This window comes from Miscanthus floridulus, chromosome 2 (genome assembly GCF_019320115.1).
Source record: "Miscanthus floridulus cultivar M001 chromosome 2, ASM1932011v1, whole genome shotgun sequence".
NCBI lineage: Eukaryota > Viridiplantae > Streptophyta > Magnoliopsida > Poales > Poaceae > Miscanthus > Miscanthus floridulus.
Genome location: NC_089581.1, coordinates 160,631,311 through 160,703,399, shown reverse-complemented (window position 1 = coordinate 160,703,399; position 72,089 = coordinate 160,631,311). Strand labels below are relative to the sequence as shown.

Here is a 72,089-nt window from a genome sequence, read left to right as displayed (position 1 = left end):
AAGAATATTATATTAGGCGGTTCTCCCGGACGCCAGGGGACCCTAACACAAACCAACCGGCACGACTCCTGAATACTGATCGCACTCCACTGACCGCCTCACCTCCTATGGAGGAGACCAAAAGGCCGAGAGCACCAACCCAGCGGAGAGAGAGAGGTTACTAAAAGGCTCGCGAGCAAGTTAGTTAAAACGTACTTGTACCTCGCGCCGGGCACCAATCACCGGAGGACAGCGCCTCCCTATCCCTGCGTGCTTATATCTTCTTCGACAGTGGCAGTGGGAGTGGGAGAGAGACGCACACGCGCGGCGGGATCGGCCGGAGTACGCGCAGGCACTTTCCAGCCCCCGAGATCGACCGATCGATCGATCGCTGCTGCCGCCGTCGACCATGTGCAACGCCGCCGGGACCGACGCCTCCATGCCGGCGCCGGGGCCGCCGCTCGGCTCTTTCAAGGCCGCCGCGCACCAGCTCCTCCACCCCGTCGACGGCGACGAAGGCAGCGGCCATGCCCTGCAGCTCTCCAAGGTATACCCGCGCCGCCGCCGCCGTACACGTGTGGCCGTGCACATTCTTCATTCCCTGCGGCTAAGCCTAAGCTGCTGCGAATGAAGATAGCTAGGCCGGTTAGTGAGTGGCACGCACACGCACACGCACAGGCGCGGATACAGTGCGCCAGTGGTCAGCACCTAGCTAGCTGCTGTTTGTGTTGTTTAATGTCTACTGCTACTACTAGTTTACTAGCTTAGCTGGTACTGCCATGTTGCGGTAATAGTAACTGGAAAGAAAAGGAAAGCGCGAGCTGTTGGAAAATAGCAACTCGTCCCGTACCTGTGCTAGCTAGCTGAGCTCTTACATGTTGTGCTGGATGATGGCACCTGCTGCAGGTGGCCGGCGAGGCTCGGGCGATCGGCAGGATGTCGGTGCCGATGGCGGTCACGGGCCTGGTCATGTACTCCCGGGCTCTCATTTCCATGCTCTTCCTGGGCCGCCTGGGCGAGCTGGCGCTGGCCGGCGGCTCCCTGGCGCTGGGCTTCGCCAACATCACCGGCTACTCCGTGCTCTCGGGGCTGGCGCTCGGCATGGAGCCCATCTGCGGCCAGGCCTTCGGCGCGCGCCGCGGCAAGCTGCTGGCGCTGGCGCTGCACCGCACCGTGCTGCTGCTCCTCGCCGTGGCGCTGCCCATCTCCGCGCTGTGGGTCACCTCCACGGGGTGCGTGCTCAAGCTGCTGGGGCAGGACGAGGGCGTGGCGGACGCGGCGCAGACGTTCGCCGCGTACGCGTCGGCCGACCTCGCGGTGCTGGCCGTGCTGCACCCGCTGCGCGTCTACCTCCGGTCGCAGAACCTGACGTTGCCCATCACGGCGTGCTCCCTCTTCTCCCTGCTGCTGCACTGGCCCATCAACTACCTCCTCGTGGTGCGCCTCCAAATGGGCGTCGCCGGGGTGGCGCTCGCCGTGGCGCTCACCGACCTCAACCTGCTCCTGGCGCTCCTCTGCTTCCTCGCCATCTCGGGCGCGCACAGGGACTCGTGGGTGGGACCCACCCTGGACTGCCTCCGCGGCTGGCCGGAGCTGCTCCGCCTGGCGGTGCCCACCGCCACAGCGGTGTGCCTGGAGTGGTGGTGGTACGAGCTCATGATCGTGCTGTCGGGCCTCCTGGCCAACCCGCGCGCCACCGTGGCGTCCATGGGCATCCTCATCCAGGCCACGTCGCTCGTCTACGTGTTCCCATCGTCGCTGGGCCAGGGCGCGTCCACGCGCGTCAGCCAACAGCTGGGCGCGGGCCGCCCCGCGGGGGCGCGCCGCGCCGCGGGCGCCGCCCTCTCCATCGGCGTGGGCGTGGGCCTGGCGGCCGCGGCCTTCATGGTGTCCGTGCGCTCCCACTGGGGCCACATGTTCACGTCGGACGCGGACATCCTCCGCCTCACGGCCGTGGCGCTCCCCATCGCGGGCCTCTGCGAGCTCGGCAACTGCCCGCAGACGGCCGGCTGCGGCGTGCTCCGCGGCAGCGCCCGCCCGGCCAGCGGCGCGCGCATCAACCTCGCGTCCTTCTACCTGGTGGGCATGCCGGTGGGCGTGGCGCTGGCATTCGGCGCCCGCCTGGGCTTCGCCGGCCTGTGGCTCGGCCTCCTGGCGGCGCAGGCAGCGTGCGCCGTCTGGATGGCGCGCGCGGTGGCCGCCACCGACTGGGACGTCGAGGTCGGACGCGCCAAGGAGCTGACCAAAGCCAGCAGCACCAGCAACAACAACCACAGCGAGTGCAACACCAGCACCACCACCTCCTCGGCATCGGCTAGTGTTATAACCACTGTGATCGCCACTAGCAACAGCGCTGCCGGGTGCAAGAAGAACAACGGCTACGTGCCAATCAGCGAGAGCTGCAGCAACGACAGCGAGCTGGAGAAACTGGAGGAGGGCCTCATGACCAGCGACGACATCCCTAGTGCCAGCATCAGCGGTGACACCGATGCCGTGGTTAGGGAGAACCGCGGCAGCGGCAGCAGCGGCAACAGCTGCAATGACAGTGGCGCTGCTGGTACGGCGGCGACGGAGGGAAAGGAGCAGCAGAGGAGGGCCGGGTCGGAGCGGGCCCGCACATCAGTGTGTCGGACGGGGAGCACGATGGTGACAGCCGTGGAGGTGGCGGCCAGGTCTAAGCGCGTGTGATGCGTCGATTAATCCATTTATTAGTATCTTGCTATTGACTTTTAGAACGATCGTGGATTATAAGTTAGAATAGCTCACATCAAATCAGTCTAGCAGTAATAATTCACGATCATTTCAGCCGAAACGAACAGGCTGATCATCTGCCTCCATTTAATCTTCTTGTTTTTGAATTAATTGGGGCGAGGTTTTGCGACAGATTATTAGTACTAGACGATCAGAAAAAAAGATTATATTTTGCCATCTTTCTACATATATAATTTCTTTCTTTTCTATCCTTACTAGGTAGCGTGCCCGTATGTTGCTACGGGATAGCTAACAATTTATACTAAAAACATATGGATCGCACGATAAGATAACAATACTGTAAAAATTAAATATCAATGTTAAAGTTACAGCTAATTCAAAAAGCAAAGTTTATAAATTAACAGTCACGGAGAGCGCGGCTTTACATGCTTACAAGCTGAGAGAGTACCTTATCAGAAGGACACAACTTGCTACGGGTTAATCCCTCAAAAACACAACAAAAATTAGCAGTTAAAAGGAATCACACATCTGGAAAGGTCAACCAGGAACCCTATGTCCAGCGATAAACAGAAACAATCCTCTTGAGAAGCAGTGCCAAGAAATGTACGCAATACTTGAATCCTCATGATAACCTTTGAAAGGGATCGATGTTAGCAGGCATAATACATGTACACACATGTAGTTAGATCGAAGTTAGGTAGGGTTTGGGTGCTCGATTTTGCACAGCAGGAAGGGAAGAGAAGGGATTGGCACACCTGGTGGTGCTCCTTGCAGGACGGGAGGGAGGTGGAAGTGCGACAGGAGCGGAGGATTTGGCAGCACAGCAGGACCGACGAAGGCACGATCTGGATCGGGGGGGGGGGGGGGGGGGGAGGGACGCGCGGGCGCCCTCCCGGCTTCTGCTGCCGCGAGTCTTCGTCACCGGTGAAGGGGCCCGATGAAGATCTAGCGACACAGATTTGGGCGAGCCGGATCAGGGACGCAGATACGGACACCAACATGTATGCTGGTGGTCGGCGAGAACCGGGAGCGATGGCGTGGCGGCGGTCCTCGGTGGCGACGGTCCGGCTCGCTGGTCACGTGGGGGTCGTAGGTCTTGGTGAGGGCGGTCGGTGGAGGGGTGCTGCGGGGACGATTGGAGGAGAGCGGGGAGGAGATCGCATAGGTGGGCGCAGGCGGCGGGGCCGCGGCTAGCTGCGAGCGGGCGTAGGAGCCGGGCGGGCGCGTGCGGCGGCGGCATAGTGAGGGCGACGATGGGGCACGGTGGATGCATAGCCATGCAGATGAATCAGGGAGCGATCCTTCCTTTTCAAATCACGGGAGCGAGGTTTGAGGCTGAATCACAACAGCGGTTTCGTTTTAGCTCTTTAGTATATTGCCCGTGCTAACGCTACGGGCCATATTAAGTCCAAAGTTAATTCTATCAAATTTAAAGTACGTAGCTAATTATGTTTTGTTAAAGCTATTTTCACTGAACTGAGCACTGAAAGTTCATTGTTTTACTAATACGATAAGACATTGCATGAAACTTTTTTGGCATTAACCCCAAACTTGTTGCTATCTTCACAGCAAAAAATGGCATTCAGAGAGTACATGTACCTATGGGAAGGAAGGTCTCACCTCTGATAAAAAAAAATCCAGCCTTCATAGCTCATACATTCTAGAGAGTTGCATATGACAAATTACCTATTCTACAAGGCTAGAAAAACATGTGTAGGCTCTTTGGGTGGTGAGAGAAGAAATCTACTATTCTTCTATTCTCCGGTTCTCCTGCAAATTGGTCTTTGGGTTTGGCTTGAAAGCATGGGCCGGATTAATTACTCCATAATAGGTAGAAATTCACAAGGATCCTTGTAGATAACAAAAATATCTTGTTATCTGAATTATGATCACAGAAGTAACATCCTATGGAGGATGACAAAAATTGAACATGACATGATCTCAGAGATGAACAAAAAAACAGCATGCTGACAGCAGTAGCATACTCAGATATGATCACAACAGCAGTATGCTCATAGGTAGAAATAACAGAGCTTGATAATGATGTTGAGATCTCAATATGTCATTTTGTTATTTCTTTGGTACAGATGAGATCAAACATAAATAAAATTAACATTCAGAAGTTGGATTTACATTTCTTTCACTTTTGGCCTCTCTGCCAGTAAGGTGTAACCAATGGCTAGTGAAAGCCATAGCAATGTTGCGTGGCAAGCCAGTTTAGAATGCTCCTGCTCCAAAAATGGCAAGTCAATTTATTATATGTATGAATGGTAGGTAGCCTTGATTATATCAGCTTGCACTGTGCGTCGGTGACCATTTTTTTATTCAACTGTGAACTAAATTCCCTATAGTAATTTTTTTCTCTGTGTAGATCAAGTTTTTGTGCTCTATGAATTTGTAAATAAGTAGTCAGGCAATCTGGCGCTACTTGATTTTTTAGCACATTCAGAACCAAACAATGACATGACAAATAGGTAGGTATATATGAATTTTTAGAATATTTGCAGAAAAGAAACCGTTCAAGAGGCCAATCCATGATAATTCATACAAACACATGAAAGAAATTGAACACACCTTAAGGGTGCATCCATGGAAGAGGAGAAAACGGTGCAGTCAGTGCAAAGCCACCAATGGAGGTTGATGCCAGTGAAGTCTTGCTTCCTGTCAATGGAGGAAAAGGCACGATGGAATGACACTACTCCCAACAGTGAAGCCACCACAATGGAAGGTAACAACACCACAAAGTTAGTTTAGCAATTTTTTGAAACGGTTAATATCATCAAACCTAGCCATCATCAAAATGGAATCATGCTGCAGCTTATTAACATGGGTAGACTCAAGTACACAATATACCAGATCAGTAATTAGCAAAATATTTCATATTATATAACTCCAAAGCACAGCAGCATACACATCTGTCAAAACTGCAGCTTTTGATGCATTCTTTTTGATAAAGGCAATATCTCACAACTAAAAAAACTAAAGAGTGGACAATTTTTTGGTGCGACAATTACCTTCGGGTTGTCCGTCTGCCGTCTGTGCGAAAAAATTTCAGCATTCCCCGCACCCCCGATGCCTCCCACCCCGCGCTCGACTCTCCCACTCCCTCGATGCCTCCCCTCCTTTGTGTGCTTGCAGGGTACATGACTCAGGCTAAAAAGGTAATTAGAAAAATCATTGTGGAAAATACAGGAAGGCTAAAAAGGTATACATATCATATACTTACACGATAATGATTCTTAATTTTGTCTCCTTTGTGTGCTTGCAGGGTACATGACTCAGGCTTGTACTGAAAAGAAGATGAGCAAGATAAAAGCAATGCTTATCTTTTTAAAATGTAACTACAGAAAAATCAATGCATATCCTTTCAAAATGTAACAACAGAAAACTACAGCCTATTCTCATTTGATAAATCAATGCATATCCTTTCAAAAATTTTGGAGCAGGCACTATTCAAACTCACAAGAGGCAACAAAATATAGCTATTGGATTGCATTCATCTCCAGTTTCAATGTACATTTGGCAGAAAAGAAGCTTGCCGGACACAAAAATTCTAAATGTGTTTCTACAACTAATAACAATGTTACCATTATCTACCATCAAGCAAAACCACATCTTTCATGAATCAAGAATAATGGTAAATTGATCGTAACAACCTAGTGCCTAGTGCTTAAGGGCAACATAAAACAATGGTACTAAAAGTTCACCAGCATCTGCTTCATCACAATTTGCAAAATCATACAGGTATATAGAAATATTACACAATTTTGCGTCAGTACATGACCATAGCCAGCTAGCTTCCGTCGATATTTCACAGGCAAATAAAATCTCTGCATGATGCACTGGAGGAGCATTCATGACTTACTAATGTCATAGAAAGAAAAACACACCCTCTACTGCGCCGTACTACCATCAGAATCGGTCGCATCGACGTCGCAAGTCTTGATCAGGAACCGGCACAACTCCACGTTCCCGTTCACGGAGGCTAGCTAGAGAGGCCAGCAGCGCTTGGTTCCCATCACGCCAACGGTTGCGGCCGTTGCACGCCTTGCTCAGCACCTTCACCAGCTATGCAACCCCACCGACACACAGACGGACCAAAACCCACGTCAGATTGAAACCATGGAAGAAGAGCTCTTTGAATTTCACAATATATTCTTGAATAGGCTCGAGGGTTCCATCATCCATGAAAAAATATAGAACAGGTCATTCTCTTGCATGGACACTTAATATTTTAACTGAAATAATTTTGCACTATGCAACTCAGACTTCTGAGTTTTCTCCTTGAAATAGATAGCAATTAGCAACTATGCATTTTACCTGATACATGTCGTGGATGAGAGCTGAATGGAAAGGATGAGTCCAGCATGTGTCACGGTAGTATGGCGCATTGTCTTATATTGAGCAAATTTACTATCCCTTTAGATCATCATTTAGTGAATATGCTGCCAGTGGCACCACCTACACTCCAAATATTATTCAAAGAACAAATAAGTATTGGTTAGAACTGAAATGCCTTGCTTATAATGTCATATCACACAGTCGACGCAGTAACTAGTAAGAAGCATGATCCATGTAATTTTTGTTGAAATAGGATAGTTCAAGCACAATATAATTTATTTAATAACATAACAACATCTATGGGAATGTGCTTAACGAAAACCACACAAACAATTATGACATATTTTATATGCAATTTATCAAACTTCCAGTGCTCTATTTTTTTCCTAAGCTCAAATTAAGTTGAAAACAAAGCTGCAAATATTATACTTGTTTGCAGTTAGTATTGACATGGCCAACTAACTGTGTCTTAAACAAATAAAATAGAGTTCATGAAACATAACTCTAAGAAGGAGATGGAAGAAAAAAATCAATACCAGGAGGATATCCAGCAGGGCACGGTGAGGTGCTTAAGTGAGAAGAGCCTTCAATCGTGAATCAAAGGTATGGCCTGCATTGCAGTAAGTAGTTTTGTGATCAATTAAAAATACAAGTAGCAGCTCACAACACTACAGGAGTCATAGTTCAAAAATCCATAATGAAACAAAAAGAAAGGAAAAATAAGCAAACTAACCAATACAACAACTAATCCATGGATGCAGAAACCAGGTCCTTGAACAATTCTGGCGATCTCGAACGAAGCATTAAGAATAGATGCCACCCACTCAGGAGTATTAGTCGATGATTCAGGCTCCTGCTTAGTAGTTACACCTGAGACTGTTCATTATATGCTTTGCGGTAGAACCTAAGAAGAGTTATCATACCATATGAAATTATGAACCAATAGACAAACCTAACTGTTATGGGTAATATATCACTATAGCTGTAATTAGTAATACACCGATAGAAATTATGAGCATCACATATCGATGAGACAAAATTACCAGCAATTTTGCTATTATTAAACTGAGCGAAAGGTTCATAGCAACATTACCTGCTTGCCTCTGCCCGTAGATTTACCAAACTATCCAATTGCTTATGCTGGATTAGCAAGTTAGTTCCTCCCTAAACCCTCCATCACTACAGAGCAAATCAACAAAACCAAGACCAACAGTAGCGGCGTTTCCCGTAAAAGGACACGTGGACATATGCACACTTGATAACTTTTGTAACAAAATCGAATTTGGTAGGCTTGATATTAGATCATATAGCTTAAGTTAGGGTTTGGGTCCTCGGCTTCGCACAGAAGGGAGAGCAGGGAAGGGGTGGGCGTACTTGTTGGTGCTCGTCGCCGGCGAAGGGTCCGGCAAAGACATGGCGAAGGGCCCGACGAAAACCTGGGCACCTGGCGTAGGGCTGCCGCGATGGTCTGCGGTCACCACGAGAGAGAGTGCGCAGTGGGCCCTGCGCCCTGGTGGCTGGCGGTGGGCGGCCTCGCGTCCTTGGCCGGCGCTCTTGCCTAATGGGCTGGTGCCTCGTCCGTGGGGGAGAGATGGAGGAGGAGGAGTCGCACGCGTGGGAGGGGAGGCGTCGGGGGAGTGGGAGAGTCGAGCGCGGGGTGGGAGGCATCGGGGTGAGGGGGATGTGGAATTTTTTTTCGCACGACCACGCATCGGAGCGAGGATGTGGGAACGCAGCAGGCAGGACGATGGACCCATGTTAGAATGTTGCACCAAAAAGTATCCATGCTTTGTTCTTTTTAGTTGTAGGAAAATGAGATTACCCCACTACTATAAATATATAATGTGAATGAATGCAGCATGCATATGCATGTAACTCTTGCGAGGCGCTTGTGTAAACTACACTACGACTCCACATGTCAGAGAGATGGCGATATGGGGGTGAAGGTCGTCGTCTCTTATCAGTTGAAATATTCATGATGATAGTTTTGACGAGTAGTGCGCACGTGAACACATCTATGCATGTGTGGCGTAGATGTATGGCACTGTTGCCCTGCCTCCGGCCAGACCAGTTGATGATTCCCCCAGTGGCGCAGTGGGCAGTCAGCAGTGCAAGCGCAGCGCGCGCAGTAGTTTGCCGAGCCGAGGCGAGCACCCTGCCTGCTGTCGCGCTGTTCCCCCAGTGGTTACATACGTTAGGAGCCAATGGGCAATGGGTGCCGGCCCCCATGGCTGCCACCACCACCGCCACTGCTTCCATATTCAACTCATTTGTCCTCCCCCTGTTGTACAAGTGCTTTACGACAAAGTCGCGCGGCAAATGAATGGCCTGATGTTTGACTTATTTGGTTTATAAGCTACGACTGAAAATACTGTTGGCTGGTTTGGTGTGAAAGAAAAATATTATTCGTTGGCTGATAAACCATGGCTTATAAGCTAAATACGACCGAGCGAACAGGCTGATGCCTACAAGCACTTGGGAAAAAGCTACCCTGATGTCTTGCGATTTCGTAAAGGACCATATACATAATGCTAGTATAGCTTTTTTTTTCGTTCGAGTTGCAAAAAGGGAGGCCATGCATGGTGCGCTGCTGCACTGCATCCCCCATGGGGGTTTATTTCTGTGTATGTGTGGAGATAAAATCCTTTTCAGCAAAAGGGTGTTGCTCCAACATTTGCCGGTGTTCACTTACACAGGTGTCACACACGAGTCAAAGTGTGTAAAAAGGAATCAGAGTAGCCACTAGCATGAACTGGTAACTAATTTATAGATGTGGAGTGGAGGTAGTGAAAAGAGGACCTTTTATATAAGTATTAACAAAAATAATCTATGGTAGCGTGCGTCTCTTGTGGCAAGTCATTTTGGAGAAGTTATATATGCGGCTTTGTTTGGAACGTTGAAATTTTACGTGGATGAATACTTTTAAAAAAAACTTTGGTTCCAAATAGTTTCCAATTTAGACATATATGTATATAGTTCAAGGTGTGCTCATAAAGTGAGAAATGTATCATGTCTGTGCCCCTCTCTTAATTAAATAAAGGGTGTAAAGAGGCACCCTCCTCATCACCAACCTTCCTTTCCAAATGGTACCATTTACCTTTTCTTAAACAGCAAAGGTAGCGAGCAGCCACCACCAATCCACCATGCATCTCGCTCGCACATAGCTTTTCCCCCAAAGGAAATGGAAATGATCACTGCAGTGCTTCTACTCAAGTGCGCACCGGATTTTCGGTACCGGCCGCCAGGGGGATCAACGACGACAGGACCGATCGATTACCAGCTACTAGCAGGCTAGCTAGGACGGCGATCATCTGAATGCCCTGTTCGGCTTACCCAGAAGTCGGTTTGTTCGGTTTTTTTTTCAGTCGGAACAGTGTTTTTCTCTCACAGCAATTCAGCCATAACGATGTTTTCAGCCAGTTTCAGCCAAAATTCAGTCAGTTGAACGGAGCCATCCCATCTGTGCCGACGACGGCCGGCAAGCGGTGCATGGTTCGTGAGATCGAGTCACAGCTCGCAAGCTCATGCATGCACCCAGTAGGGATGAAAACGGATCGGATATGGACGGATATCACCGATATTACATTTGTTTTCATATTTCTGTCCGGATTCGGATTCGAATACTACCGGCCCGTGCATGGCATGCCGCCCAAGCCAACATCCTCGTCGATCCGGCCGTGATGTCACGGCACATATCGTCATCCTATCCTATCAGGCTCGATCTGGCCAGTTAATCGATCATCCTGCTGCAGCTGCAGGCCACAAAGAAACTCATCGCCCATATCCAACAACCATGTGTTTCAACAAAAGGTAGCACAGGGTTGTTTGCTGGCTGCAAAACACACAATTTGTAATGGAGGAAAAACCATGTGTTTTAGCACAAGCTAGCACATGGTTGTTGGTTGCTTGCATAACACATGATTTTCTTGCCTGCCTCTAAAATAATGGATTTTTAAACAAGGTCCACGTAGAGGAAATCTGTTATAATTTTTGTGCAACCTAAAGTTGGCCCATTAACTAAAATAATAAAATGACCTATTTAACAGCAGCAACCCATAAGAGAAGCCCAAAACCATGAATACATAGGAATACAACTAAAATTATAAATTGACCCATTTAATAGCAGCAGCCCATAATAAAAAGCCCAAAACCATGAATACATAGGAATATAAAGACTTAAGAGAGAATGCAAAGCAAAAACAGATCTGCTGCGTGAGGAAAGCCTCTACTCTAGCTCACGCAGAGCAGGCGAAAGGGGAAGACATCAGATTGCAGAGAAGAAGAACAGAAAATTTCAAGAAGAAAAACTACAAGACTGATCCATATCTCATCAGCAAAGGTTAGTATCCCAATCTTTTGAATCTACTTTCTGAAAAAGCAACAAAAAAATAATAGCAACTCAGATCAAAGACTTGAAGAATGTAGATCTATGGAAAAGACATTCAGGATAGCAAAGATGGCCTGCTGCTTGTGCTTGCTACAACAACAGGGCGTGGCCCTGGTTGCTCAGTGTGCACAAGAAGCAGGTACAACACTGAGGTTCAACCAATTATTTCGATCACACCCTAGTTCCTCAATCAATTATTTGCAGACATACAAATGGCCCTGACATGCTGCTGGATTCATAATTTTCTATGCCAAATGCAGACATACAACTATGCACAAGGAGCAGATCTAGCACTTGGGGGCTGTGATATGGTCTAAAAGGCTAGAAACACAGAGAGCATAGTACAAAACAGAGAGCATGAGATCACACACACATGTAGCTAGCAGAAATCAAACACACACACACACAAATCGAATTTTCTAGGCCAATTTTCTAAAAGTAATTTTGCAGCCACACCACTCAGCAGTCCTCAACTAATCCTCAACTAAAATTACAAATATATCTGTTATGCATTTGCTATATTCTTATTATAAATAAATTACAGAACAAAAATAAGGAAATTACACATTTGATATAGTGCAACTTGTACTTGCTGCTAATACAATTATACTGTACATGTATACAATTTAAAGATTCCGACTTCATGCAACTTGTACACGTAAAGCCGGGCAAAGGGGCAGAGATCAGATCGAAAGAGGAACCATAAACTTCAACAACCAAGGTTAGTACACCGATCATTTGAATTCAATCTCCTTGTGTGTGTTAGATGTATGGAATATGTAATGATGAGAAACCTTCTAACTGTCAAAACATGAAATATGGATGTTATAACATAACATGAATATAGAAAGAAGAACAAGGCAGCAGGAAATGTCAGAGGCATAATATCAGATTCAGAATATGAGGAAATGATTCGCTAAGAAGAAAGCAACAATGATGTAAAATTACTCCTAATTCAAAATAGTTGACACAAATAATAAATAAATGAGAACTAATGGCTTCTTTATTTTCTTGAAGGTTTTAATTGCTTCCCTTATGCAACTAATACAAGCACCAGTCGAGTTTGATCAACTACTTGAGGTAAGAAACACAATTCAATGATGCAATGAAAAAAAGAAGAATCTGATAAAAAGCTATATAAGTACTCAGCTGCTTGCTTTTTTATGAAGTAGAATAATATGTATGTCACAATAAGTAGATGTGATGATTATCCAACATCAGTGAACTCACAAGAAACAATTAAGGTAGTGCAGTCAGCTCCTTACCAAATATTTGCAGGCACAAATTGTTCTAATGACCTTTCAAATACCTACAAATACAAAAAGATGAGCAAAATCATTGCTTAGAATCAAAAAATGCCAACATAAGAAGGTTGTTTTTCGACTAAAATATATTTCAATGCAGGGAGGCTACACTGAACTTATGATGGAACAGATCAGGAACTCTCAGAAAGATAATCAGACTGACAGGAATACACAGGTAAAATTTAAAATATCAGTATACAAAAATTATAATTCAGACATATGCAAATTACACACATATGTGCAATGTAATTTCAGCATAACAGTACTTTAATTTCAATCCTTCATTATAAACTGTGCAGCAACATGAAGAGATGCAAGGATCATTAACAAAGATGATACTTGGAAATGACAGGAATGAGATAAAACTATATTATATATGCTTGTCAAACTAGTTATGTTATATTATAAATAGTAACCATTCTCATTATTAAACAAATAAAATAGAATATGACTTGAAGATCTGGATGTAATCTTTGGACTACAAACCGACTGGTCAATATCAGAGTCAAGGTTGTCATATGAGGTAGATACAGACAGCTGAGCCAATTTGATTACATTTATAAGCAATACAAATATGTACTGGCATCAAAGTAAAACTTATCTTTGCAAAAACAGGATAGAGAAATGGCAATCGTCGCTGATGATGATGGAGCAACGACAAGCATAGCGGATGATGATAGATCTGAAATTCAACAATACCATTGGCAAACTGATGTATTCAATAACATGGACATTGATGAGATACATAAAAAATGATCTCTTCAACTATTTCAGTTCACACTGAAAAAAAATTATTTATATTATAAATGACATTACTCAGAAACTAAGACTGCTACTAATATATTTACAGGTGCAACATGAAAATCAAGATGATCAACCAACGATGACAGAAAATGACTTGAGGATCATAGTAATAGAACCAACAAGTTCAGATATTACATCACCTATAATAGATGATAATGAGCATATAAATGGCAGCCAGGAACTGACAGAGGAAGAGATTGAAGAATTCATAAAAAATGAGCAGGTTGCAGCATCTGAAGGCAACAATGCACCAATCAACAGTAAGTACACCCCAAAACTATTGATGGAATTTAAGACTAGGGATGACGCTCACCATTTCTTCAACTTCTATGCATTCCTAGCCGGATTTCAAGTTGCCATAACACATACGACAAGAACTCAAAGTAAGAAGAGAATAATGAGGTAGTCAAAGTGATAATGAGATGCACTCGTCAAGGAAAAGAAAAGGAACCAAAGTCTTTAGAGCAAGAAGAAGCTGAAGTAGACAAGGATGTTCGAAAGAAACCGGTAAGGAGAAGGAAAACAAATGTTCAACAAAAGTCAGATTGTCCTTATGTTATGATGGTGAAAGAAGAAGGAGGTGTATGGAAGATTAAAACTCTTGATTTGGAGCTTAATCATGAGCTATGCCCTGGAGACAGGGATCAACTAATTTCTGGTCACAAGTATATGACAGAAATAGAAAAAGGACTTATCAAGACTATGAACAATAACAATGTCCCGACTAGGAAGATGGTTTCTATTCTATCGTATCTGAGAGGGGGGCTTACAACTCTACTTGATAAAAAAGAAAGATATCAGCAACTATAGGACAAGGCTGAACAGAGAAGTTAAAGGAATCAGATATGACTATAAGTACTGGATTATTTTAGAAAAAAAACAAACTGAGGATCCGTCTTTCTTTTACAAGTTTGATTTAGATGAGGACAAGAGAGTGAGAAACTTGTTCTGGATAGACTGTTCTTCTATGAAATATTATGCAGATTATGGAGAATATGTAAGTTTGGACACAACATATATGACCAACCGATACAACTTACCTTTTGCACCATTTGTTGGAATCACATGACATGGGCAAAGTTGTCTTTTCGGATGTGCTTTCCTGCATGATGAGATAGTGGACACTTTTCAGTGGGTATTTCAAACTTTCCTTGAAGCAATGGGAGAAAAACACCCTCAAACGATCATCACAGAACATGAGATGTTCTCGGTGAAAAAATGCACAATAATTATGATCTTCAAAAAATACAAAACAAGAACAATAAAATTGCATGTTTCAAATAGTGCAAATACTACATGTTATTAATGCAATTATATTGTATATGTATATAAATACAGAATCCTAGCTCATCAATGTGGAGCTTGCTGACAGTATAATTAAACAACACAGAATGTGTACATAAAAAGAATGACAAACTAGGAGACAACAACACATATGAGAGAACTAATTTAAATACCTCATACTGCTAGATGCCAAAGGTTCACATAATGAGAGAATACAATTTCTAGAAGCACAAAAGATGTAGAAAGAACCTTAACATGAGCCTCCTAGTTGCAGCCATATTTGGATGACATCCTAGTTCCTCAACCAAGTACTTGCACACCTCTAGATGGCCCTGGCATGCTGCTCGATCACCATTTCCTATGCCCAGGTTCCTTATGATACCTTACACACAATGACACAAACAAGTTACCACATTGAGGAAGCATATACCCAACACATGACCGCACAATCATCAAGAAAAACTAGCAATTACACCCACTGGCAGATCCTACTAGCACACTACTACAACCATTCTTGCATGTGAGTAAGCTGCCTCAAGCACATGCAGCTATTGGAGATCACACTGGTACACTATTGTAGAGAAATTATCATAAGCAAATATCATGCACAAAAAATAGAAAAACTTCTACATAAAATAACAAGGAGGAGTTTAGCTTCTGGGGTTTGTATTATATTTATATGCAAGGACAAGGACAAAAATGAGATGTGTGTTGGCACAAATCAAAATTAACAAAGTTTATGAAGTGTTAGCACAAATCACAAGAGACTAATTTTTTTCTATGAAAGGACAATGACATAAACTTGGCTTGGGCAAGCACAAACCACAATAAACAACGGAAAAGGTGAGCTAGCACAAATGACAAGGACAAAAAAGAGGTGTGTGTTGCCACAAATCACAATTAACAAAGTTCAAGATGTGTTAGCATAAATCACAAGGAACAATTTTATTCTATGAAATGGCAAGGACAAAAATTTGTTGTGTGTCGGCACAAATCACATTTTTTTATCCAAACTAGAATGTAGAAGTAGCAATGATGTAACCACATAAAAACCCTATGCAAACAGAGAATAATGCAGCAAGCACTACAAGTTTGACACAGAGGAAAAAATAGTGCCCAGGTAAACTTACCAATTGATATGGCGGTTGTGCTCCTTTGGTACCTGAAATAAAGTCCTAGGAAATCACTTATGATCAGGAAAGTTTCATAACAAGACAAAAGTTCGCAAAAAGTTTTTTGAGCCTCTGCTTGGTATACTTACACATATGAGAGCGAATGCACCAGCTCCTACATGTCATCTGGTTTGAAGTCTATGTCATCATGCATGATGTGATCATAGTCCCCTAGCAAAAAAAACATGCACTTAGTTCTATCAATTCACTGGAAATAAGGGAAATAATGTCAACATAGGCTAACTTACAACAGTAGAACCAAGTTTAGTGAAATCTAGATACACACTGAAATGAGGCGACAACAGCACAAGCCATAATGAGGCAACAACAGCAGAACCAATTTTTTTATGTTTGCTCTTATATGTATTTCAGGTGTGAAGGCCCTTGGCAGTTTAAATCGAAACACAGTTGCTTTTGTGTGGCGTCATAAATGCAGGACATTTCTCATTTCAGACCAAACTAATAACAGATCCAAAACTGACACAAATTGACTGCAGAGCAAATCCTAAGGCACTAAAATTGCATATGGTTACTAATAGGCAACCCCTTGCAAGGAAAAGGGACATGTTGCATATCCTCAACATGAAAATTGCGGGGCTAGGAAACTTACAATTTACATCATTGCTGATTGCAATTAACTGAATGTTTTATTTGTTTTGTTTTTGTGAATAGGAAAGATTAATAGGAATAGAGCACTACGACTACTATGGACAAGAATAATAAACAAAAAAATCAGTAATATACTGTGGATGCATCTTATTTGTGCTAGTAGTGCACCAACACAACTTTAAAGTAGCTGGAGCATATTTTGCAAGCTGTGTGGTTTTCTAAACTCAAAATTGAGTATTCTGTATGTGAGAAAATACTCTATTGGTAGTTTCCAGATAACAAAATCAACAAGATTCGAAAAATCACCAATGAAGGTACAGGTCATGGTAAACTAGATTTTATCGAGACATGAAATGTACTCACAATTGCCTAAAATGCAGGCCTCAAAGCAGCCATCTCATAGTTGCAACAACCTGCAGAATGGTCATTACAGGACTTTAGCAAAGATGACAGACACCCAATGTTTAGAAGAATAGATGCAGCTGAAAATTGATGTATACAATCTTAACAAGGGACAATATGTAGTAGTAGTACATTACATCTCAACAGTCTGCAGCTTGAGGATCATCACAAGTAAACTTACAATTTTTCCCAATACATATCATCACAAGTAAGCTCCATTTGATCTTGGACCTAGACTATCTGAGGTTCCCTTACCAGGAAGTGTACACCATGACAGAGCAACTTCCATTGTACCAACCAACTTAGATGCATGCCTTGCTTGTTTAGCTACCTTTTCAAGGGGCAACCTGAAACGACCCCGATTTCCACGATGGGAAATCCACAGCGTCGAAGTGTAATAATACCGTTATAGATCATATTACCCAAATTTCAGTCGAATATCACATACATACAATGATAAAATCAGAGTACAAATAGTGCGAAATTACATAAATTATTACATCGCCGCATTGGCTGGAATCAAAAGTAGCATTCATTCAGAACAGCTTGAAGATAAGATCACCAAACGTGAGCGTAGGCACGAACCCCTCAACCGTCAAACTCCTCGGAGCTAAACTCCTCAGCAGAACCTATGTGCCAAAATTTATCAGTACGATTTGTACTGGCCACTCCCAACCCTATGAGAATTACTTTGTGGAAATTGGATGCAAGTTGGATATAGTCAAAAGGAACCTATAAGGCTGGGGTTTTCTATGTATTTAGCATATTAGGTATTTAAAAGTATAGTCAAGTTTTAACACCATTCTCACACACATTCCACCCCATTCCCATTCCAGAGCCAGGTTTCGATATGTGGGATCGATATACCACCATCTCCACACCATCACCATACCATCGCTCAGTCGACATACCAACTCTCTCTCGGCACTATCTCAAGGCCCGTAGCCCCTGGCTATGACCGAACACTCACTCCCAAGGGGAGAAAAGAAGGACTCATCTTGCTATCTAGTTTAAGCGAATCCCAGGAAAGGTCTATAGCCGACAAGTCGGGACATGTATCGATCGATCAACCATACACTCTGTAGAGGTTTTACATAACCACAAGATCTGCCTTCCTCGCTGACCGTCATCAACTGGGCTGATTCTGGCCGCATGCTAGCCTAGAATAATACCACTCTACCATTCAGCCCTGGTACACCCCAAGTCTAGTCTAGGGTGGCTGTAACTGTGAGTCATGAGCCTGGGTCCACAAGGTCTCCATGAAGTCTCAGAAGGGTGTGGGGGAAATCCTCCACGCCCCCGTACCTCCTTACACTGTCCGCTATCAACCTAGCAGTAGTGGCAATATCCTACCAAGTAGTCCGGCCATCCCACACCATATAGGGTGAGTGGTACGTAAGGCTTCCCAGGTGAATCTGAGTACTAGTAAGTCCTTAGGGATGACCAAGTCCAGAATGTCTTCATCAGGGTTTCCATTTACTTGTGCCACCACAGCACCTCCACCCCGGGCTCCTCCCATCATAGGTTCACACCCAGGGCCACCTCATATACCATTTACCCACCACAGGTATCCATTTCCAGGGTGCCCAGGTAGCACCCCATGGCAAGACTTGCCCTAGGCTTATCATATACTCCAATTTGGTCAACACAACCCTCACCCTCCACACACCCAAGTCACACACTGCAGCACTCTCCCCATAGTCCAGATAACACCAGTTTCCACCACACCTCAATGTAGTACAAGCGTAGTAGAAGTGATAAGCAATGAAATATAGCAACAAGCAGTGTGTCTAGCCTAATAGCAGGGTGAGCAGGGGTATGGTTGCATCAAGGTAAAGGCCATCAAGAAAGCATACTACCATGCAAGTCCTATCATAGTGTGATTACAACAATAAAGTAAAGCAATAGCAGCTCTATATTAGCCATGCGTAATAGGTGCTACAAGATTGGGTGGGATGTGGCACCTTCAGTGTAGTCAGTCTCCATACTCCTCACGGTACTCACGATCCTCGTCTGTCTGGTTCTCCTCTGAGTCTACAAACGATCGCATTATAGTCGCGTTAGCGACGTCTATAGAATAGCACAAAGAAGCAATGAAAATTCAAAAGAGCCAAATGCACTCAAACATGGGTTCATTGCGTAGAGCTTGATTTTAGATGAATTTTGGTCCTAGTTTCGTATTTTTTCTAAGGTCCTATGAATTAGTTATGAATTTTCGAAGTTTAAATCATTTCTGAAAATGGAAAAGGCCGAATTAATCCTGGGTTGACACGTGTCATGCTGTGACTAGTCCACGTGGCATGCTGACATCAGCATGACGTCAGCGTCTCGATTTTGAGCTGACAGGTGGGGTCCAGCTGACGTTAGTAACGTCATCAGTTCTGACAGGTGGGTCCAGGGGCTCTTGGTCCACTGACATGTGGGTCCGGTCAAAGTCAACGTTAGTCAACGGTCAATGGTCTACGGTCAACGGTCAGGGTCACTGACATGTGGGTCCTGCATGACGTCATCATGATGTCAGCATGATGTCACCCACTGACAAGTGGGTCCAGCGACTCGGTGTCGCTGACATGTGGGGCTAGGTCAACTGGTCGACGTTGACTGGTCAACTGGTTAATACGGGCCAAGTCTCAAACAGGCTCTGGTGGGTCTCAAACGTCGTTGCCATGGGCCTCTACTGGGCTGTGGTCTATGGCTCGTGGTCCACAGTGGACGCATGCGCCGGTCTACGGTGGACTGCCTCTCCTTCTGGTGAACCGTGTCCACACTTCTCTCACTCTGTGGTCCACAGTGCACCGGGTGCGTGCACAGTGGGGCCGGCGAGGGGAATTCCCCTATTTCTCCCACGGCTGTGCTTCCATCGGTGGCGAGCGCCCAGGTGAGCCTCCGTGGTGACGCTGGTGTCCAATTAGGGAGGGGAAAGGCTTCCCCAGGCACGGCGATCATGATGCTGGGGTCTAAGTGGTGGCCGGGACCTTCCAGGGCAGTTGGCCACGGTGGTTGGCGGCTTGGTGTGGCGGCGCTCATCGGTGTGGCATGGTCAGGCTGTGGTGGTGGCCAAGAGCGTGTTTGGCGGGGTGCGTGAGTTTCCTGTGGCTCTAGCGAACAGGGCGGGCAAGTAAAGGAGGCACCAGGCTCTCCCAGCGGTACTAGGCCATGGTGGTCTGGTGCTCTAGCCGGTGGTGGCGGTGCTCTGGCCGGTGGTCTAGTGCTCTGGCCGATGGTGGTGGTTCTCTGGCCGGTGGTCTGGTGCTCTAGCCAAGGGGCAACGGCTGACTATCGTCGACTTGGTCTATGCGGCTATCTTTCGGTCATCACGGTGATGCTCTACGGCTACGTTCTAGTCTAGCAAGGTGGTCGGGTGCGCCGGTGGTGGCTGCGCCATGGCGGCGGCGTCATGAGCGTGGCGTGCGTGTGCTCTGCTTCGGTGTCCATGGGGCTTGGAGGGGTCTACAGCGTCCTAGGGCTCGGAGGTGGTCGTGGTGTGCGAGTGAGTGTGTTGTGCTTGTGTGCCTAGATACCGGAGATGGCCTTGGCCTACGCGCTCACGGTATGGAGCGCCATGGCCGGAGTAGCAAGGTCCGGTGGCGAGCAGGGGAAGAACTGGGGGCTCATCGTAGGTGTTGTGGAAGAGGGGATGGCGACGCAGTGGCGAGTTGCGGCTGTGTAGCTCTGGAGGCAACGTAGTATCGTGCAGCTTCGTGGCGTCGGCTCCTACTCCGGACGGCTTTGGAGGTGTTCCGATGGCACCTCTTTCTTCCTCCTCCCTCTCCCTTCCTTCTTCCTCGCTTTTCTCTGGCTCAGGTGTGCACGGGATGGCCACAAAGTGGCGGCAGGGGCGTTGAGAGCTTAGGGCGCTAGGGCAACTAGGGCCGGGGCTCTTATAGCCGGAGCTCCAAGCTCCAATGGCGGATGGCTGGTGATCGGCGGATGGGGATCAAGGGTGATCGGGGTGCGGAGCTTGCATCCAACGGCCGCGAGTGGTTGCGTGGGCGCAGCGCCAAGGAGACAGGGCCATGCCCCGGGCGTGACCCCCTGGCCCGGCCCTGCTAGTGCTGTCGGGGCTCGGTCGGAGAAGAGAATCGGCATGAGCGGTCGGGGGCGTGGCGTGGAGAAGATGAGCAGGAGGGCTGACATGCAGGGCCCATGTGGTAGCGGCTACAAGCGAAGGCGGTGAGGCGTGTGGGCGTGAGCGGCATGCGGGCTGGCTGCTGGGCCTGTGCGAGCTTGTGGGCCAGCCTGCTGCTGCGCGCTAGCGGGGTTGGCCGGTTGCTGGCTAGGCCATGAAGCCGAGTAGGCCTAGGCCATAGCGAGGCTTCCTCCCTTTTCTTCTTTTTCTATTTTTCTTTTCTTCTCCTTTATTTGAATTCAATTTTGATCTTGAAATTTGGTTTCCAAATTGGCACACCATATTCATTGGAGTTTTAGATATGAGGCCCACAACATACTTATATAAATATTAGGAATTTATTTAGCTATTTTGTATAATAAAAATAGATGTAGTTTTGTTATACACAAATGGAAATAGTTTTCTTTTTAAACATTTATCCTTTGGTTTAAATAATAATTACTTTATGGTGTGTTTCTTTAAAGGGGCTTTTCAGGCATTATATAAAGCAAATGAAAATCCAAATCACCATGTGAGTTAACATTATATGCTATGTTTCATTTGTTGGTATTTAAATAAACATGATTAACTATAGCATGACATGCTTGTGTGATGACTTAGGTTGGGGTTAGACCTAATGCATCCCTTAGGTTGGGTTTCTATACATGACACTCATCATCACATTGGAGTTTTTAAAAAAAATTTGTAGTTGGTATTTTTAGTGTATGGATTTTTGGGTTGTTACAGTCCTACCCCCTTAATAGAATCTTGTCCTCGAGATTAATGCGTAACGTACTCTTTGAAAAGATAAGGATAGTGTAGCCGGAAGGTTAGACTCTTTCTCCCATGTTGCTTCTCTCTCTGTGTGATTGCTCCATTGGATCTTGCACAAAGGAATAGTCTTGATTCGGGTCTCTATGGTATCTCTGCCTAGAATTCTAATAGGATGTTCTTTGTACTCAAGTGTATCTTGAATGTCAAGTGTATCAGTTGGAACTACTTCATCGGGCACTCTCAAACACTTGTGTAGCTGTGAGACATGGAATACGGGACATACACCCATCAATTCCTTGGGTAGCTCAAGTTTGTAGGCGAGCTTTCCAATCCTCTTGCAAATCTTGTATGGGGCAACAAATCTAGGGGCAAGCTTTCCTTTCACATGGAATCTGACAGTTCCACGTAGCGGGGATACCTTGAGATAGACAAAATCTCCCACATTGAACTTCAGTTCTCTTCTCCTTTTGTCAGCATAGCTCTTGTATCGACTTTGAGCAATTCTCAAATTCTCTCTTACTTGAGAAACTCCTTCTTCGGCATCTTGAATTTTAGCAGAGTCAAAGAATGATCTTTCTCCTAGTTGAGACCACATCAAAGGTGTTCTACAAGATCTGCCATACAGAGCTTCAAGCGGCGACATCTTGATGCTAGCTTGATAGCTGTTGTTGTAAGAGAACTCTGCATAGGGTAAGTATTTCTCCCAATCAGAGCCATAATTCAGTACACTAGCGCGAAGCATGTCTTCTAAGATCTGATTTACTCATTTAGTCTGTCCATCTGTCTGTGGGTGATAAGCAGTACTAAAATCGAGTTTGGTTCCAATGGACTTGTGCAGAGCTTCCCAAAATCGGGACACAAACTGAGGTCCACGATCTGATACAATACTAGAAGGAGCTCCATGCAGTCTGAGAATATGCTCCACATATAAATCTGCTAATTTTTTGGCATTGGTCTTGGTCTTAACTGGTACAAAGTGAGCAATCTTGGTTAGGCGATCAATAATCACCCAGACAGAATCATTGCCTTTCTGCGAACGGGGCAGTCCAACTATGAAATCCATGGATATGCTCTCCCACTTCCACTCGGGAACGTCAAGAGGCTTTAGCAATCCTACAGGCCTTTGATGTTTAGCCTTGACTCTATTGCAGGTGTCACAACGTGCCACATGTCCTGCAATGTCCGTCTTCATGCCTTTCCACCAAAAGTGTTTCTTCACATCTTGATACATCTTTGAACCTCCAAGGTGAATACAGTACTTAGAATCATGAGCTTCTAATAGAACTTCCTCTCGTAGTGCTGGATTAGAAGGTACACAAATTCTGTCCTTGAACCAAATGGTTCCTTGTTCATCTTCATGGTGGTTGGTCTTATAGCCTAGTTTCATCAGACCACAGAGATATTCGATTTCTTTATAATTTTTCTGAGCTTGATGGATGTGATCTATAAGATCATACTGTATGCGGAGCTCATTCAGCAAGCCATGCGGTAGTATCTCAAGTTGGAAATCTTCAATCTCTTCCTTGAGCTCAGGTGGTACGGATTCTGTGATCAAGGTGTGACAGTAACTCTTGCGACTGAGAGCATCTGTGACTACATTAGCTTTTCCTGGGTGATAGTAAATTTCTAGGTCATAATCCTTGATTAACTCTAGCCATTGGCATTGCCTCATATTTAGATCTTCCTGAGTGAAAAAGTACTTTAAGCTCTTGTGATCCGTATAGATATCACACTTGTTGCCTATCAAGTAGTGTCTCCAGATCTTCAAGGCATGCACAACTGCTGCTAACTCAAGATTATGGGTTGGGTAACTGGTTCTCAGTGTTCTTTCAACTATCGAGACGCATATGCTATCACTCTCCCATCTTGCATCAGTACACAACCAAGTCCTTGACGGGATGCATCACAATAGACCACGAAATCTTTGCTGATATCAGGCAATGCTAGCACAGGAGTTGTGGTAAGCTTCTGTTTCAATTCCTAGGAAGCCTTGTTCGCACGCGGGCGTCCATTCAAACTCCTTAGTCTTCTTCAGAAGGCTTGGTCATTGGACGGGCTATCTTGGAGAAGTTTTCGTTGAATCAGCGATAATATCCAGCCAATCCCAAGAAACTTCTGATTTCTATCACATTACGGGGTTGATCCCACTCTTTCATGGCTTCAATCTTGGCTAGATCAACTACGACACCTTCAGCTGATAGTACATGGCCTAAGAAGGCAACTTTCTATAACCAAAATTCACATTTGTTGAACTTTGCGTATAGCTGATGTTGGGCTAGTTTCTCAAGCACCGTTCTCAGATGATGTTCGTGTTCTTCAGCGGTGGATGAATAGACAAGGATGTCATCAATGAACACTACCATGAACTTATCCAGTTCATTCATGAAAACCTTATTCATCATGTTCATGAAGTATACTGGGAGCATTCATGAGTCCAAAGGACACCACGGTGAACTCAAACTGACCATACCTAGTCACAAAAGCTGTCTTCGAGATGTCACTCTCTCGAATCTTCATCTGATGATAGCCAGATCTAAGATCAATCTTGGAGAAATACTTGGCACCTCAAAGCTGATCGAGCAGATCATCAATCCTTGGCAGGGGGTACTTGTTCTTGATGGTGACTGCTGTTCAAGTTCCGATAATCAATGCACATCCTCATTGAGCCATCCTTCTTCTAAACAAATAGAACAGGGGATCCCTAGGGTGAAGCATTGGGTCTGATATATCCCTTCGAGATGAGTTCATCAAGCTATTTCTTGAGCTCAGCCAGTTCATCAACTAACATGCGATAGGATCTCTTGGCAATGGGTCCTGTTCCCTGGCAAAAGATCAATGATGAACTCTACATCACTGGTCTGGTGGCATACCCGGATAATTCTTTAGGGAATACATCGAGATAGTCTCTGACCATAGGCACATCATGAACTGTCTTCTCCTCTTTCTGTGATTCTGAACTCGCTTTAAGGGCACTTAGGATAGAGGTGGACTTTCCGGACTGGGGTTCACATATAACAACTTGGCCTGATGGGTGGGTCACTTGGACATATCTAGGCAAACATGATATGATACCTCAGGTGAATGGTTAACCAATCCATACCTAAGATGACATCTAGGTTTGTGGAAGGTAACAGGGTTAGGTCGGCTTTAAAGATAAGACCTTCAATGGTAAGACTCACTCCCTTATAGATGTGGGTGCATTTTAGGTCTCCTAAAGGTGAGCTGGTGATGATAGGCTTCTCGTGTGGGGTTACAGGCAAGTCATGCTCTTGTGCAAACTTGGATGATATATAAGAATAAGTTGCTCCAGAGTCAAATAGAACTGATGCAGTATTGCCATTAACTAGAAACATACCATACACAACGTCAGGGGCAGCCTATGCTTCCTCAGCGTCCAGATGGTTGAGACGACCACAGGTAGCAGATCCCTTGAACTGAGACTTCTGAGCAGCTGAGTTCTATGGGCACTCAGTGGCTTTGTGACCTGGTTGGCCACAAGCAAAGTAGGTGAAAGGCGTACCGCCTGTAGGGGTTGGCGCGGGTCCCTTCTAGTTTCCAGTACTTGGTGCGGAGCGGTTCTATGCTGGTTGCTCATTCACAGAGCGGGAACGGTTGAAACGGTCCTAAGTGTTGTGGTCCTAAGCATAACAATCCTGAGTGTATCTATCCTGAGCAGGGCAGGAGTATTTGGTGGTGTAGCCTCCACTACCCCTACTCGATCTAGGGTTGTCATCCCTATTGTGGCAAGAGCGTTCCTTGGATGGTGCATCACTATGGAACCTCTTGCTATCACATCCACGGAAGGACTCCTCAGGCTTACACTTCCTCTCCCTGTACTCTTCTCTAGCTTCAGCACAGTCCTTCTCAATCTGGATGCACCGATCCACCAGAGCACGCAACGTGTTACTCTCAATACCACCAAACTTTAGCTTGATGTGCGGGTTGAGTCCCTTGCGGTAATAGTATAGCTTCTCCTTCTTAGAGTTCACAACATAGGAAGGTGCATAGCGAAGAAGATTGGTGAAACGAGTAGTGTACTCGGCCACCCTGTCCTTTCCCATCTTGATGTTACGGAACTCCTCAGCTTTGGCCTCCATGATCCCCTTGGGAACATGATACTTAGTGAATGCTTCGGCGAACTCATCCCATGAGATGTTGGCAGGGTCTTCATGGGAATAACTGAAATTGTCCCACCAGGCACGTGCTGCACCTATGAGCTGGTGTGTGGCAGCTCCAACACACTCATCATCGGATGAAAGTAGTGAGGCCAAACTTCTTCTCCATTTCCTTGAGCCAGTCATCGGCTACAAGCGGGTTAGGATCGGTGCCATCATAGGTAGGTGGCCTTAGCTTCAGAAATCCCTCTAGCTTCCTTTGGAAGTCATTCTGCTAACCTCCTAGGTGACGGTTTGCTCCTTCAACAAGAGCTGCAAGAAGCTAGGTCTGTTGTGCCATCACTTCTGCCAGGTTCGGTGGTGGTGGTGGAGGAAGGTTCTCCTCAGGTGGCGGGGTATTCTCTAGGTGGAAGGGTATCCCTCCACATCCATGGTCACGACCATGGCCATGGTTGTTGCCACCATGTCCCCCATTTGGTTCAACTGGTTTAGGGGTGGGCGCACGTCCACGGTTCATCAGGCGATTAGATCGGCAGTTCAGGCATCTACAACACGGATCATAGAGAATTTAGTGTTTGTGCCATAAGTGCTTATAATTCGATATGATTACATGATTTTGATGATTTAAAGAAAAACATTTATACTATCCAACACTCATTACAAAGAAGCAATAAGATCCATGAGATGCAATAAGATCCAAAACATTCATTACATGGGTTTCATTACATAGCATCATCTCTAGTAGCTACACTTGAAGACGTGCGAGAATCGTACTACACATATTGTCTCATAATACATCTCATAAGGGGTACATCATGGGGTACAACTTATGGAAGCTACTGACACGACTCATGACCACGCAGGGTCATTCTACTCTAACTCGTACACCATAGCTGGGATACGATTGTTCTCGATCTCGATCTGCTCATCAGACTTGTGAAGTCGGGACACGTACTTCAAGGCCTCAGCGAGCTCCTTAGTAGGCTTGGCTCTAGGTAGGGTAGGGCAGGCATCTAGGTTGAGGCGAGTCAGGGCTAACTCAAACTCCTCTATCCTAGGCTTCGTCTTGCTGCGAATCTCCTTGGGTAGCTGATCCCACATACCCTTCATCTCCCTAAGGCGCTTCCTGTCAGACTTCTGCCAAGCCTGCCATGTCCTCTCATACTTGTCCTATAGGTACTCAGTCTACCTGAGTGCCTCGATCAGGTGACCCTAGTTGTGAACAGCCTTCTTCCTGAACTCCTCTAGCTCTTGAGTTATGGTCTTGTTCCGAGATTGGATCTTCAGCATATCAATCCCCTTGGATCTTTCACTGTCTCCCCTATGGTTGAACTCGGCCTTCTTGTCGTCCAACTCTCTCTGCAACTCCAAGACCTTGCTATCAAGGTAGCAGTTCCTATTGCCTAGGTCAGCGGCCTTGTCCTATAAGTCTATGACCTCAGTTCTGTGGACTTCCTCACGACGGTTGAGCTCGTCCTATAGCTTGGCAACTGTCTCAAGTAAACTAGCTCGCTCCTGTGCTCCCTGCGAGTCTCGCTCCTGGTGCTCCCATAGAAAAGCCTAGGTCCTGACATCTCCTCTACTCCAGCTAGGTCACGTACCTGTCTTGCTCTAGTAGGTGGATAGCTGAGACATGAAGGCATCTATCCTCCTCGGCAAGGATAACTCTGCCGGCTATGAAACTCTGCTCACTAGGGGTAAGGCTAAGGTCGAGGGCCTAGGGAAGTAGACTGAAACTCTGTCGTCTTCAAGTGCTCATAGTGGTCCCTCATCACTCTGTGAAGTGCCTTGTGTGAGATAGCTCGTAGTCCCTCCTCGACTGTGTCCTCTATAGTCAACTCGGTAAAAGCTGAGATAGAAGGTAAGGTAGTGCTAGCTGGGAACTCGACTGAGGTGACAACTAGTCCATCGATTCCTCCTTCCTGAGCTGGCTTCTCGGTGCAGGTGACCTTAACAAGCTCGTCGGGGACTCCTAACATGACGAGTACTCGGCAGAGGGTCTATGCAAAACCCCCGAGCTCACATAGGTCGAAGGTAAGCTTGGCATGGTCCTAGGGTAGTGGTCCTAGAGGCGGCTAGTCGATGTTCAGTTGCCATCTGCATGTTTTAAGGAACAGGTGTTAGCAGGTCAATATTAGATAAGCCTTGCATAAAAGTAAATGCAGGGTCGGTATATAACTGAAAGAAGGGCTGTTCATGTCCTATTCTATCATCCATTTCTGATGGTTTCATCCTATGGTCAAGTATGGCTCTGATACCAACTAAAACGACCCCTGATTTCCACGATGGGAAATCCACAGCGTCGAAGTGTAATAAGACCATTGTAGATCATATTACCCAAATTCCAGTCGAATATCACATTCCATACAACGATAAAATCAGAGTACAAATAGTGTGGAATTACATAAATTATTACATCGCCGCATTAGCGGAATCAAAAGTAGCATTCATTCAGAACAGCTTGAAGATAAGATCACCAAACATGAGCATAGGCACGAACCCCTCAACCAGTCAAACTCCTCAGGAGCTAAACTCCTCAGCAGAACCTGTGTGCCAAAATTTATCAGTACGATTTGTACTGGCCACTCCCAACCCTATGAGCATTGCTTTGTGGAAATTAGATGCAAGTTGGATATAGTCAAAAGGAACCTATAAGGCTAGGGTTTCCTATGTATTTAGCATATCAGGTATTTAAAAGTATAGTCAAGTTTTAACACCATTCTCACACACATTCCACCCCATTCCCATTCTAGAGCTAGGTTTCGATCCTGGATCGATATACCACCATCTCCACACCATCACCATACCATCGCTCAGTCAACAGGCCAACTCCCTCTCGGCACTATCTCAAGGCCCGTAGCCCCATGGCTACAATCGAACACTCACTCCCTAGGGGGAGAAAAGGACTCATCTCGCTATCTAGTTTAAGCGAATCTTAGGAAAGGTCCATAGCCAACAAGTCAGCACATGTATCGATCGATCAACCATACACTCTGTAGAGGTTTTACATAACCACAAGATCTGCCTTCCTCGCTGACCGTCATCAACTGGGCTAATTCCTGGCCGCTTGCTAGCCTAGGATAATGCCACTCTACCATTCAGCCCTGGTACACCCTAAGTCTAGTCTAGGGTGGCTAGAACTGTGAGTCATGAGCTAGGGTCCACAAGGTCTCCATGAAGTCTCGGAAGGGTGTGGGGGAAATCCTCCATGCCCCGTACCTCCTTACACTGTTCGCTATCAACCTAGCAGTAGTTGCAATATCCTACCAAGTAGTCCGACCAGTCCCGCACCATATAGGACGAGTGGTACATAAGGCTTCCCAGTGAATCTGAGTACTAGTAAGTCCTTAGGGATGACCAAGCCAGAATGTCTTCATCAGGGTTTCCATTTACCATGCCACCACAGCACCTCCACCTCGGGCTCCTCCCATCAGAGGTTCACACCTAGGGCCACCTCATATACCATTTACCCACCACAGGTATCCATTTCTAGGAGTGCCCAGGTAGCACCCCATGGCAAGACTTGCCCCAGGCTCGTCGTATACTCCAACTTGGTCGACACAACCCTCACCCTCCACACACCCAAGTCACACACGCAGCACTCTCCCCATAGTCCAGATAACACTAGTTTCCACCACGCCTCAATGTAGTACAAGCAGTAGTAGAAGTGATAAGCAATGAAATATAGCAGCAAGCGTGTGTCTAGCCTAATAGCAGGGTGAGCAGGGGTATGGTTGCGTCAAGGTAAAGGCCATCAAGAAAGCATACTACCATGCAAGTCCTATCATAGTGTGATTACAATAATAAAGTAAAGCAATAGCAGCTCTGTATTAGCCATGTGTAATAGGTGCTACGAGATTGGGTGGGATGTGGCACCTTCAGTGTAGTCGTCTCCGTACTCCTCACGGTACTCACGATCCTCGTCTGTCTGGTTCTCCTCTGAGTCTACAAACGATCGCATTATAGTCGCGTTAGCGACGTTTATAGAATAGCACAAAGAAGCAATGAAAATTCAAAAGAGCCAAATGCACTCAAACATGGATTCATTGCGTAGAGCTTGATTTTAGATGAATTTTGGTCCTAGTTTCATATTTTTCTGAGGTCATATGAATTAGTTATGAATTTCTAAAGTTTAAATCATTTCTGAAAATGGAAAAGGCCGAATTAATCCTAGGTTGACACGTGTCATGCTGTGATTGGTCCACGTGGCATGCTGATGTCAGCATGACATCAGCATCTCGGTTTTGAGCTGACAGGTGGGGTCTAGCTGACATCAGCATGACGCCAGCATGACGTCAGCAACGTCATCATTTCTGACAGGTGGGTCCAGGGGCTCTTGGTCCACTAACATGTGGGTCCGGTCAAAGTCAATGTCAGTGAACAGCGAGTCAACGGTCAGGGTCACTGATGTGTGGGTCCCGCGTGACGTCATCATGATGTTAGCATGACGTCACCCACTGACAAGTGGGTCCAGCGACTCGGTGTCGCTGACATGTGGGGCTAGGTCAACAATCAACGTTGACCGGTCAATGGTCAATACGGGCCGGGTCTCAAACAGGCTCTGGTGGGCTCGGGTTGGGTCGGTCAGGGTCAGGCCGACCCAGACACGTGGCATGCTGTGGCGTTGCCACGTCGTTGCCATGGGCCTCTAGTGGGCTATGGTCTACGGCTCGTGGTCCACGGTGGACGCATGCGCCGGTCTATGGTGGACCGCCTCTCCTTCCGGTGAACTGCGTCCACACTTCTCCTCTCACTCTGTGGTCCACGTGCGCCGGGTGCGTGCACAAGGGGCCAGCGACGGGAATTCCCCTGTTTCTCCTGTGGCTGTGCTTCCGTCGGCAGCGAGTGCCCGGTGAGCCTCTGTGGCGGCGCTGGTGTCCAATTGGGGAGGGGAAAGGCTTCCCCAGGCCACGTCGATTATGATGCTGGGGTCTAAGTGGTGGCCGAGGCCTTCTAGGGCATTGGCCACGGTGGTCGGCGGCTTGGCGTGGCGGCACTCATCGGTGTGGCGTGGTCAGGCTGTGGTGGTGGCCAAGAGCGTGTTTGGCGGGGCGCGTGAGTTTCCCGTGGCTCCAGCGAATAGGGCGGGTGAGTCAAGGAGGCGCCAGGCGCGCCCAGCGATACTGGCCATGGTGGTCTGGTGCTCTGGTCGGTGGTGGCAGTGCTCTGGCCGGTGGTCTGGTGCTCTGGCCAGTGGTGGCGGTGCTCTGGCTGGTGGTCTGGTGCTCTGGCCAAGGGGCTGCGGCTGACTATCGTTCGACTTGGTCTACGCGGCTATCTTTTGGTCATCACGGTGATGCTCTACGGCTATGTTCTAGTCTAGCGAGGTGGTCGGGTGCGCCGGTGGTGGCTGCGCCATGGCGGCAGGCGTCATGAGCGCGACGTGCGTGTGCTCTGCTTCAATGTCCACGGGGCTTGGAGGGGTCTACAGCGTCCAAGGGCTCGGAGGTGGTCAGCGGTGTGCGTGTGAGTGTGCTAGTGCTTGTGTGCCTAGAGACCGGAGATGGCCTTGGCCTACTGCGCTCATGGTATGGAGCGCCATGGCCAGAGTAGCAAGGTCCGGTGGCTGAGCAGGGGAAGAACCGGGGGCTCACCGTAGGTGTTGTGGAAGAGGGGATGGCGACGCAGTGGCGAGTTGCGGCCGTGTAGCTCCGGAGGCAGCGCAGTGCCGTGCAGCGTCGTGGCGTCGGCTCCTGCTCCGGCGGCTTTGGAGGTGTTCCGATGGCACCTCTTTCTTCCTCCTCCCTCTCCCTTCCTCCTTCCTCGCTTTTCTCTAGCTCAGGTGTGCACAGGATGGCCACAAAGTGGCAGCGGGGCGTTGAGAGCTCAGGGCGCTAGGGCAACCGGGGCCGGGGCTCTTATAGCCGGAGCTCCAAGCTCCAATGGTGGACGGCTGGTGATCGGTGGATGGGGATCAAGGGTGATCGGGGGCGCGAGCTTGCATCCAACAGCTGTGAGTGGTTGCGTGGGCACGGCGCCAAGGAGACAGGGCCATGCCCCGAGCGTGACCCCCTGGCCCGCCCCTGCCAGTGCTATCGGGGCTTGGTCGGAGAAGAGAATCGGCAGTGAGCGGTCGGCGGCGTGGCGTGGAGAAGATGAACATGAGGGCTGACATGCGGGGCCCGCATGGCAGTGGCTACAAGCGAAGGCGGGGAGGCGCATGGGCGTGAGCGACATGCAGGCTGGCTACTGGGCCTACGCGAGCTCATGGGCCGGCCTGCTGCTACGCGCTGGCGGGGCTAGCCGGTTGCTGGCTGGGCCGTGAAGCCGAGCAGGCCTAGGCCATAGCGAGGCTTCCTCCCTTTTCTTCTTTTTCTGTTTTTCTTTTCTTCTCCTTTATTTGAATTCAATTTTGATCTTGAAATTTGGCTTCCAAATTAGGTGCACCATATTCATTGGAGTTTTAGATATGAGGCCCACAACATACTTATATAAATATTAGGAATTTATTTAGCTATTTTGTATAACAAAAATAGATGTAGTTTTGTTATACACAAATAGAAATAGTTTTCTTTTTAAACATTTATCCTTTGGTTTAAATAATAATTACTTTATGGTGTGTTTCTTTAAAGGGGCTTTCAGGCATTACATAAAGCAAATGAAAATCCAAATCACCATGTGAGTTAACATTATATGCTATGTTTCATTTGTTGGTATTTCAATAAATATGATTAACTATGGCATGCCATGCTTGTGTGATGACTTAGGTTGGGGTTAGACCTAATGCATCCCTTAGGTTGGGTTTCTATACATGACACTCATCATCACATGGGAGTTTTTAAGAAAAATTTGTAGTTGGTATTTTTAGTGTATGGATTTTTGGGTTGTTACACAACCTAGCATCAACAGCAGCTCCAGCTACCAGTGAACCAGATAGGCCAATATCAACGTTAATAAATCTAGTACAACTTTTGTTTTTTTTTCTCAAACAACATAGGAGAGTTGTCAGTCATTTCATTAAGATATGAGAAAAATAAGGGAGAGGGCATAGGACCTATTCCCAATACACTTAACTCACACATCCACACCTAAAAACGCTTTAATAGACGCTAAGAACAAAACTGTGAACCAGCCAGGTTGAAGGATCAGCTAAGAGAATAATTAGATGCTAAGAACAGGAACTGGAAGTAAACATGGTGCGACACTATGAGCTGAGAGAAGTGACTCCTAGAACTGGAAGGAATGACAGGGTCGCAACAACCACCAAATAATGTAGCAGATTACAAAAAGTAACGAAATTGTAAACATGACAATAGGAAGAGAGTAAATAGGCAAGGCAACGCAGTTGAAAAAAAAAACAGACCCGGATAGGAGGCCAAATCAGAGCATGTAAATCCCATCCCACATAAATAGTAATAAGAACCAAAAATGAAGGGAAGCATGCCCTCAGAAGCCGCAACACCGTAGACAACTAATATGCAGAAGAGATACAACCCAATCTCATTAAAAGGTAGACAGTGACTAAAGCACACGCGGAAGCACATGAAATTATCTCCATGATAGATATACTAAAACACAGAGCAAGGAACAAAGGCACGCAATAGACAAAACATCACCTAAAACAAAAAAACAGAGTGTTGAAGCCCACATGCATGAGGTCAATCATATATCACAACAAGGCGCTAATAGCCAAGCCAACTCTTCGCCACTAACAACAAGCGGTAGGAGCTAATCTTTCTCAAACCAAACAAACAATCACCATCCAATAGTTAACATCTCAATAATAAATATTTGCAAACAACAATGACAAAGCCTTAGGTTTTAGAACAAGATGAAATTGAAACATAAAAAGGAATTAGCCATATAATTCAGCTGCAAGCACTGATCCAGGTTAGAGCAATATTATTCATCATCAAACAATCAAAATGATGCTACACTTGACTATTGGAGTAAATAGTTTTCCTAGTGCAAGCTTTCTGAACATATGTTTTTCATGCCTAATCAAATGTAAAAAAAGAAAAAAAGTGGGAAAGTTATATATAAAGACTGGATATTGCACAACGTTAAACACCATAATTACAGTAATTTAAGTGTGCAATTTACTACTTATAAATGTGCAATGAAGAAATAGATACTACATACATAATTGCACTTCATAATACCTGGCACCTGGTAGAGGAGATACATAGTTAAAAACAGAACACTACAATAATTATTCCTGACATCATAAGTTATTCCTATTAACAATGCACAGATCTCAGCATGTAAATAAAACTAAACCATCCTAACATCATATACTAACAAATTCTATAGTGAATAACAAAAAAAAAACAAATTCTATAGTGAATAAAAATAAGCCATCCTAGGGTCATCTTTTTTATACCGGAGTGAGTAATATTTAGTATGGATAACAAAAAATTGAATCAACTCACAGAGGCTTTAAGAACAACACATAACTGAAATATTGAATCCAATAATAGTACTCTCTTTAGCTCGCGAGACACAAAAGCACAATTGGTACTATACTATCCATACCCAAATGGTTTAAACGAATAAAAAACAACCGTGCAATACAAACAAGAAGCCCTCCTTGGATATAGAAAAGAATGGATCGACAGAAATGGACCTGAACCATAGTTCAAATTACCCAACTCATACATCATACATGCACCTGGCAAACTGTGCATGTACATGAAACACCATATGATAGTACACACAATGATGTCAATTTATTATCAATAAAATTGAGAAAATTAGAATGGTCCAAACAGATCTCAAATCATCACAAGATACAATGGGAGAATCTTTCTCTATATAAAGAAGTGGCTATTAGTATCTGCTTATAGAAAGGCACTCCTAAGTAAAGCTCAAGAAGACTTACATAAAGGTTCTCTAATGCATTTGAACTGTTCAGGATAGATATCTGCATGGGTAATTGAACAAATTCCATATATCAATGTGAAAGCATGGAGGTCCTGATGCCAAGTACTTCTTTCTGAATATCACAGAAAATTAGAATGGAAAGAAGGTGCCATGTTCTTCTGACCTCCGTTGCTCCAGAAATGTAAATTCCTTGGGTTTTACTTTCCTTGATCTACAGGTTGTCTTTGGACAAGTCAAGAAGGTCCCTGAGATATGAATAGGCTTCCTCCCTTTTTCTGTCTTTGGAGGAGCTCGTTGGTGGTGCGGACGTGGGCGTGGAGATCCGCGAGGTCGACGCGTCCAGCGGCGAGCGTGACCTGCGTGGCCTTGAGGTCCGCATGGAGCGCCGCGGAGCCGTCCCATAGGCGGACGGTGGTGGCGGCAGGCTTGCCGTACCTGCCGAATCGGTGAGGGGGAGGCTGACGCACCGAGAAGGGCGGGCCGGAGCGCCGAGGTCACTGAGAAATCGCTAGGTCACTAGGAGAGTGGGTGGGAGAGCCAGAGGAGCGGGTGGTCGAGCACTCCAGTAGGGCGGTGGCCAGGCTAGAGTTTAGCGGGTGCAGGCCTCCAGTGTCTGGACCCAAAAAACAACCAAACCAGCGCACGGACTCTGAAGCCAATGGAACGGACAGAAGCGTCGCCTGAGAGAAACAAAAATCCATGTGCCAACAAACCAAAAAACACACATGTGTCCTATAGCATTCCTGATTAATTATATACACCTCCACTTGCATAATAGGGTTGATCATGATATGGGCTTGCCCATTATATTACATTGCTGTCCCAACAAGCTAAGGTATCAGGCCTGGCCGAGCAAGCACAGCAGCAGCTAGCTTTTCTTTGCCGGTTTGAAACGAGGAAACAAAACTTAGTACAGGATCAGAAAGCACACCTCCACTTGCTTGCGTTTTTTTGGGCTACGTATCTTATCTTAGCCAGCCATTATCAAATACGAGCGCACTAGCGAGAGCATTGCATTGCCACAACAGGAGAGGCGTTGTGCATCGCTTGCATTGCGATTCCCCCCGGATGGTCCAAGGATCGCGCACTCACGCTTACCGCGCGCAGGACGAGGAGTCCTACCTACGTCCTAACATAATTAACAGTATATCGTAGATGGACTGGAAAAGAGAGAGCACGCGTCGGGTCCCACTACTGCCAGACCAATCACTTTCCAAATAGTGTAAGTTGACTACATACCAGTGTTCGTGTTCCTTGACATATATATATATATATATATATATATATAGTCGTGTTCCTTGGTCTAACTAGCGTTCGGTTCTCCCAATTTACAAATAGCCTATCAATGTCAAGTGCTCTGAGTAAAGTTTTAAAAAACAAATTAAAGAAAGTGATAGTACATGTCAACGCATAAAGGCCACTTATACATTCAAGCAGCAGTGAACAACATTATGAAAATAATAATGCCTTTTGGAAAGTGAGGTGTGGGGGCGGTGGACCTTTGTTTCCATGAAGGGGTTGCTCGTGCCCGGACGTCCGGCCCTAAGCTCGCGTCCGGATGCAGCTCCCGTGCCCCCAGTGCCCACATCGCATCCCATAAGCTCCAACCCGTTCAGAACCAGCGCCAGCGTCCGAAAACCGTGGCCCACGACCCGCACGGCAAAACCTTGCCCCCGCGCCCATCCAGCGTTCGCACGGTGGAACCGCGCCGTGCGTTCGCACGGCGGAACCTGCGTGACCGGCACAGTCGGCAACCGCCACTACTAGAAATACTCCCCTGTAGTGACGCTTTATTTATATGTTAGACACGTTTTATTTCATCTCTACAAGATTGTACACATGTTTTTATAAAAGCGTGTTAGAAGCGTCTTCGCATGGACCGTGTCCAGGACTTGTAGAGATGAGTTCCTTAAGCGTGTCAAGGTGATAGAGAGACGTTTTGTAGAGATGTTAATTGCATGCCTAAGCATATTGATACACTTTTATAAATACTTTTATATAACGTGTCTATTTATGTAGTTACGTTATATAGCAACGCTTCGTTATGTGCTAAGAAATGTAGAGACGTTCTCATAGATACATTTATATTATGTGTGTACTAATGTAGTCACGTTATGTAACAATTTGTATTGTGTGTTAAAAAAGTGTAGAGACATTCTCATAGACACATTTATATTATTATGCGTGTACTAATGTAGTCATGTTTTGTAATAACGTCACATTGTGTATTAAGAAGTATAGAGACATTCGAGTAGATACATTTATATTACGTGTCTAAAAATATAGATACATTGTCTAATAACATCATTTTTGGGTTAAAAAAAGACAATTTTATGCACATTTATATTTCGTGTCTACAAATATAGAAGCATTATATAGTAATGTTTTATAACATCATATACAATATACACATATAAAGAGACCTACTTACTAAAAATAAAGAGACTTTTACAAATTTAAACACAAATGAATTTGTATGATTAGATAATGAGAGTGGAAGGGCGGGCTTGGTGCAAGCGGTAGAGTCTTACTGCTTGTGACCGGAAGGTCCCTAGTTTGAGTCGCGGTCTCCTCGCATTGCACAGGCGAGGGTAAGGCTTGCCACTGACACCCTTCCCCAGACCCCGCATAGAGCGGGAGCTCTCTGCACTGGGTACGCCCTTTTTTAGATAATGAGAAAGTGAATCATGAAGGCATTGCATTGAAAAATCCATTGTATTTACAAAATAAGATACTAATTAATAACTCATTAAAGTGCACTCTCATAGACAAACCATATTGGTAAAGCATACGAAAAGTGGCAATATCTTACAAATATCTATATTTTTCGTAAACATCTAAAATCTATATTGTTCACTCCGAAACTTGTTGCTTGTCTTTCCATCCACATCAAGTTATCCGAAACTTGTAACTTGTCTTTCCATCCACATCAAGTTACATGTTTCCATCATGCTGCAAAATAAGAGGAGATTGAGCTGACAGACATGAATTCTAATCAAACGAATATATCAAGAATGAAACATACCACCGGCTTGAGTTGAACTCTTAAGTTGTTTAGCCTACAATGAGACATGTGTTTAGAGGGATGTGTAGTATAATTTTAGAAAATTACAAAATCATAAAGAATTTGTTAATATAAGAGAAAACTTACATGCGAACTAGGCCAAGCAACAACAAAGCCAATAGCATCACTCATAGTTTTGATAGAATGGAACGGTCTAGGTAACATCTCATCTCCACTGTTTCCATCACCAAGGGCATCAACATAAACCCCAACAAATTCTTTTCCAAGCACAGTCCCAGCAATGCTTTGAGTGCTGTCACTAGTCACTAACTTTCCTTTGGCCACGACTTTATAATGGTTTCTTAGTGAAATAAGATAAACTTCCAGTTGGCTCTACCATTTTGTAAAACATAAAGCCATGATCATCAAACTTGTAATTAATTTAGTTTGGAAACAAGGGAAACAAGTACATACCGATCTCGATTGATTACAAGCTGGAGCAATAATTCTTTGAGATCTCTGCCACAGACACAATCAAACCATATCATTGATCTAGCAAGTTCAGCCATACTATGAAGGGTTATAATAATAGAAAACATAGACATACTATGTTGGTCATTATGCTAGTACGTGGAAAAGTTAGACCTTTAGAACCCTTATCTGCTTGACCTTGATTGTCAATATGTGCCACCTGCAGTCATAGTTGAATCCTCAGTTTTGTGACATGTAACATGGGTTATCTACCACCCAATTTGAACTTCTAATAATCAAAATAGATGTAGATGGCTATATTTCATAATGTTAGCACATCTCAGACCATATTTCACATTGGAGATTTCGGTGCATGCAAGAAAAAAGTCTAGCCAATGAACATAAATATTCCTTAAATTTTAGTGCAGACTATTGTTTTCAACTTTGTATTGAGAGTTGCAACAAGACTGTAAATTAAATCTCACATCCAGATTCCCTCCAAAAATATCATATCCAGAGTAGTAGCAAGTCTTTAGTCATGTGAAGTGTATAGCATCACTGTGCCTAACCCATGGGTTATCAGCCACCAATTTCACATAACACAATCGAGCGGAATTGACGGACATCCACAAACCCGCTAGATTAATTAGTGGCAAGTTGTGGCCTTATGGCTTTCCTCAACTTGCCCTGCCGACAAGTCTATACAGTATATACTATAAATGGAAAGTACTCGGACAAAGCTTGCAAACTCCTTTTTCTAACAAGCAGTGTTTCTCAGCTATAGTTTGCCAAAGAAACACATTTATTATATCAAGAAAGGGTCCACGCAACAGTCACACAACAGTCATATGACGCATGTCAATTGTCAAGAAACGATCTAGCAGGTAGCAGCCAAGAAGTAGACATGTACATTCATGTTCATTCACACAGAAAATGAAGCTTCTTTCTGGCATAATTGGGCTACCCTTTTTTTCTAGTGGCAAAGTTACGAATTTGTGATATAATTGAACAATGCTAGTTGGACAACACAAGCAAGTTCATGAAGAATAGTTATAATTGATCTGTTTGATAGTCTCCTATGCACTGTGCACATAATTGAACAGCGCATCAAGGTTTCTGAGTAGGAAATGTAACAGTAGGCTGCACTTAATTCTAACATACCTTTGCAACCATTGGCTCATGTGTTAACGATGAGCGCACGCAATCCTTGTTGACTTGACTATAATTCTGGTTCTGTGGCTCCTGCATATTTGTAACCATAGTATTTAGGACATTAGCATGTACCTACATACTATATTATAGCAAAGAAAATAGAAATAAGAGTTGAATTTGTTCTGATTCTTATGGCTGTGGCTACATCTCATAGCTGCAGTAACATAGAATCACATATAAGTAGGTTGAAGAAAGGTATAGTGTTACCTGAACAGAATTTCCTGGAGAGTACACATTATCTTCTGGGTCTTTAGGGTTCATGTCAATATCATTATCACTATATGTGCCATGGATACTATCATCACTACAATCCTGCTCATCATCAGTATGACCATCTATTTCGGTATGAACAACCTGCAGAAAAATGAAACATCATACAAATAGTTATTAGATATGAATAAACTCATCTGTAACAGATGGAGACATAGACATGGACCCATGGAGGCTTACTTCATAATGTAGAGATCTTCCCATTCTTTTTATCAAATCATCATTTGGGTACTTTTGTGACATAAAAGAAAGCCAAAGTTTCATAACACCACTCATGCATTGCATCTTATTGTCCATTGTATTTACTTTGTCACAGTACCTTCTTTCTTCTTCAGTTTCAGTAACAAAAGTAATACCTTTAGAAACTTGCACTTGACTCCAGTACTTATCATCGTAGGACCCACGTGCTTTTAATTGTTTAGCAACAATCTCATTGAACACCTCATTAAAATCATTAGCTGAAAGATTACCATTGTTCTGCTCTTTTCTCTTTTCTAATTCCTCAAATGATGCATCCTATTGAAATAAGCATATAGGAAGGTCACATAATTGTAACAATAATTTCAAATCCAATGTCAATCACAAGTAGCAGAAAAATATACCATTACTAACTTCATTTTGTTGGTGCTGTATCTCCCATTCTTTTTCTTATGAACGGCATCCCATAATTCTATCCTATGAACCTTTCCTTTCCTTCAATCTTCCTGCACAAGATATTACCGTCTGTTTGGTTGGAGTGCTGGAGCCAACCCGAATGGGTTCAACCCATTTTCTGGTTGTTTGGATGGAGGTTTGGGATGGGTTGGGTTTGACCCCAGGAGAATATTCCTCCAATATGCGGGTTCGGTTGCTCCGTCGAAATCTGGCGGACAGAGCCGCTCCGCTCAGGGTTGAGAAATTCACGTGCGCTGCAGTAACCCCAAACCTTATCCCTTCACCTCCCCTCCACCTCAACCGCTCCATCAGACCGCCGCCGCCCAGCGCCGAGCCCCGCATCTCCGCCAAGGTCGCGCAATGCCGGCCTCGCCCAGCGCCGGCCTGGCCATCGTGCTGGCCCCGCCTGGTCCACCGCGCCGGCCCTGCCTGGTCTGCCGCGCCCGAGGAGCCGCCCCGCCCGCCTCCAGGTCCGCCTGAGGAGCCGCCCGCCCGCCGGCCTCTGCCCCGGACCGGCGCCGCCCTCTGCCCCGGACCGGCTCTGCATCTCCACCAGGATCACGCCGCCCTCTGCGTCGCCCCACCATCTGCCCCGGACCGGCGCCAGGTCGGCCCTCTGCCCCGGATCCCTACAGGTGAGTACTGGTTTAGTCTTGTTCTGTTGTTACTTTTTCATAGCAATTTCATAGCGACTTCATTGATGCGATTGATGAAATGCCGAGGGGCCGCCGTTTGCGTACAACGCCTAGATGGTTAGGAGCACCCTTTTCCTATGAATAGAAACAAACTATGGATGGTCTTTCAGTAGTATATTGTGCTCAGACTTAAATTGTAAGTAACTTTGAACCAAACTACATGAATTGTAAGACCATGTTACCTCTTATATGGAATTGGATGGGGTCTGCTTCTGAATATTTGCTTTTTACCTACCCGATCTATATTGATTGTGCTGCTGTGCTTGGTTGTGCTGCTGTATGTAGATGAATAACAGGCTCAAGGCATTTGTTTTTGCTGCTGCTGCACATTGGTTGTTGTGTGTCATGGCAATTGTTGTTCGGTCTAGGAAAAGAAAACGAGTTGCAAGAAGGGAAGGGATTACTTATGCACCAATATATGAAAGGGATAGGAAGAGAATGGAATACCTCAATGACAAAATCTGGAAGGATGACACAACTTGTGTAAACATGCTGAGAATGAACAAAGCACGTTTCTTTAGGTTTTGTAAGAAGAGAATGGAATACCTTCACTATAACTCTTGATGATGAGCACTACAACAATCATATTAAGGTATTTGCTGAATTATTAGTTCTCACATATAATAATCTAATAATAGTTGCTGAATTATTAGTTGTCACATAATAGTAGTTGCTAAAATTGTACATATATTGCAGGATCACAAGTCTGATGCTGATTTTCTAAACAAGCCTATTCAACACTTTGAGGAGATGCACACAATATTTGGAAGTACCATGGCTACAGGCAAGTTTGCAAAGGACTCGGGTGTGCTTCTAGGTACATAGGAAGACAGTATAGATGACTAGGGACAATGAGGTGCAGAGGATGGAGGTACAGAGTGATAGGAATGCAAATGAAGACAACAATACGGCAACTTCATCGGCTACCAAGGCCACCAATCCTAAGAAGAGGGACAAGGGCAAGAAGAGGGCCATGACTGACCAAGATCCATTGGTTGCTGCAATTAAATGGGGAAGTACCAAGTTAGCCAAGGCGATAAAGGAAGCGGGGAAACCTAACAATGATGTGTTGGATGATTTGTATGACAACTTGATGGCTATGAGTGGTAGTTTCAATTCGACTCACTTATCCTTCTACCATTCCTACTTGGTCCAACATCCTCACATAGCTAGAGCTTTCAACTCCTTGCCTTTTGAACATAAATTCAATTGGGTTGCAAAGCACATTGCTGACAACTACCCTGGGCAGTAAGGGTAAGTTGTAGTCATGGGATGGTTCTTTTGTTAGTACCACATAGAACTTTATATTTGTGGTCTAAGTAAGCTTGTGTCTTGCTATGTGGAAGCCTTGAACTTGCTATATATTGTGTAAGGCTTGAACTTGATGCATCGTGCAAGCATCAGACTTGATATTAGTGTGTAATGTGCCTATGGATATGGCCTAAGACTTTTATTTGTAATATGGCCAAGACTTTTATATGTGCCTATTATATTATTTTGTGTGCTGATCTTTGATGCATGGTGCAAGCATATGAAATATTGCTATGTGTTGAGCACAAATATTGCTATGTGTTGCATAAATTGAGGAGGGTAACCTCACCATTTCAGTGCAAAGGTGACCATATGCAGGTTCTGTTTGAATCCATCCAACCAAACTAGAAAATGGGATGGATCCGACCCCATCTCAATCCTCCAACCAAACAGAAGACAGGATCGAACCCATTCTCGCAACCAAACAAATCAAGGGTTGGAGCTGTCCCCAAAACGTGGGTTGGAGCCACTCCAACCCACTGATCCCACAACCAAACAGACGGTTAAATTTGAGGATCCAATCACTTCTCTTACATGATCTTTGAATTTGACAGAAGTAAGAATATATATCACCATCTCTTTCTTCAGTCTAGCATGGCTTTTCCTCCCCGTTGTGTGTATTCTTCTATTCAGTTTGCACACCGAGAGTTTATTGCACACAATTTCTGTAAATATAGCAAAGTTATAAAGCACAAATGTTACATAACTTTCTTTTAAATTTCTTGTAAATGTTAGATAAAAAGATATCACCTTATGTGTTTCTTGAGACCAAAAGCTAACAAGAGATCTCCACTGATGTTCATTAACAGTTCTTGGTCTACCTTGTATAATTTGTTCTAGAGATCTCTGTTCACGATTGAAATGTTCTTTCTTCAACTTAGATTTGTAGGCTCGCCACCTATTGTTTACAGTTCTTAAGATCCAATCTCTTATAAGCTGTAGCATTTGGCTAGGAAAGACAAATTTTGACTGTACAAAGAAAAAGTAAATAGTTGATGATCGAAACAAACAATAGTGTACTTTTCTTGCATTGTACATATTACATATACCTCAACGTCCACGATTTTTTGTTCCTTGTGTTTATTGAATAGATCATTGTCCCATCTTGGAATGTGTAATGGGGCAAATGTTGGTTTTTGTGCTAGATCCCCAAGGTATTGTCCTAAGAACAGAGGCTGACTTTTCATTTGGTACACCATTTTCATCGGTCCCTACAATTACCTTTCCTCCTTGTAGTTTCGATAAGTCTAAGTGTCGGCGCAGAAAGTGACCAACACGTAAATATTTGTAGTTTTGATGTACGTTGTAATCGGAGATGGCCTAGCACTCAATGACACAGGGTTTATACTAGTTCAGGCAACATGCCCTACGTCTAGTTTGGGTCCGGTCGATGACTTTATTCCTGAGTCCAGGTGCTCAAAGTTTGCTATGGGGTTACAAACAGAAGGGAGAAAGATGGGGGTACAAGAGGTCCGGTTGGACTCCAGTCTGAAGGACCGAGAGTGATGGGAGCTCCACTATGCGCTAAGTGTTTGAGCGTGTGCTCGAGGTTTGAACCTAGTGGTTCTGCTGTTGTGTGTGTTGTTCGAGTTGTTGTGTACTGATCGATCTAGCCTGTTGGGAGAGGGTGCATCCCCTTTTATAGATGAAGGGGATGGCCTTATAAGTGAGAGAGGGAGAGTATACATATGCCAAGTCTTGTTGCCCACGCCTGTTGGGTACAAGATGATTGTAGGTGCCCATAACACTGTTAATGTCAGATGCATGTGGGAGGTTGCATCGTCTTCTTCTGGTATGGCAGATGTCGGTTCCCGCCATACTATTGCTGCCAAGAGGCATGTAGGAGGTTTTACCATATTCGCCTAGTATGGTAAATGCCGGCGCCCATAACACTGTTGATGCCCAGAGGCATATGGGGGGAGCCTTATCGTGTTTGTCTGGTATGGGAGTTGATGGCGCCCACAACACTACTTGGGAAGGTCACAGGGTACTATCCTACAGGTGTATAGGGTACGATCCTTGGTATTGCGGTTGACTTGAGTGCCCTGCCTTATTTTCTCCGTCCGTTTCCTGGTCCTTATTGAGCGGGCGTCCCCAATAGGTTGGTCCTAGTCAGCTCTGATTGCGCTAGTTGGAGAAGAGTTGTATGTAGGGGTTCGGTGCATCCCTGGTCGGGGACACAGGTTAGAGTCAGAAGTGGTGTTTGGCCAGGCCTTCTGGTCGGAGAGGTCGTCCGGAGGCGGGTCGGAGTTAGAAGCGAGGCCTTCCGGTTGGAGAGGCAGCCAGAGTTAGAAGCGGACGTCATTCCTCCTCGGCCAAGCCTTCCGGTTGGAGAATGGATCGCCCTTATGTCCTGTCGTTTAAGTATTTGGGCTGGCCCATGAGTTGCACATCAGTTCATGACATTGTCTGTTGGGCCGAGCCTTTTGTTGGGAAATCAGTCCATGAGAGACTCCAGGTTTATGAACCCAACAGGAGCCCCCAAGCCCCCAGGCGATTCAGGTAGAATCATCTAGGAGATTTTTGTCTTGATAGGCGGGTGCGCACGAGCGCACCCGCGGTTGTAGCCCCCTGAGGCCCCCGGGCGATTCGGGTAGAATCATCTTGGGGGTTTTTGCGTGTTGCCAGTGAGGGGAAGTTTTGTCTCATTAGCGGGTGTGCACGAGGGCACTCGTGGGTGTAGGCCTCGAGCCCCTAGGCGATTTGGGTAGAATCGCATGGGGAGTTTGGTCAGCGGGTGTGAGTGTGTGCACTTTGGTGGGTGTAGCCTCCCTTTTCACTTTCTAGCCCATCATTTCTAGGAGCGTGGTTCTAAGCATTTGGTTGTGGCCGAGGGATGGGGTGAGACAGAGTTTCATCTATCGGGGTGTCGGGCGTGCTGAGGTTTCGAGCGAATCAGAGTCATGGATCTAGGGATTCAAGCGAGTTGGAGTCACGGATCCTAGTGTTTACACCAAAATTTGGAAGAAGAGTTGCAGGGACTCGAAAGCTCCCAAAATCATGTCGTCAAGGAATCAATTGTGTGTAGATCAGAACCAGCTAATTCGGATGCCAAAAACTGGAATCAACTTTCTCTGGATATCGCTAGCGGATAACGACGAAGGGCTATGATTCGGTGCTAGGACGAAACATGTAGGACTCTGCAAAAAGGGAAAGATTAGAGTCCAAGTTATCTTAAGATAGGAATGTTTTCTTTAGAGTCAAAATTTGTGATGAGTCGTGCTTAGATAGGAGTCGTGCGTAGGTCCCGGGTATAAATACCAAACCCCGGCTATTGTAAAGGGATAGAGACAATCAATCAAATACAAAGTCAATTACTTTTTTTTGGCTCCATCCACCCCTTAGGAGTAGGAGTAGAGTAGATCTCGGCAAGTTCTTCAGCGAGTACGGCTATATCAATCCGGTCGACCTCCACTGCTTGTCTATAAGTACCTTCATGGTTTATACCTCTATTCATATGGTTGCATCGATCCGGTCGACCCCCACTACGACTTTGGTATAGGCTAGTTATCGAGTCTTGTCTAATTCAAGTATGGCCTGTGTGATTCTGCCTCACACCCCACTGCTTGAATTAGATCAAGGTCAAGTTATCAGCTCTACCTTAGTATGGCAGTCTTTGGTAGATTCATTAAGGTACCGATATTGTTTATTGCTTTAATTGTTTATCTAATTACAGCAATATCACTCTGTCTGATTGAGATTGATCTAGATTGGCCTTATATCCTATTTAACTCATCGTTTGCTAATCTAAAACTGATCTAATCTATATCTTAAGCGATGAGTTATGTTTCTATCAGTTGTTTTGTGTCAATCTTAATCGTGCATAGCGTGCGGTTAAGGCATGTCCGATCTTGAGTAGATCTATTAGTTAATGAAAACCGCTCCATGGCCTTGTGGGATTCTGCATCTCACCCCACTATTGGCACCATAGAGTGGGGATCGTTAGTTTGTGGACCCATTCCTGAGAAAGGCATGACCTTAATTGTGTGCTATGCCTAAATCGGCTATTTAGCCGATATCGAATGCTTCCATGAACAGTTCACATTACGAGATCATTGAAGTAGAGATAAGTTGAAAGATGTGTTAGCCCCATGATCTTGTTATTGTATTATGGCCTGCATGATTCTGTCTCATGCCCCACTGATATTAGTAATGAGTTAGGGTCAGTCGAGTCCATTGTTGTTTCTATGGCCTGCATGATTCTGCCTCATGCCCCTACTGGTCATGGCGATAGATGAGATCTGGCATGTTCATTAGATTTATCTTTATTAAATAGGTTAAGAGATGTTGAGTTGTTTCTTTAAATAAAAGGAGTTTGGTTACTTGTAATCATTGGACTCAGCACAAACCAATCATCATTGATATCTTATTGCCATTGATTAATATTTTGCTTAAATAACATTTATCTTAAATGATAACCGATCCTTCTTATACAACCACATGAGCTTTAATCAATTCATTCTTGTGAACATGCTGGGATCGGCTATTTAGTCGATTTCCTCTCATATCAGCTCTTAGAGCCGCACATTCAGGACTGTCTGGCAACACCAACACGTTCCGCCCTTAATTACTGATAAGCTTTCTCTCCTTAGTCAATTGCAGGGTCAAATTGACTGGCACGTCTTGAGAGAATTGTGTAGGATCGACCACCCTTGCGCTAAAGCCAGGTGGATCTGCTCCATCGAGCTGAACCCTTCCGGCTTGCTACGTGTGTCCTCGGCATGGAGGCGAAAATTCTATGTTGACACCTGGCGTCGGGCGTGCCATGGGATCGGGCGAGTCAGAGTCATGGATCTAGGTGTAGCCGAGGCATTTGGGTGTCTTGAGCCCCTGAGCCCTATTGGGCATGGTTGGGGTCGGTTGAGTTTTGTGCATTACCCAATCCACAATTTCTAGCAACCGGAGGGGCTAAGCTAACGTCGCTTGCCTCGATGGCTCATGCTCAAGTGACGCGCTCGGTGAGCTCGCTAACGGGTATGATCAAGTGAAATCTAGGTCCATCATTCATGATGGGGTCGGCATAGCCTTCATGTGACATTCCACTGCTCCTTAACCTGCAACCCGGTAGATGCCTGGGTCATTTTAGAGACCGACCTAGGTGGCCTGCTGGCCTCCCCTCAATGGAGATTCTATGGGTTTGGCGAGGTTAGGATCGAACGAGAAGGTTGAGATGACCCTGTCTGCTTTGGGGCAGACTAGGCGAGGGCCGCTCAGGGCTCATCTATGTTTTCTCCCCTAGCTCTGTTTGACACGAGGCGGCCTTGAGCCCTTCATTGGCTGGCCTTCGAACCCCAGTTAGTCGTTGCTCATGTTGAATGAGGCAACTGCCACTTCATGACGCAACACGGAGCGTTGTGATGCATTTGACTACATATGCAATTGTTTGGATGTATGGAATGAATGAATGCGTGCATGGATGAATGAATGTTTATATAAAGAAATAGTGGGGGTTGGTAATGTTACCTTGATGACTCGAGTGATGGGGTTTAAGGAGCTCCTATTGGATATGTCCGAATGGGATCCACGCTTGTCATTAATGACGGAGTCAGCATGGCCCGCATGGGGCGTCCCTCTGCTCCTTACCTATCTCTCGGCGTTCGCCTGAGCCGTCCGATCAACTCAGGAAGCCTATTGGTCTCTCCTGGTGGAGATCCCGTTGCTTGGGTCTTTCCAAGTCCTGTCTGGGAAGGTGGATGGCCACCTATGCATAGTGGTGCCTTGTTTCTCGCACCCAGCGTGCAGTAGTGGTGGGCCATACCTAGGCCACGCCCCATCTAACTAGGCGTTGTTCCATCGGGCAGGGTGTGTCCCGTCGGTTAGGGCACGTGACATCGTATCCCATCCTCATTGAATGGGGGAAGGGAGAGGGTTTTTTGCCCCTATCATTTCACCTTTCCCAGATCGCCGTGCCTTTCCTAACTGTTGTGCCCTTTTTTTAGTAGGGGAAGGGAGAGGCTTGTCGCCCCGTTCTTTCACCCATTCCTCATCTACCATCTCTTCTCTTTCTTCCTTCTCACCAAGGGCGTCTGAGTGTCATGGTGGTTCCTAGGAGAGAAAAGGGGAGAGCGAGGGAGAGGAGAAAACTCACAGATCCAATCATGAACCCAGAGCAAAATGTCAGGCTGGAGGTCATCCGTTGTGAGGAAGTCGGTGTTGGATGCCTTCGCCGAGAAGGGGTTTCTGCCATAGAAGGAGGTGGCGCACTAGAGGTCTCCTGGGTGGGAGGATTTCCTGTAACCTTGGGCCAACGAGGTTGTTTCCTTCCTCGCCTTCCATGAGCATGGGTTAGGATACCCCACGCACTGGTTCCTACGTGAGCTCCTCAAAGAGTGGGGTCTGGAGCTACAGCACCTCAATCCGACTGGGGTGTTGCATATCACCAGCTTTGTCACCATGTGCGAGGCCTTCCTTGGGATGGAGCCGCACATGGACTTCTTCCGGCGGATGTTCTCTAGGCGAGCTTTGTTGGAGGGGAAGCCGCTCATGATCGCACCGGTGGGGGGCTTCGCGCTATAGAAGAAACTGAGCACGGTGGGCTCATACCCCATGTACACCCCTGTGATTTCAATCGGGGGTGGCACGGGGAATGGTTCTATATTAGGAACCCGACGGAGGCACCGTTCCCACCTTTCATCGGTGGGAGGCCAGAGAAGCTAGAGAGCTAGTCATGGGGCCCCGCTAGCTGGTAGAAGAAGGTGGAGAATATCAAGGCATTGCTCCAGAAGCTCATGTGGCGTGGCCTTTAATGGGGTACGGGTGTTCCATACCCTCTTCCACTATCGGGTCGCTCCACTAGCGGAAAGGACATGGCCAATGTGGAAGTACAACGGTCCAACGTACCCTGACCATGTGTCGCTTGAGGAGCTACCGAACGATGAGGTCTGGAGTTGCCTTGACCGGGTGCTGCAGCTAAGGCCTAGAGAGACCCTTGATGGAAAGCCCAGACCACTCAACTCCTCGATGGTGTCCAAACTGGTATGCTCTCCTCTCTTTACTCTATGTTCTTTTTCCCTTTTCTTTCCTATTTTTTATTGAGTCACCTATTTTGTAGGGACTTGGGGTTTACAAGTCTCGGCCGCACCTTCCGAAGGGGCCAGAGGGCGTGGCTCAACAAGCCACCCTGAAGGAGGCAGTTGATGCCAAGAAGAAGAAGAAAGCCTAGGAGGCTTGGCGGAAGCATGAGAAGGAGAAGGAGATCGCCCGGCGTGTGTGGGCCGAGGAAAATAGGAGTGACATCGAGTTAGAGCTCGAGTCAGAGGACCCCACAGAGGTGGGGGATGACATGATCTTCTTCGAGGAGGAGGAAAGCTGAGAGGTCGCTATGACCTTGGTGGAGCGTTGTGATCCTATAGCCGCATCCACTGGCAGCGAGCAGGAGGCAGAGAGGCGTGGCGATGTTCCTGCGCTGAGGAAGCGTGCTACGAGCGCGGACAGCCATCGGTGAACAGGAGATGAAGCGGACATGGTCACCGTGCCCTTCTAAGACTTCTGCAGCCTTGTCCTCGACTGCCATGGGTGTGGCAGAGCAAGCCAGGCGGTCAGAGGAGCGAGCTCGCACCCATGCATCATCGGGGCCAGCGCCAGCGCACGACTTACAGTGGGAGGATGCCCCGCCAACTGCTTTGGTCGATGTGCCCTGAGCCAAAGGTCATGGTGATTCATGGGCTGAGCAGGAGCTGGTTGGGTTGACTCCACCCCTGGTTGAAGTGAAAGGGCGTGCGTCGTAGCTCAGGAGCAGTCCTCAGCCCTGCGGGCCCATTGACCTCGGGTCAGTGTTTTAGAGTCGTACCGCTTACATCCCGATATGCCTTTTTTTTTTCTTTTTGATCTTGTTGTTGAGCTTTTTGGAGTGTGACTGACCTATACTTTTTTGACAGCGACCGGATGTTGATGGGGCTAAGCATCACCCCAACTCCCGTGCAGGAGGATTGGAGGCCCACCTTGCAGCGCACTGTGCCAAGCGATGGAGAGAGCAGGGTGGTGGCGGTGGGTCCTTCCCTTCTGGTGATGGCAGCCCTTGGGTCAGTCACTAGTACGGCGGCAGCAGCGGCGACAGTGTTGGCGGTGATCCTTGTGGTGACGGCGGAGGCCGCGTTGGAGGTATACCTTGCGGCCCCTCCTCCACCCGGTATGGCGAAAGAGGAGAGGGAGACTAGGCTCCCTGCCTCATCGAGCTAGGGGCCGCATGGCTCACCCTCCTAGTCGGAGCTGGAGGTGCCGGTGGGAGATGTGGCTGGGATGAAGTCAGAATGCCTACTTGTGTCCCATGAAACCGAGGTGGTTGAGATCCCCTCCGACGATGAAGCAGGTGATGCGATGGAGCTAGCGGTGGTCCAGTTAGAGGCTAGGCCCTCCAGTGAGCTAAAGGAGACCGACCTAGTGTGGCCCTACCCTGAGGACCCAATGAAGGTTCGGTTCATCCTTTGGCATGAGCAGGAGTGTCAGCTCTAGGACAACGTTGGGGGGAGAGGATTCACCATGGAGTCCAATCTTGCCAAATTGTCGGTGAAACTTGAGGAGGCCCAGGAGTGGGTTGAGTCCATTCAACAGGCGATCATGGTCGGCCTATGCCATGCCATGGCGATGAGTTTCCCACGCTTGTCCTTGACCCCTTGGTTTCTCGTCGGTTGCCTCAGCATGCTTGCTTCTCATTTTTGCAGGGTCTAGAGGAGATGTCGAGCCACAAGTCCTGTTTTGTCTAGATGGAGCACGCCCAAATGGCTTAGCTTGAGGGCTAGCTAGAGTCCACCCACCGCAAGTCCTAGGATCAGGTGGCGGAGGCGACCGAGGCGTGGGCGGCGGAAGTGCTTGCGGCGGAACGAGCGACTGCCGCGGAGACCGAGACGGCGCTGTAGGAGTCCCTGGCAAACACCAAGGTAGCGCTCCAAAGATCCCTAGAGACCCTAGAGATGGAGTGAAATGCCCTGGAGTCAGAGCGAAAGGCCTGGTCAAAGGCAGACCAGGAAGTGCTCGGGCTTTAGGGTCGGGTGATGGGAATGGAGGAGGCGAACACCCGGCTATGCGAGCAGGTGACTCGACAGGAGGAGGGACTCTCCATCCTCGAGAACACCCGCCTCGGTATGTACCTTTTCTGCTTTCGACATGTTGGTTTCTTCCTTTAGCTTGATTCTGAGCTTTATGTCCTTTTTCTAGAGCTGGGTGGAAAGGTGGAGTTGTTGGAGCAGGACCTGGAGATGCCCAAAGCGATGATTGGCCAGAATATGGAGGCACTAGCCAAGTCCCTTGAAGAGCGACGTGCTCTCGATGGGGAACTTGACTAGATACGCAATGTTGCCTAGCTCATCGTCTTGGAGGTTTTTGGGTCGGCACCAAGTACCAGCACGCCCGCCATCCGGTTGGTGGATGAGGTTCGGGCCCTCATCACCGACAAGCTATTCTATGGGACGTCGGGGGTGTTGACCTCGGTGGGCAACATACCACCTAGACTTGGACTTTGCCACAATCTACAGCGAGTATGCCAATGGCTAGAGCACAGGAGGACATCCAATCGCTCGGGGAGAGCTATTGCCACATGCAAAGTTGGTGGCCGACCAAGTCTCCACGCAGTGGGTGGTGGATGCTTGCTGTGCAGACATGGCCAAAAGCATGCGTCAGGAGGACATTGCCCTAGTCTGCGGATGGCGTGGAGCCTAGGTCAGAAGTGGACGTCGCCCCGCCTCCAACCGAGATGAATGTTGCCCAGTCGGAGGACGAGCAACCCCTTCCCTCTCCGGTCAAGCCGGTAGTCGATGCCACCGAGGAGCCTTAGTAGAAGTTTTTAGAGTAGAAATACTTTAGCAAATGTAGAAGATAATGTCATGGGGGAACCCCCTATGTAAAGAGTTTTTGTGTATTCATGAATACAATAACTTTATTTTTGTGATGGAACTACTTCGTTCGGGGAAGCTTGTCCCGTCTGTTTCTTATTTTTACCTTTGCATAACTTTGTTTTTTATTCTTATCTTTTTTGCACTTGCCTATTCGCACTGTAGGCTGCAACCTTAAGAGCCGGGGCATGGCCCGTGAGGCTCAGCCGCTCGTAACAGTAGGTAGAGGCGGGGTGTGATCGGTCAGAATATTTAAAGCAAAGTTACGTAAGGTAATCAAAGGAATGGACTACCCTTTCATTCGGGGGAAAAATGTATTTTATCATATGATAGTAAAAAGAGAGGTGGCATTGCACCCCCGTGGAGCCCTCGAGTGAACTTGGGCCGATGGTGTTCGGGTTAGGGCGCTCTATAGGAGCAAACGTTAAGTAAAAAATGATAAGACTGAATTTTAGGGGAAGAAACGACGTAGCTGTTCGCTATTCTAAGTGTTGGTGAGAACATTGCCGTTGTTGTCCTTTAGTCGGTTGGCGTTCGGTTGGATCACCTCGGTCGCCATATAGGGACCTTCAGTCATCCGGATCCTTGCCCGCTACTAGGGATGAAAACGGATCGGATACGGACTGGATATCACCGATATTACATTTGTTTTCATATTTTTGTCCGGATTCGGATTCGAATACGGATAGTGTCAACTATGTCGGATAGGATACGATTGGATATCGACATCATAAATATGCGATTTGAGTATTCGGATAGGATACGGTATCGGACAGTTGCATATCTGGACTCAGATACGGACATATCTCAACCCCTCTAAATAGATTCGGTTTCGAATACGGTCAAAAAATATCCGTACCGTTTTCATCCCTACCCGCTACGCCCCTTTCTTGGCCGCTACTTCTTTGCCTTTTCCTTCCTTCAGCCCGCTGGTCTGTCGCAGAAGGCGCTTGAGGAGCTCGTAGTCCTAGTAGAGGTGTTTGATGAGGTAGACAGTGGTTGGTGCACGGGATCTCTATGAGCTCGTTGAAGTGGTCTAGAAGGCCCTAGTTGGGGCTGCTTGCCCGTGTGATCAGCCGCGGCGACCAATGCTGAGTTGGCTAGTCGACGATGATCTTTTTTGTTCTTTTTGCCCCTCTATGTGGAGGGGCCCTCATCCTAATCCTCAGCGCTTAGGCCTTGCCTTTGTCCTAGGGCTCCATTGAAGCACTGTAGGAATGACGCTCTCTGGATGTGTTGGCCTAAGGCCTATGGTCCTGGGCCATCCAGGGCTGGGACTCTGGTCGTCCGACCGGTGACCGTGCCTAAGGTGTGTTTAACCACTCCTTGTGATGGTCCGACCAGGGTCTAGTGTCGCCTACCATCACTGCTGCTCGATGGATGTCATCATCATGCCAAGACCAACACCGGTTGCTGATGACAGCTAGCGAGCATCTTGGTTTGGCCCAAGCCGCTCACGTACAGGCGGTCGATGTGGAGCGGGCGCTGGGTCAGGTCGAGGGCATAGATGCGGCTTCCTATGCCACGCTCGGTGGCTGTAGTGGTGAGTGGGTAGAGCGATTCGTCTGGTGCGTCCCCACTTCCCTGATGGGGAAAGAGGCCACGAGTCGGTGTCATGATGTGGAGCTCTCCGCCTGTTGAACGGCGGTGGTTTCCACCAGTGCCTGGAGGTTTCAGTGGATCGCCTGTTCCTGGGTGTCAGTTCAGCTCAGGAAGGCCGTGTAGAAGCATTGCCGCAGCGGCGATGTTTTGGCCAGCCCGAGCGAACTGTGGGGATCATTCCCCCCATCCATGATGTTGAGCTAGACCTAGCAGGGCGCAACCCCGGGCACCGCTCGCTGGGTTATGCGCATGGGGCACAGTGTGGTGTGCCGAGCAGTGCCGCGCAGTAGGTGGCAGGCTGGTTCTACCGCCATTGTCATAGCTCCTCGCTAGTGCTCTCGTGTGAGCATGAGGGTCCCCACATGAGGGTCCAGAGGGGTGTGAGTCTACAAGGACTCCTGCTACCATCGGCGGTTGTCCCAGAGCATCCGCCATAGCAGACTCCCAGGACGGACGGTGCCTAGGTGCCACATCACCGATGCTAGAGCCATCACTCTCAACATCATCATCTATGAGGTCGAGGAAATAGGTGGGAGCATAGCTCGCCATCCCCATGAATTCAAACATGAGGGGGGGGGGGGCGGCGCCAGCATGCTTCGGAGCCCCCAGGACGTACACATCTGCGGGGGACGTGAGGCCAGTAGGGGAATCTATCTCATGGCGGTTCGCAGCAGAGACAACAGGGTCCCTCTAGATAATCGGCGGAAGATAGTAAATAGCGAGTAAATAATAGTATGTACATTACTCACAGCGAGGTTTGAGTAGAGCGTTTGCTCGGAATGAAGCGTAGGCGCCTCATCGTTGAAGTCATTGGGTGTCCCTAGAGCCGACGGAGGGCGCCCCTCCGACGGGCACTAGGATGGTTGCCTCCCTGCGGAGGTGTAGTACGTCGAGCCGGTCGACGACGAAGTCCAGGCTCCCAAAGAGGAAGGCCTGGGATGGCTCGAAGATGGGTGGAATCCGCATCCCAACAGATGGGAGTGCGGGAAACTCCAGTGAGCCGAAATGAGTCATATTGCTTGAGCCCGCCATGGCGAAGGCAACGGAAAAGTGGGCCATCTGATGACAAAAAGTGTGAATGTACAACGTCCTCTCCATGGACGGTGCCAACTGTCGGTGCAGAAAGTGACCAACACGTAAATATTTATAGTTTTGCTGTACGTTGTGATCTGTGGTGGCCTATCACTCAATGTCACTAGGGTTTATACTAGTTCAGGCAACGTGCTCTACGTCCAGTTTGGGTCGGTCGGTGACTTTATTTCCTGATCCCAGGTGCTCGAAGTTTGCTGTTGGGTTACAAACGAAAGGGAGAAAGATGGGGGGTACAAGTGGTCCGGTCAGACTCTGGTCTGAAGGGCTGAGAGTGACAGGGAGCTCCGCTATGCCCTAAGTGTTTGAGCGTGTGCTCGAGGTTTGAATCTTGTGGTTCTGCTGTTGTGTGTGTTGTTCGAGTTGTTGTGTACTGATCGATCTACCTATTGGGAGAGGGCGCATCCCCATTTTATAGATGAAGGGGATGGCCTTACAAGTGAGGGAGGGAGAGCATACGTATGCCAAGTCTTGTTGCCCACGTCGTCGGTTACAAGATGATTGTAGGTGCCCATAACACTGTTAATGTCAGATGCCTATGGGAGGTGCATCATCTTCTTCTGGTATGGCAGATGTCGGTGTCCTGCCATACTGTTGATGCCAAGAGGCATGCAGGGGGTTTTACCATGTTCGCCTGGTACGGTAAATGTTGGCGCCCACAACACTGTTGATGCCTAGAGGCATATGGGGGGAGCCTTACCGTGTTTGTCTGGTATGGGAGTTGATGTCGCCCACAACACTGTAAGAAAAATGTCGGCGCCTACAACACTGCTTGGGAAGGTCGCAGGGTACTGTCCTGTAGGTGTACAGGGTACGGTCCTTGGTATTGCGGTTAACTTGAGTGCTCTGCCTTATTTTCTCCGTCCGTTTCCTGGTCCTTACTGAGCGGACGTCCCCGGTCGGTTGGTCTCAGTTGGCTCTGATTGTGCCAGTTGGAGAAGAGCTATGAGTAGGGGTTCAATGCATCCTCGATCAGGGGACGCGGGTCGGAGTCAGAAGTGGTGTTTGGCCAGGCCTTCCGGTCAGAGAGGCCGTCCGGAGGCGAGCCGGAGTCGAAAGCGAGGCCTTCCGGTCGAAGAGGCGGGCCAGAGTCGGAAGCGGGGCGCCGTTCCTCCTCGGCCAGGCCTTCCGGTCGGAGACTGGATCGCCCTTCTGTCCTGTCGTTTAAGTATTTGGGCCGGCCCATGAGTTGCGCGTCGTTCACGACGTTGTCTGCTGGGCCGAGCCTTTTGTTGGGAAACCGGTCCATGAAGGACTCCGGGTTTATGAACCCAACACTGACTCCAAAATCTCCTAAAACTTGTCGCACCGGTCCATTGGGCCCTACATTTATGAAATTATATCATTTGACATTGTATTTAGATGTGTCACCAAAAGAAATATCAAACTTACATATTATCTTGATTGGACTTGCACGTCGGTCTGGCATGCGTGCTAATATATTGTCAACATCTGGAGGACCTTGTAAATTCTCCTCGACCTCATCGTCTGCCAATTCATCAGGCTCCTGCTGCTCCTGTCCTGCATCTTGTGCTTCAAGGTTCAAGTTTCTTAATCTTCGAGGTCCCATTGCCATGATTTCTACTGCAAAAGAGCAGTTTTAGTTTTCTGCTCAACAAACAGATAACCAAAGAAAAGTTTTAATGCTGATTGCAAATCACACAGTACACTCATAAGATGTCGCACAGAGCCAAATAAGGTGAATGTAACAGAGAAATCATGGAGCCAAATAATTACTTGTAGATTAATTTTGTACAATATCATTTATGCTAAAACACAATGAGAACCATACATACAGAGGGGAAAATGAAGAACAAGAAGCAATCTGACAGGAAAAAGAGAGATGGATAAGTGTAAATTTACAGTGCTGACAGCACTCTAGTAATGTACATAATGGGCTCATTAGATTTTGACAGAATGGCAGACCCAAATAAAGAGAAGTCATAGAGCCATATAAGGTGATCTGGCTATCTGGGCGACTCGTGTAATGTAACAGTGAAACAAAATGAGTGCAGGTTATACAGGAAACACCAAAATTTCGTGGAAACAAAATAGCCGGAACTGCATTAAGTCATGCCCACAACAGCCCTTGAACCTAGCAGCCCAAAATAGGCATTTGTATTAACAGTCACATGCAAGTCAGAATAATATACTCACTTCCAGAGCAGAAACGTGGATGGACAGAGTTGAATTGCGTAGGACTACTGTAGGCGATGAAGGCAACAGCGCCTACAGTGAACTAGTTGGGAGAGAGGGAAAAACACATTTATCTACTGTTTACTCTGAACAGTAAAATGGTCCACAATAATAATAAAGCCCACTAAAAGGAGATTCATCGAAGCAAAAGTTTTACGAAATCTAAGAAGCCAATTCCTGGTTTGCATCTTGTTATAGACGCCTTTGTAGGGCGTCAGTATAGGCGCCGGCCTAGGCCTAGCCGTGGCTAAGGGGCTCGGCTGATTAAGTTAGGAGAGGAAAGGGAGGAAATTTAGGAAATCTATATTTAGGAAATCTATTTTGGGTTGTTAGGAGTGCACCTATTATATAAAAGGCACTTAGAGATTGTAATAGGACTTATCGAAGAAGGAATAAACCTCCCAAGGTGGGCGGGTTACCTTTGACGGTGGCTGCGAGCGATTCTGCCGCTGCCGCCGGCGAACCTTCCGCTACACCACTTCCTCGCTATCCCTTGCGCTCCAATTCTCAATCAAGCCTTCTACTCCACTCTCCCCTGCGATCTCCCCATCGTACCCGTCCACGCCGTAACAATTTGGTATCAGAGATCTTCACGGGTGCATCAATCACCATGTCCGGCACCCACGATCCTACGGCCATGGATGCCAAATTGGATCGCATCTTGGGTCAGCTCACCACCATCACCAATCGCCTCAACTCCCATGACCAGCGGCTAGGCGCGCATCCGAGTCAGGCAAGGCCGATGCCGGCAAGGGCGCCAGTTACGGATGATGCTGCGAGTGGCGGGGATGACATCCGCGCCGGCAGAGACAACACCCGCGATGGCGGTGATGCTCATGACGATGACATGGATTAGGACCGCGCCTAGGAGGAGTTCCGTGCGCAGGCTCTGCGCGACCGCGAGCGGTTCCTGGACCCGCGCGATCGTTTCGGTCGTCGCGAGCCCGGTCGCATCGATCGTGGCTCTATGGCCGGCTACGGACGCGACTACGGGCACGACGGGTGCGACAAAGGCTTCGAGCGCGGACCCTACACGCTTGACCGTGGCGGCTACGACCGTGACCGTGGTCATGATTTCATCCGCGATTTCTACGGCTTTGACTGAGATGACCGTGGACGGGAGTTTGATCGCGGCTTCGACTGGAACAGGGGCGGCCGGGAGTTCGATTGCGGAGGCCACGACTACCGTCTCTTTGACCGTGGTGACTGTCATCAAGGCAACATCGAAGGCCGCTGGGAGCCTCATCGGCCACCCAAAATTCCGTTTCCCAGCTTCAATGGAGAGGCAGATCCGTTGAATTGGCTCAATAAGTGTGACAACTACTTTCGCGGCCATTGCGTGCTAGAGGATGAGAAGGTGTGGATGGCGCCATTGCATCTGGATGGCATCGCAGTAGAGTGGTACTATCAGATGGAGCGCGACTTTGGGATGGTCTCTTGGTCACGCTTCGTCGAGTTCGTCAACCTTCGCTTCGGGCCACCCATCCGCACCAACTCTGTTGGCAAAATCAAGGCCCTGGTCCGCACAGGCATCGTGGAGGAGTACTCGTGGTGCTTCCTTGCACTACTCTCACGCTGCGACAACCTCTCCATGTGGACGACCATTGATCTCTACACCGGTTGCTTGGGACAGCCGCTCGCTGCTGATGTGGAGATGCAACACCCTGTCAATCTGCAGCAGGCCATGAGCTTAGCACGGGCCTACGAACAGTGGCAAGAGCAGGCCTCCACCGTTAACAGCTCGACACCAATGAGGTCATCCACTCGTCGCGCCTTGGCTTCGACCAGCGCTATGGGCTCTGTTGCTGGTCTGCAGGACAACAAGACAGAAGGGACACATTCTTGCTTTCACCGTCTAACATCGGCCGAGATGCAAGAGAAGCGGTAGAATGGGCAGTGTTATTTCTGCCCAAAACCATACTCCAAGGATCACAACTGTGCGGCAAAGGGCGTCTTCCTCATGGAGCTTGAGGAAGGCGAGGAGGACCCGCTCGGCGACGACATCTCTAACTTGGAGATCTCCCTGCACGCATTGACTGGCCTCGGCCATGCTATTTCTATGATGTTACAGGTGACGATTGCGAGTGTTCCACTCAAAGCATTGGTTGATACTGGTAGCACACACACCTTCATCCATACGGAGGTGGCCGCTCGCATGGGCTTGTCAATCTCATCACGTGATGGGTTGTCCGTGTTGGCCGCGAATGGTGATCATGTCCGCAGCCCCGGTGTATGCCTTGCCACAGAGGTTCTCATCCATGAGGAATCCTTCTCCATCGACTGTGTCGCCCTCGGCTTGGGTGGCTTTGACTTGGTTCTCGGTGTTTAGTGGTTGCGCTCTTTGGGGCCCATCGTTTGGGACTTCGATGCCCTCTCGATGGCCTTTTGGCACCGAGGGCGTGCTCATAGATGGACCGGCCTAGGCAGCAAGGGGTTGGCTGCCCATGCTATCGCCGATCCCCAAAATATATTGGAGGAGCTGCTGTTGTCCTATGCAGACATCTTCGAGGAGCCACACGGACTGCCTCCAAGCCGATGCCTTGACCACCGTATCCACCTCGTCCCTGGCACCCCACTAGTGGTTGTGCGGCCCTACCGCTACCCACAGCTCCTCAAGGATGAGATTGAGCGACAGTGCGATGATATGTTGCAACAAGAGATCATCCGGGAGTTGACTTCGCCGTTCTCCTCCCCGGTGCTCCTCGTCCACAAGCAGGATGGCAATTGGCGCTTCTGTGTTGACTTTCACGCTCTTAACGACAGCACCATCAAGAACAAGTTTTTGATTCTGGTGGTTGAACTCCTTGACGAGTTGAAGGGTGCTCATTTCTTCACCAAGATCGATCCTCATAGCGGGTATCACCAGGTGCGCATGCACCCGGATGACATTGCCAAGACCACATTTTGGACGCTTCGCAGTCATTTTGAGTTCCTCGTCATGCCCTTCGGTCTCACCAATGCGCCTGCCACCTTCCAAGCACTTATGAATGATATTTTTAAGTCATATATCCATCGGTTCGTGCTTGTATTTTTTGATGACATTTTGATCTTCAGTTCGACATGGGCACAGAACTTGCAGCATGTGCGAACTATGCTGCAGCAGATGTGCATGCACCATCTCTTCGCCAAGCGCTCCAAATGTTTCTTTGGCGAACTCTCGGTCGGCTACCTTGGCCATATTATTTTGACCGCGGGAGTTGCTATGGATCCAGCGAAGGTCGAGGCGGTGGAAGCTTGGCCGTGGCCGACTACAACTCATGCCCTCCATGGGTTTCTTGGCCTCACAGGATATTATCGGAAGTTCATCACATGCTATGGTGGTGTGGTTGCGCCCCTCACGACGCTTCTCAAGCGTGAGGCATTTTCCTGGACACCGGCAGCAAAGGAGGCCTTCCTGGCGCTCAAGAGGGCATTGACGTCGCCCCTCTACTACAACTGCCTGACTTCGACAAGCACTTCATCGTTGACTATGACACGTCCGGAGCTAGTTTTGGTGCAGTCTTCACCAAGGAGATGGTGCGGTAGCCTTCTTTAGCCGTGCTGTGGTGCCCCACCATGCCAAGCTTCTGACCTATGAGCGGGAGCTGATTGGTCTCGTCAAGGCAGTTCGCCATTGGCGGCTGTGCCTTTATGGTGCGGACAGATCATTGGAGCCTGAAGTTTATTCTCGGCCAGCGCCTAACGATGATACCGCAGCACACTTGGGTCACCAAGTTGTTCGGTTATGACCTCTCAGTCGAGTATAGACTAGGGAAGCTAAACATGGTGGCGGACGCCTTATCACGCCGTGATATGGACTCCAGTTCTGTGGCTACATGTGCACTCTTCGGGCCTTCGTTCGCCATCTATGATGTCCTATGCGCTGAGATTCAGCGCGACTCACAGGCCTAGAAGCTCCAGGCATAGATCATTGATGGCACCACGCCTGACGGCTGGGCGATGGTGGACGGTCTATTGTTGTACCAAGGATGTCCCTTCATTCCTGATGAGTCGCCGCTCTGGCCGTAGCTATTGCGTGAGGCTCACACTGCCGGTCATGAAGGCTCACAGAAGACACTCCATAGGCTGTGTGCATCTTTCTACAATAGACGTGCACATAGGCTGGTTCGAGACTATGTCAAAGGCTGCGATGTTTGTCAGCGTAATAAAACTGAACACCTGCATCCCGCTAGTCTTCTTCAGCCACTTCCTGTTCCTGAACATGTGTGTTGCGACATTGCTATGGACTTTGTTGAGGGCTTTCCGCGTGTGGGCGGCAAGTCTGTGATTCTAACTATGGTTGATCGTTTCTCCAAGATGGCACATTTCATCACCCTGAGTCACCCATACTCAGCTAGCTCCATCGCTCGTGCCTTCTTTGACAACATTGTGCGGCTGCATGGATTTCCATGTTCTATTGTGAGTGATCGGGATACTGTTTTCACTAGCAATTTTTGGGAGGAGCTTTTCAAGCTGGCTGGTGTGACCTAGTTACATAGTTCTGCATTTCATCGCAATCTGAGGTCACTAATCGTATCATAGTTATGTACCTACGTTGTTTAGCGGGGGATCGACCTCGTTCTTGGTTGCAGTGGCTTCCTTGGGTGGAATTCTGTTATAATACTTCTTACCAGTCTGCCCTGCTGTTGACAGCGTTTTTTGCACATGTCAAAATAATCGGAGTGGACCAATCGGCAAGGGGAAAGTTATTGAATACTTTGATAGCCAATGAAAGCCAGTTTGTAAAAATGGTTGCCGATAGTTGGTGATGATCGATGGAAAGGTTGATTTGGACTCGGGCGTTGCCGATGAGGTTGGAGGAGTTGTTGTCGATGCCGATGAAGGAAGACTTAAAGACTACTGCCGATGAAACGGGGAGTATGCCGATGAAGGAAGACTTGAAGACTACTGCCGATGAAGCAGGGAATATGCCGATGAAGGAAGACTTGAAGCCTGCTGCCGATGAAATAGGGAGTATGCCGATGGGAAGGAGGACAGTGAGACTTCCATCATAATTAAGGCGGACAGGGAAATAGATAGGAGTTGGTTTCCTTTTCTGTATTTGTTAGGTTATGATTCGTGTAAGAGTCACGTGTTTCCTTAGATACGGGATTGGTGTCCTAGTTGTGTTTGGTTGTGTCTCTTTAGATCAGGGTATAAATATGGAGTAAAGGGCAATGTAATAAAAAACATCAATCAATATCAAAACCAACTTTTACTCCTATTTACATCTACTTTTCGGCGACTTCGTCAATTTGCATATTTTTCTTTTTACGAGTTCTCATTGATTCGGCGAGCTGCATTGCTTCAGTGCGATCTTCGGCGATTCTCGAGTTCCGCGTGAGCACCTCTTGGCCGTGACTTCCGGGCATATCGCTGTTGTCAGGACCAAAGTGTTCGTTTCTTCATCCTTGTCGATTAGCAGGTCAAATCGACTGGCACGCTTTGGATATCGATTCGGGTATTAGCCCTTTGTGTTTGCAGATCACTTTTGCATCAACACATCTTTTGGCACGCTCGGTGGGACACTTCAACCAATATGTTCAACTCCGAGATCGATCCAGGGAACATTATCGCAGTATCAGAAGAAGATCTCAAGGAAGAACAGAGGCAGGCTATGGAAAAGGCTGTAGAAGAATACAAGCAGCTTTGTCTGAGATCGTTTAGCTTGAACAAGAGTGGACAAGTCATCCAGAAGCAAGATTTGCCGTTGCCTCGGCAGGTTACCTTTGACTCCAATCCTGGTAAACTTCAAGAGATGGTTAATTCTGCAGTAAATCATGCTTTGATTAATCATTCCAATGTGCTGTCCAATACTGTTCATAATGCTGTGGTTCGAACTCTCAAAGAAGGACAAGCGGCACCACATTACGTTGGGCCTGCCTATCATCAACCAGAGCCGGCATCTGTCAAAACTCCATCGGCTCCTTCGGCCGTTGTGGGTACAGAAGTTACTTCCCCTCCAGTATTGGCAGGTTCACCTAATATACAATCTACACCGATGCAATCAGATCAGGTGTTACCAGGAGGGCGAGTTCAGCTTAATACAGATCTATCGGCATCAGCTATGTCAGGCCCTGTGTCTCAGAATAACCAGATTCCTACTAATTGGTGGGGATATGGCATGCCTCCAGAGTCATCTGCTTTCAATCCTAGATTACCTCAAGTATTTGATGCAGCAGCAAGAGCGCCTATATCATCGGCCGTTTCGCCGATGGCTCAAGTGCCTCAATATGCCGCAACTACTTCTGTACAACCAACTCCAGGAGGTTTCCAGATGCCTATGATTCAAACATTTAATTCAAGTCCATCGGCGAGCGTACTGCCGATGCAGCAGAAAGCCCCTGCTATGAGTCAAACTGGGGTTCAGTTCATGCCTCAAACCAGTTATAATTATCCAACAATATCAGCAAATTACCAGCCATCGGTAAGTTTTGTGCCGATGAGTTCTAATAATGATTGGTCAGGACAGTTACCTGTTCAACATACAGTTCAGCGAAATCAGCAGGTTGCAGGAATTCAACAAGGTCATATGCAAGCTGGTTTCCAGAATCAAACATCGGCAGCCCAGCCGATGAATCCTTTCCAACAAGTTAATGGACCACAAGTAGCGGCAAATATGCCGATTGCTGGAGATCGTGGGCCACAAAGATATGTGGAAGGATGTCAGCAGGCACCTCCTGTAGAAATTCAACCAGTTCGTCAGCAGGAGGCTGATGCTTTTTGGGCCGATAAGATAGCAGAGATTATGAAGGATCAGTTTGGGATAAAGCCCAAGGTCAATACTTATTCTTATCGGACCCCGTACCCTCCTGCATACGATTTAATTCCTCTCCCAAATCGATACAAGGTACTGGATTTCACTAAATTCTCTGGGCAAGATGATACATCGACAATGGAACATGTCAATCGCTTCATTATTCAATGTGGAGAGGCAGCTAACAGAGATGAATTAAGAGTTCGATTATTTTCATCATCTTTGTCTGGATCAGCATTTACATGGTTCATTTCATTGCCACCAAATTCTATTATTACCTGGGTTGATCTAGAAAAACAATTCCACAAGTATTTCTTTGCTGGAATCCATGAAAAGAAGCTTACCGATTTAGTAAAATTAAGACAGCGTAATGATGAATCGGTAGAGAGCTTTGTACAAAGGCTACGAGATGTAAAAAATAAGTGCTACAGCCTGGTGCTGGATGATCGGCAGCTTGCCGATTTGGCTTTCCAAGGGTTATTGCCACATCTTAAGGACAGATATGCTTCTCAGGAGTTTGAAAGCCTCAGTCATCTTGTGCAAAGGATCTCTGATCAAGATACTAGGGTTTTTGAACCTAAAAAGAACTGGAGTAAAAAGGTATCATTTGTTGAAGAAGTAGGGGATTCTGACTCTGATGAAGAACCAGTTATCGGCTTAGCTGAGTGGGTTAAGAATAAAAAGCCAATATCATGTCCCTTTGGTCAAAAAGAGCCAGAAAAGTTTACTTTTGATATCACCAAGGCCGATAAAATATTTGATCTTCTGCTTCAAGAGGGCCAAATTAAGCTGTCACCTAATCACGTGATCCCATCGGCAGAAGAGTTGAAGAAGATTTTGTACTGCAAATGGCACAATGCAACTTCACACAGTACAAATGAGTGCAAGGTATTCAGGCAACAGTTACAATCGGCTATTGAATCTGGGAGAATTAAGTTTGGTACTTCCAAGACCCAGAAGCCGATGAAGATTGATCAACACCCTTTTCCGGCAAATATGTTGGATGCCAAAGGAAAGACCAAGGTATTGACGTCAGAGGCTGCTGAGAAAAACGCGTCAGTAGACCCCCAACATCGGATAACTACCGATGATGCAAAGAGTAAGGGTTTGCTAGGGGAAAGCAGTAGTTCCAAAAAACCTCCTCGACCTGGCATTGTGATTACTCATCGAAGGCAGCAGGAGGGTTGGCGTCAACGTAATGACCGATATCGGCAACAGCAAGAAATGAGACGTCAGGAAGAGTGGAATCGACATAAAGATCATTGGAGATGTCCGTTCTTCATCCATTGCTGGGAAGAAGGTATTAAATTGCCAACTGTTGAAAATTGCCCTGAATGTAATGGTTATTACAGAGTCAATCATTCAGAAAGGAGGTTTCAACGTAGTAATCAAGGTTTGTCTATCAACGAGCCGATCAGAGGCAGGGCATCAGTGCATGATCGGCTGGGGGGCAGACTTAGTGTACATGAGAGGCTTGGTAAACGCGCTGGATATTTTCCAAGGAATCAAGAGGAGCTTGAGGAAATGGCAAACGCAAGAGTTCCCGATGAGGAGATATTCTACAGGGACCCTAATATACGTCGCGTAGAACTAACTAGGACTTGTTATCAGCCAGTTTGGAAAACCAAGTTTCCTCGATGGTGCCCAGAGGGTCTGACAAAGACACAGAGAAGGAGGATGCAACGTGAGCGTCAGGAGGATTTATACCAGGAGGAAAATTCCTCCAATGAAAGGTCTGGTCATCAGCAATGGCAGGTAAAACACAAAAATAAGGGTCCATCGGCAGATGTTAATATGGTATTCATGTTGCCGATGGAGTTTCTGGCACTATCTGATAATGAGGAAGAAGTTGTTTTCTCTGATCAAGTAGCTCAGCTAACGCTAGATCCAATGATGGCTGTTTTTGAGAAACCTACCGATGACGAGAGACAGCATCTTAAGGCTTTATTTGTGAAGGGCAGAGTTGATGGGCAGCCTGTGTCTAAGGTACTTATTGATGGAGGGGCTGCGATTAATATTATGCCTTACGTGATGTATCGGAAACTTGGTAAGGGAGATCAAGACTTGACCAAAACCGATATGATGTTGAAAGATTTCGAAGGCAATGTGTCACCGGCTAAAGGGGCAGTATGCGTTGAATTGACCATCGGCAGCAAAACCTTGCCGACGACGTTCTTTGTTATCAACGGCAAGGGTGCATATAATCTGCTTCTAGGGAGGGATTGGATTCATGCTAATTGTTGTGTTCCTTCTACAATGCATCAATGCCTTGTACAATGGATTGGAGATAAGATTGAAGTTGTCCCTGGTGATTCTTCTTATATCATCGCATCGGCAGAATCAGATACTTATGAGCGAACTAAATGCATATCAGGAGAAGCTTGGGAAAAAGAGTTCCTTAGAGTTGCTGATTATGAAATTCCACCGATCCAAGCAGTCGGTTCTGAAGAGGAGTTTTAATGGATAGGTTTGCCGATGATGGAAAATTAGGTCAAGGGTTCACATCGGCAGATGATTTAGTAGAAGTAGATATCGGTGATGGTGACAGGTCGAGGCCTACTTTTATTAGTGCTAAGTTAGATTCTAAGTGTAAGCAGCGAATAACAGATTTGTTAAAAGAATATAAAGATTGTTTTGCTTGGGATTATACTGAGATGCCTGGGTTAGACCGATCGATAGTTGAACATCGGTTACCTATCAAATCTGGATTTCGGCCACATCAGCAGCCAGCGCGCCGATGCAACCCTAATGTACTTCCTGACATTAAGGCCGAAATAACTAAATTAATTGAAGCAAAGTTTATTCGGCAATGTTGATACGCAGAGTGGATCTCTAATGTGGTTCCTGTTTATAAGAAAAATGGAAAACTTCGTGTTTGTATTGATTTCAGGAATCTCAACAAAGCCACACCGATGGATGGCTATCCAATGCCGATTGCTGATTTGTTGATTGATGCTGCGGCTGGACATCAAATTATTAGCTTCATGGATGGTAATGCAGGTTACAATCAAATATTCATGGCTGAGGAGGATATTCCCAAGACTGCTTTCAGATGTCCAGGACATGTGGGGTTGTTCGAGTGGATAGTCATGACGTTTGGTTTGAAAAATGCCGGTGCTACTTATCAAAGGGCTATGAACTTTATTTTTCATGAGTACATCGGCACATTAGTGGAGATCTACATTGATGATGTAGTGATTAAGTCTGGAGATATCACAGCACATTTAGCCGATCTGCGAAAAATACTGGAGTGCACAAGGAGGCATGGATTGAAGATGAATCCTAATAAATGTGCATTTGGTGTATCGGCAGGACAATTCTTGGGTTTTATGGTGCATCAACGGGGCATTGAAATCAGTAGGAAGTCTATTGATGCAATTAACAAGGTGATTGCTCCTGCCAATAAGACTGAATTGCAATCGTTGATCGGTAAGATTAATTTCATTAGAAGATTCATATCTAATCTGTCGGGTAAGATCAAGGCTTTCAGCCCACTACTTAAATTAAAAGCTGATCAGGAATTTGTATGGGGAGTTGAACAGCAATTAGCCCTTGATGAAATTAAGAAATATTTATCAAATCCTCCAGTGCTAGTTCCACCTCAACATGGGAAGCCTTTCAGGTTATATTTGTCAGCTGATGATGCAGTTATCGGTTCAGCTCTTATTCAAGAATTTGAAGGGAAAGAACGTGTTATTTATTATTTGAGCAGAAGATTAGTGGATGCTGAGACGAGGTATTCGGCTATCGAGAAATTGTGTCTGTGCTTATACTTTTCTTGTATCAAATTAAGGCATTATTTGTTATCTGCCGAATGCACGGTCATATGCAAAGACGATGTGGTCAAGTATATGTTGTCAATGCCGATATTAAGTGGTAGAATCGGCAAGTGGATTTTAGCATTATCAGAATTTGAGCTACGCTACAAATCAGCTAAGGCAGTTAAAGGGCAAGTGATGGCTGATTTTGTCACTCAGCATTGTAACACGGTGGATTCTCTGGGGATTGCTCCCTGGACACTTTTCTTCGATGGGTCCACATGTGGTGAAGGAGCAGGTATCGGCATTGTGTTAATTTCACCTCAAGGAAAGAAGTATGAGTTTTCATTACCGATTGATGCTACAGCGACAAATAATCAAGCTGAATACCAAGCCTTGATAAAGGGGTTAGAATTGCTGAAGGAGATACGTGCCGATGTTGTTGAAATCTTTGGTGACTCTATGCTAGTTATAAATCAATTGGCTAGAATTATGCAAGGATATCAATGTCTCATAAAGTGCCGATACAATAAATAAGATTACACGTTCAGCAAGGATTGGATAGCTAATATCGCACGCAGGCGAATCTGGTCGGCTTCTTCCATTTCTTTGATATCGTCATCGGCAGCACCCTCCACAGGCTTGAGTTTCTTCTTCATGGCTAAAGCTTTGCGAGCTTGGATATCTCTTTCTTGCTGAAGGGCTTTGACGGCATTGGGTAGCTGGCTTTCCTCTTGTTGAGCATGAGTTAAGGCTGCATCGATTTCTTTCAATTCAGCCAATAGAGCTGCCTTCCTTGCCGATAGATCCAAGATTTTCTGCTTAAGTGCAGCACCCGAAGTCTGCAAGTTGACGATGCCCTTGTGCTTCTCATCAGCGATTTGTTTCAGTTGTAGCATCTCTCCTTTAAGTTGAGCTTGAGCTGCTCTATCGGCAATGCGCTGAGCAGCCCGTTGATATTGCAGTTGACGGCTTTCTAAGTGAGCTGCTGGGAAGAGTATTTCTTCAACATCGGCAGGGACCTGGCCACGAATTGTTTTGAAAATTGCCTTTGCGGGGTCCGAGTCATCTACCAGTTGGGCGGTACTTTGCTGTAGCAAGTTCAGGAGGGTTTCCAACTTGGATTTAGTCTCTGCCGATATTGTTCCCAGTGCGAGGGAAGAACTTGTTTCCTCTCCATCGTCGTCAGAAATGTCAATGGCAAAGGAAAATAGGCTGTTCGGGGAATCTTGTTCCTGAAAGAAAGACAAGGAGATCAATCAGGGGTAAGTATGAGTATTGTAAAATCAGATAGGTTGATCGGTTTACCTATTTCAAGGCAATTTCCTGTGCTTGACTGGAGGAAGCAACCTGGAGTATGTCGTGTGGATCGGCTGAGCTTGCCGATGGGATATCCTCTGTGACTTCATCGGTGGTGGGCTCTTGAGGTATGATGACCGATGACATTGGGGCAGATGTAGGGATCGGCATAGATCTTTGTCGTTTTGGCTGTGCTTCAGTATCTGTTGAAGCTTTGCGCTTTGCTTGGACATCGGCAATGATTGGCTGGGGGGCATCGATACTTGTTGGTTGTGAAGCTTGGGCATCTGGTACGTTTGCCGATGTACCCAATTGTTGCTGTAAAACAAGTGTGAGATATGATATTTAACAGATAAAATGTAAAGTCAAGAAACTACCTCTGAAGGAGTGGTGCTTGATATCGGCGGAATTGCCGATGATGATCCAGTAGCAGCTCTTACCCCCTGATGATTAAGGTTAATATAGTTTGTGATCGGCATAAGTGAAAATAAACAAGGTTGTTACCTTAAAGGCTTTGACCAAGGTTGTAGCAGCAGCCGATGGAGTAGCCCTGGATGTAGCCAATTTGGACTTAAAAGTGATGGTCTTGGTACGAATCTTCTGGTGGGTCAAAGCAGCTAAGGTGGGAGCGTTGTAACCGATCGGCGATGTTGGGGAAATAGGCCGGAGGTTGAAGGGTTTCCCACTTTTGCTCACCGATGGTGCTGGGTGGTTAACCTGTTACAAGGGAATCAGTTACTGATAAATGAAAAGAAAAGCAGAAGGGAGTTCAAGGAAACTTACCGCGTCGTCAGGGATGGCATATTCAGAATCGATCATGTGCCGATATGTGTGAACAGAAGTCGCGAACAGTTGCTCTTTCCACTCTCGCCACCATTGCTTGTATGACTCGGTGATGAAAGATATTGGTGTCCAGGTGGATAAATCAACATCTGTGGTATCGGCATCAGGAGAAAGTTGTACTACCTTGTTCCAGTCTGTTCCGCAGGTGATTGTTTCCCTGGGTTTGATCACATCGGCAAAGCAGAGTTTGATTGGTAGTTGCCCAAAAGCCAATTGGCGGGATACTGCCGATGGGTTGTAAAATTCATATGTGATGTTGGTGTTTTTCCCGCTGCCGAATGTGTTTACTGGAATTGCCCTGGGAGTGATGATAGCCATCATGAGCTCATTATCTTGATTCAGAGTGTCATCGGCAAAGTTGAAAAGAAGGGGGAATCTGTTTTCTTCGTCGATATAAGGCACCCAGGCCCTATGATCACGAGAAAGGCCATTATAGAAGCTTTGAAAGAATCTGCCGATTTGGTCTTCGTTGGCTTCTGTTCCAGGAAGGACAATTATGGCTTCACCAAAATTGAGGGGTGAGCGTGTTGCCGATTCATCATCCCCGAGCACATAATCTTCAGCAATTTCTCGTGGGAATTGCTGAGCAAAAAAGTCCCATTGCAAACGTTTGTGCATATGGGCATTCAGCCACATGTTGATGAACCACCATGGGCCTCCCAGGTTGCCGATGGGTTCGCCAAGCAGGAGTTTCTGAGACACTTGGTGAAGAAGGTGATAAGTAGAGCTCAGAAGGTATCGGCCAAGAGGAAATCTTACGCCATTAGCCAGAAGTTCAGCTGCAGGGAGGAAGGCGTTGGTTGGTCCTACTGATCGACCACAGAAGTTTTTCTAACCACATATTCAGGAATGTGGCATGTTCCCTCTGGCTAGGTGTCCCGGTTTTCTGGTATTCCTGAATATATCCTGTCCAACCGCCGATGTTACGGGTATTCACTCTATATTCAGGCTTTCTACCATAGATGGAGCCTTCATCGGCAGTTGAGATGTCCAAGCCAGTAAGCATGTGGACATCGGCAAGGGTAGGGGTAGCTGGGCCATGTCCAAACATAAAAGTATTGGTCGTATCTGACCAGAAATAAGCAGCTGCAATTATCATTGATTCATTTTTCTGCATATCGGCAATAGAGAGCCTGATACATTGGTCTAACTTTCGCTCTGCCCAGTATACTTGCATCGATCTATTGACCCTCAAATACCAATCTTTCCACCCTTTGGTGGTTTTGGGCCAAGATCGGAATGTGTCTTTCCACAAGTTCAGAGAGAAATTTTGGGCTCTAAAGGGGATTCTGTTAACCTCTGCGTTGATCAGATCGGTTGGATCTGGGTTGCCCATTGGTCCAAGGCATTGGACGTGTGGCTGATCGGTTGGGATAACTAATTTGTTGCGCAGTTCCTAAGGTTATGGAATCCAGAAGGCAGAAGAAAAGAAAAATCACCAACTGAATAAATTTGCAAAAAGATCAAAGTAAAAGGTAATGGAAGTGGAGCGAACCGCGGGGACGTCGAAGTTGATGGCCATTGTCTTGAAGAAGGTGGAGATACGAGCCGGGGACTTGAAGTTAGCGCCGGAGAAGGGTTCTTGTTGGTTGAGGTCGCGCGGTTGTTCGTCGGAGTCGCCGCCGGAGAGAGAGAATGCTAAGGATTGGAGGCTGAAGATAGAAAATGAGGGTTCTGGAGAAATCTATTTATAAGCCGGCCAGGATAAGGGTATTTTGGACTTATCTCTATGACGCGCGCATATAGGTCAAGGCGGTGCAGGGGAATATGGTAACTATTCGCGCGATAATCAGGGGATTGTACAGATGAGTTAATAACAAGTAATCATGACTTGGAAGGGATATTGATACATGATATTTTAATTCTTAAAATGGCAGCATTATCATGTTAGGATCTTGCCGATGGGTTATTATTTTGGTATCTCAATCAAGGCAAGAGTGGTTGGCGATTGTGCGATATTTACTGAAGTGCGTGGATCAAGATTAGATTTGATTGGATTTGATAACAAATCAAGTTTTGGCTTGGAGAATGAGTTACGGTAATTGGGCAAAGGCAAGCGTTATCTGGAGTAAATTTCGGAGCATTAATGGTTTTATACTCCGAAATTGGGGGGCATGTGTTGACACCGTTTTTTGCACATGTCAAAATAATCGGAGTGGACCAATCGGCAAGGGGAAAGTTATTGAATACTTTGATAGCCAATGAAAGCCAGTTTGTAAAAATGGTTGCCGATAGTTGGTGATGATCGATGGAAAGGTTGATTTGGACTCGGGCGTTGCCGATGAGGTTGGAGGAGTTGTTGTCGATG

General features: G+C 46.7%; 1 protein-coding gene and 3 pseudogenes across 1 annotated transcript; 3 read left to right on the top strand and 1 right to left on the bottom strand.

Moving 5' to 3' along the window:
* Positions 1-257: 257 nt before the first annotated feature.
* LOC136540350 (protein DETOXIFICATION 48-like) lies at positions 258-2,893 on the top strand (annotated as a pseudogene).
* A 9,689-nt stretch (positions 2,894-12,582) lies between these two features.
* On the top strand, positions 12,583-13,933 carry LOC136537353 (uncharacterized; annotated as a pseudogene).
* Positions 13,934-37,515: 23,582 nt separating this feature from the next.
* Positions 37,516-39,528, bottom strand: LOC136540349 (uncharacterized). Its single transcript, XM_066532348.1, has 5 exons — positions 39,451-39,528; positions 38,426-38,509; positions 38,293-38,337; positions 37,840-38,211; positions 37,516-37,766 (listed from the first exon to the last, which is right to left on the bottom strand). Exons 1-4 carry the CDS (start codon positions 39,460-39,462, stop codon positions 37,945-37,947), a joined length of 408 nt encoding a protein of 135 aa, XP_066388445.1. The 5' UTR covers positions 39,463-39,528; the 3' UTR covers positions 37,516-37,766; positions 37,840-37,944.
* Positions 39,529-41,669: 2,141 nt separating this feature from the next.
* On the top strand, positions 41,670-42,400 carry LOC136540348 (uncharacterized; annotated as a pseudogene).
* The last annotated feature ends 29,689 nt before the right edge of the window (positions 42,401-72,089 follow it).

Bases quoted from the DNA above. Each gene is read 5' to 3' on its own strand.
- LOC136540349 (XM_066532348.1), bottom strand. The intron at 38,338-38,425 runs GTATGTCTATGT...TGTCTGTGGCAG, and splicing joins CTAGCATAATGACCAACATA to AGATCTCAAAGAATTATTGC. The intron at 38,212-38,292 runs GTATGTACTTGT...ACAAAATGGTAG, and splicing joins CTTGTAATCAATCGAGATCG to AGCCAACTGGAAGTTTATCT.